Here is a 72,089-nt window from a genome sequence, read left to right as displayed (position 1 = left end):
ATATAAAAAGATATACTCATTAAAAAAGACAAAACAAAAAATAATAAAAATAACACACATATAATAAAACTTCAGACAGTGATAAGCCGGTTTAGTAAGCATAAAAGCTGATAGTGTCTCTTTAAATGGCCATGATGGTTGTTAGCATGCATGCAATTAGTTTTCAGCAATAGCTTACTGGGTTAGTATATTAGCTGGGTTATTCCAAGCATTTCAGTCCAACCTATGTGCACAAGGTTTTTATACTTAAGTGATCTGTGGACATGGGTTCCGGCCTCCAGACCCCGATGGTAAACTCCGACCGCTGGTTCAGTCCTAATTATTATACGGTCATATCCGAGATATCTCCACCGGTTCCAGGTATAAACTGCCAGAAGGTTTCCCCTTCTGGCAGTTTATACCTGGAACCGGTGGAGATATCTCGGATATGACGTATAATAATTAGGACTGAACCAGCGGTCGGAGTTTACCATCGGGGTCTGGAGGCCGGAACCCATGTCCACAGATCACTTAAGTATAAAAACCTTGTGCACATAGGTTGGACTGAAATGCTTGGAATAACCCAGCTAATATACTAACCCAGTAAGCTATTGCTGAAAACTAATTGCATGCATGCTAACAACCATCATGGCCATTTAAAGAGACACTATCAGCTTTTATGCTTACTAAACCGGCTTATCACTGTCTGAAGTTTTATTATATGTGTGTTATTTTTATTATTTTTTGTTTTGTCTTTTTTAATGAGTATATCTTTTTATATATATGAATTATTTACATTAAATTGCTATAACTATTTTGAACAAGCGCTGTTTCTATCCTTTTGTTTTTCTAATTTAATACAAGCAAATTTATCACAAACAGTGGTAAGTTAGCAATATCATAGTACCAAGAAACAAAGGGTGACATTCTATGGAGTGAGATAAATGCGCATGTTTTTATCTCGCACCACATCGCCGCTATTCACACTTTTTTATTTCGCATTTTTTGGTAATAAATCGCATATTTAATGGGATGCGATTTGGAGGCTGAAAAGTGCGATGTAGTGCGATTTGCGGCGAAGTGGTGCGAATTTATGTCACAAAAAAGTGCGATTTCTTCCGCCGGTCATGTGCGAGTTTTGGACCAACCGGAGTGCGATTTACAAAACTGTCTCATGACTAAGAACCCCCTAACCTATTGGCCCACCTCTGTCCCCTCCATTATGCATCACACCCCCTATATAAAGGGTACTGGCGCCATTTCACTCTTTGATAGGAAGTAAGGAGCATGGAGAGGAGCAGTGGCAGTGTGAGCAGAGGAAGAGGTGTTGGTGGCAGAGTGAGGAGTGGCAGAGTGAGCAGTGGCAGAGGGAGAAGTGGGAGAGGGAGCAGTGGCAGCAGCCAGCCAAGTGGGAGAGGCAGCAGAGGACTGCTGAGGTCATCCTCCATTACAGGGAGTGGCAGTAGTGTGGCAGGCAGCATGGCCACAGCAAGGCCAGCCCCAGACCAGGCCCTGGCGGACCAGCCCCAGCAGGAGGAGGTGGAGGATCCGCTGGCATCCCCATCCTATACCCAGGACCTATTCCATACCCCAGAGCAGCTGCAGGAGGGCCACATGTCAGAGGTGGAGGAAGATGGTGAGGAGGAGGAAGACACTGGCATGGAGGAGGAGGGGTACATGGCTGGAGTAGAAAATGAGGAGGAGGAGGTAGTAGAAGCTGGCCGCACAAAAAGTGGCCGAAAGGTCAGATTCTCCTACGAGGAAAATGCTGCGCTTGTCCGGGCTATCATACCTGTGTTTGACCAGTTACTGGGGAAAACTCACGACAAGACCACTGCACAGCGGAAAAGGGCTATGTGGAAGGACATCACCCAGGCGGTGAATGCTGTAAGTCAGCACAAGCGCCTGGTCAGAAATGTCAAGAAGAGGTTCAACGACATAAAGAGACACCTCAAAAGTAAAATGGCCATGGAGTTGGAGGAGGCCACCAAGACTGGCAGAGGAAGCCCCACCACTGTTTGCTACACGTCCTATGAGGTCAAGCTCAAAAGAATCATACCCCCTGAGGTTCTGCCTGGCATGCACGTCGCGGATACCGATAGGCCGCCAACACATCCAGAGCTGGTAAGTGTGACCACATGCAATCTTAAACATACATGCCAATGTTTTCAAACTGTAATGTTCACTTGTATTGTTATGCTAAGTAAAGTGCTGCTGTGGAACTACATAGCCCAGCAAGGTCAAGCACAAAAAATTGCCTGCTCCTACTTTCAAATTGGTCATAATGTTGGGCCTTGTAGTTTCACAACTGCTAATATTGATCAACACTTTAACATTCTTTCTAGCAGCTTAACATGTATGTGGGCAAAAAAACATTGGTGTACTGGTGGTTTAGCTGCCATGCCTACATACCACAGATTATCCACCAGTTGTAATGTGTCCAATAGTTTAATAATAATCTAACAAAAAATTCAGGTGAAAAACATATGTCAAATAATGTGGGGACTAAATAATGTAGTCCTTAACCAAAGGAAGTATTGTCCAGTAATGTCATTTCAATGCATTTTTGGCATAAATGCTTATCCATTGCAAGGTACATAATGGCTGCCCATCTTTCCTTTCACAGATTGTCCGTCCCGAAGTGCTCACGCATCAAAGAAAAGATGGCCCGTTGGTGCAGAATCTGTGGAAGCAGGTAAATGAACAAAAAATAGGCCATTACACATACAGTACACACACCCATATCACATCAACAATATCTCACACTACATTCATCTCCTGCTGCTACATTGCAATGGAAATGAATGTAATCTGACCTAGCCATCTCACTTATTATTAATGTCAATGTTACATGCAGTATCGGGGTACATGTGTAAGTACATAATACCCCTAGGTATGTGCGTTCAGCATCTCAAGCCCTTTCAAAAACAGTACTGAAGAGAGACTGGCCTATATATGCATCAGTACTTACCTCTTCATCTGTATCCACAGGTACTGTACAACTAGGAACACAACCAACAGATTCCTCTATGATGATGTTGGACGAAATGGACATCATTCTCGAACCCGTGGAGACCTTTGCGGCTGAGGAGGAAATACAGACGTCATCACAGAGTGATCTTACCCCAAGTGGGGTGACTCCCAACCCACCCCCACCCACAAACACACCCCATACAGCAGCTTCTGCTGCACAAGTAGCTAACTCCTTGGTAAATTTCAAGGAGAAACAAATTGAATTTATGGCCTCCCAAAGCCTGCAAATAGGGAACATCCAGGGGTACATGCGTGACACTTTTCTTCAATTAAGAAAAATTTCAAGGAGTGTACGGGTTGGTGTAGGTACTCATGTGTGCATGGCTAATAGCATTGACACCCATTTTGCAGATCTTACTTCTGCTGTAAGGGAACAGAATAGCCATATTGGCAGCCTTGCGCAAAGTATAGCTGCACTTAGCCAATCATGCACAGCGCAGACCAATGCCTTAATAGGTATGCAGGTCCAACTTCAGCAGATGGAAGGCAATGTCATAGGTGCAGCAGCATCTACACTGAGTAGTGTATCTAGCACCCCAGTAAGTGGCTCCCCCACTTCCCCACCCCGTCGGAGTATTAGGACCCGGGGTGGCCTGGGTGCAGCTTCAAGAAGTGGTTTAGGGTGGCCTGATGGTGGGAGAAAATAGGTCATATTTTTTATACATTTTTAATATGCAATACATCTTGTTACATCCCCCGACAGTTTGAATGTTTGAGTGACAAAAATGCAGGTTGTTTATGACATACTATACTGCAGTAAAAATGTCTAAACGCATACCATTTTATCTGTGTATTATTTTTAAACCAATTGTTGTGTGAAATATGACATAGTGTAATGGTATATGACAATGGGATTGCTGAAAAGTAGTGTTGGGTAACTCCTGGCCCGTCAAAGATTGTGGAACTACATATTCCAGCAAGCTCTGGCACTCATTGTTTGGACTGTAATGGTTATAGTGTGCCAGGGCATGCTGGTACATGTAGTTCCACAACACCAGGTGACCCATGTTTTAGAGCAAACTTAATTCATACATGTTACAAATGTACTTACAAGGTTGATAGGATAGGTCAGCACAACCAGCTGCATCCGTTGGTCTCTGTGTATTAGGCTAAATGTGGGTGGAAACAGATGGTATTGCTAAATAATTTGTTTATGAGTACACTTACAGCAAAGGTACATGTTGGAATACAGGGCACATGTGCTTACCAGAAAAGTAACGGCTGATGATTTGTGAACGCACCTCTGCGTACCCCTCACTACCCGAGGTGTGGTAGGTTGGGCTTTCTGCACGACTGCTGCATGTTCCTCCTCCACATAGGCAGGTTGGGACAGGGCTATGTTGTGTAAAGGCCCATACACACTTGAAGATTTTCATTTCAAAAGACTTTGCCAAAATCTTTGATAGATATAGCTTTCCCCAAAGTAGTTCGTACACACTGAACTATTTTCCCCAAAGAGCAAGAGATTTTAAGGAAGCGAAAGACTTTGCTGAAAATCTTTCATATAAAAGGCTATTTACATAATGGGTGGGGTTTAGATTCCAAGCATGGGAGCAGGGGACATTTTATTCAGTTAATTAATGCTGTCCATATTTAATTGTTATAACCTTATAACTATACATGCAATATGCTGGCGCAGGCTAGCAAAGTATACATTACCGCCACCACTGCCCACCAATGTTTATATATTTATATACCCACTGCCACCAATGTGGGCAATGGGCCAATAAACATTGGTGGGCAGTGTTGGCGGTAACATATATGTTGCTGACGCATGCTAGCAATGTATACATTACCGCCACCACTGCCCACCAATGTTTATATATTTATATACCCACTGCCAGCAATGTATATTTATTTAAATACTCACTGACCACCAATGTATTTATTTAAATGTATATTATATATCTACACTATATTGGTGGCGCAGGCTGCCAATATTAACCCCTTGAATGGTATGCCCGGAAATTTATCGGGCTCAGCTGCGCTGCCGCAGCGGGCTGTCCCGGAAAATTTCCGGGCATACCACAAATATGAAATAGGTGAACGCCAGTGGTGTCCAGGTGTACACCACTGGCGCAGCACCTCTAGAGCCCCCCCGCTCATTTCCCCAACCCTCCCATCACCTGTGCTCCGGCGATCGCACGCCGGAGCTCTTCTAACCCCGCTCCCCTTGCCGCCTGCCGCCATACTTTTAGTAGCAGTGACGTTGGCGGCAGGCTCGGGGATGTTCGGGGGGACTCGGGAGTGCTCAGGAACCCGAGTCCTCCCGAGCCGCGGCGAACATCCCCCAGCCTGCCACCGACATCACTGCTGAATGTGACAGGCCGGCAGCTAAGGCAGCGTGGACAGTGGCGTCAGGGAAGCGCCGGAGCAGAGGTGAGGGACGGAGGCTTCCAACTGTGGTGGGTTTTGCTGGGGCAGGACAAACCTGCCCTGACAGGTTTGTCCTGCCCCAGCAAAACCTACCACTCAAGGGGTTAATAAACATTGTTGGACAGTGTCAGCGATAACAGTGTTGCCAGCAGCATATATAATCGCCATTTAAATAAATAAATTGGTGGCAGTATGCATATAAAAATATAAACATTGGTGGCAGTGGGCATGGGCATATACTGTACTGCACATATATAAGCATTGGTGGCAGTGGCATATACTGTATATATGTACAGTATATGCCCACTGCCACCAATGTTTTTATTGGTGACAGTTGGCATATAATTCACATATATAAGAATTGGTGGCAGTGGGCATATACTGTATATTTAAACACATTGGTGGCAGTGGGCATCTAAATGTATATATAAACATTGGTGGCAGTGGATATATTCTGCACATAAACATTGGTGGCAGTGGCATATACTGTATATATGTACAGTATATGCCCACTGCCACCAATGTTTATATATGTAAACATTGGTGGCAGTGGGCATATGCTGTACATAGATATATACACATTGGTGGCAGTGGGCATCTAAAGTATACAGTATATAAACATTGGTGGCAGTGGTACTCACTGCTGTGCTGAAGAACTTTTCCTCCTCCCTGCTCCGTGTAGTAAAAAAAAAGCAGGGGGAGGGAGCGGAGAGGGAGCACACAGACTGTCTCTGCTGCTGCACGGAGACCTCTGCTTCTGCTGCTGCGGCTAGATCCGGGGGCGGGGAGAGGACAGAAGCCGGGCTGAAAGTCTATCATCTTTCAGCCCGGAGGCAGAGGTAAGCATACACACAAAGCGATGATGGCTCAGATACCAGCCATCATCGCTAGACATGCTGGTCAAACCAGCCGACGTGGGATCTTTTCAGCGATGATGCGGGAGCGCGCATCATCGCTGATCTTCAGTCTGTGGCCCATACACACTGAAAGATTTTCATCTGAAAATCGTTAAGTGTGTATGGGCCTTAACATGCAGCTATCCTGGACAATCATCACTACTTTTGCAGGGTGTTAAAGCAGCGTACCCGATGACCGGTCCAAACACTGGAATCTACTTTTCAATACGCCAAATGTGCGCTCTACCACATTGCGGGTTGCAATATGGGCTTCATTATACCGGTGCTGTGCAGGTCCCTCTGGGGAGCGCAAAGGTGTCATGAGCCAGGAAACACACCCATATCCTGAGTCACCTAAAACACAGATAGGAAGTTATTGCCTTATATGGTAAGGTATGTGCATTGTGCAAACAGGAGACACTGGGAGAACAGCAATATGCTTGTGAAACTGGAAACACACACATTTGAGCAGGTACAAATAAGGACAGACAGGGTAATATGTAAAAATGTACTTACCAAGTAGCCAGCCCTCTGGCATTTGTTGTTGGGTAAATCAGTTCCAGAGGCCGGACTGTCTCAGAATATAGGCGTCATGGCAGTTCCCAGTTCCCAGGAAAGCCTGCGACAACACTTAGGATTTTGAGATGAGCAACCTGCACATTCAGGGAGTGCCGCCCATGCCTATTGACATAGACTTGGCCCCGCACGTGCGGTGCCCTAATCCCAATGTGTGTGCAGTCTATAGCTCCCAGCACGTGAGGGAATGCTGAGAGTCTATAGAAAGCCACCTTGTGGTCCTGCCACTCCAACTCAGAATGTGGGAATCTGATGTATGTCCACCACAACTTCTTTAAAGCAAGTAACACTTGAGTAAAATGCTTAGAAAAGTGGGCTGTGATACCCCCAAGGACCATGAGGTCACAGACTGAGTGGAGTCTGTGGCCAAATAGTAGAGGGTACACATTAATTTCTGCAGCCCAGACACTGCATAGATGCCTCCCCCGAAAGGGTCCAAATCATCTCTCACCTGCTCATTTAAGTCCAACAGGTTATTGCAGTTCAGCCTAAACATCCCCACAACCTGTTGATCCGAGAGGGAGTCCAGGTACAGCCGAGCACGATACATACGTGGGGTACGCAGTAGTCGGGGGGCTACCTGGATCTGGTGTGCAGCTTCCTCCCTCCTGCGCAGCTCCGTCAAATGGGCCACATCACAAATAAGCAACTCCAAACCACTCTGCAAAATCTCCATGTCTCAAACCCTCACAGGTGTCCTTAGTGATGTTGGGGTTTATGTAGGGGTGTTTCTGAGTGAAATTGAGGGCACCTGTGCTGAAATTAACCATTTTTGCACTTGACCAAAGTGAGTTCTGGGCCAAATCGCCCAACAGAACCTGGTCTGAAAAAAGTGCGATTATTAGACACCTTAAAAGTGCGATTTGCGAAAACGCATTCCATTAAATAAGCGATTTGTATTCTTTTCTGTACGAAAACGTCTGGATGCGATAAAAATGCGAATTTTTCACACACTTTTGGTCCGCATGAGTTATCGCACATAATATGCGATATCCGTCCCTTAGCGCATCCTATTAAATATGCGATTTCAAGGAAAAATGCGATGTCGCCATTTTTATTACTAATATTCGCCAAAAAACACAAATCTCATCCCATAGAATGTCACCCAAAGTTTTTTATTGTACCGGAACATGTACTCGTTCTCCAGCTGTTTCCTCTGGCCAAAATCTCCTCCGCCACACAAACATATAACCTTACCGTATGAGCTAGAAAACTTTAAAGTATATTAGCAGACATTTGCTTAGTTACTATGAATGAATGACATACAAAATAATCTCTCTAAAAATCATCTTATGCAGCTAGCAAGCAGCCGCTTTACTTCTCTACTTAAATATTCTAATATTATTGCGCAATAATCTGCCCACTATCTTATTTAATTCTATACTCTATATTTCAAATGAACACTTTCTTCCCCTTCAAGGTGATCAGTAACCTTAGTTCAAAGAGTCTGCATGCAATATAGTAAAGTCCCTAGGAATCCAGCTGTTGGTAAGTATGGGTTTAGTGTCTCTCCTGAGGGTTTAGTGTCTCTCCTGAGCTTTGTTTATTTTTCTACTAATGTTATCAGGCAAGAATTAGACTGTTCCTTGTAGCAAACTTTGGCGTGATGCAAATATACTGGCGCAGTAGTAATTAAGGGGGAAATTTACTAAAGGAAATTTGTAAAAAAATAGGTGTATATGTATCCAGAAATACACTTATTTTTGACATTTACTATCCCAAAAATACAGCAATTCGTATTCGTTTTGATGTTCTATCAATACGAATACGAATTGCCGTATTTTCGGGATAGTAAATGACAAAAATAAGTGTATTTCTGGATACAAATACACCTATTTTTTACAAATTTCCTTTAGTAAATTTCCCCCTAATAACCTGTTCTCTCAGAAATCCTACCTGGATGTATCCTCGAATGAGCGTCCCCTGGCTTTAGGAACTGGGTTTAGCTCTCTTCTGATGCATAGCTATACAAAATAACTTATTTTCCTGCTACCCCACTGCCCAGGTAGCTATCTGTCTTCACTGTACCTGAATGATTGCACAGCTATGATGATAAAGCACTGTAGGGTGAGGAGCTATTTCCTATCTGCAACTATGTGGCCTGGATTACCATGGAAACAACTTCCAGCTGCTCTCTCCCTGGCAACAGTGTTAGCAGTGTGCTCTCCGCACCAAGCTCCCAGGCGCCGGTGTCCTTATAACTGTTCCTAGATCTAGCGTCCCCAGGCTACTAAGCCGGGTTTAGCTATCCCTGGTTTTATCCTGCAATGAATTAGGATACTGTGTGGAAATGCAGGTACTCCTTTTTCCTATAGGTGTCAGTGAGGCATCCCCAGGCTACTATTTACAATGTCCGGAGTTTCCAGGGATTCACTTTGCCTTAGCGAAGTATAAATCAAATTTATTGCGCAGCACGTCTAAGCTGTAGTCTGCAGTGTTAGTTAGACTGCACTAATTTCTTCAGAGCTCCTATCTATATGGGCGTGTAGGGTGCCGTGTGTCATTCACTCACCACCTTTCCGCCTTTACTCCGGCCGCCAGGTTACCTCAGATGGATCCACCCCTGACTGACAGGCATCACCACGTCATTGGGAAGATGCCGCCCACCACCGCCGCAGTGTCAAGGATCCTCTCCTCCGGACCTCCCGATATGTACTGTGGAAGCCAGGAGTCGTCACCACGCACCCGTCCGTGCACTCCGCCACAGGTAAGTGTCTCTCCCGCTCCAGTAACGCTTCTTTCTCTGTCTTGCTGCATGGCTCTGCACCGCTACCACTCCCTGAGAACTGCGCCACAGCCTTTACTGGCTCAGTTCTTTTATAACCTTGTCCTCGCGCCCCACTCTGCCCGCTCTGCCCTCAAGCAGAAAAACTTTATTTAGCTGTGCCTACCAGCCTGTCCGTTAGGGCTCAAATAGTCCTCCCCTACAATCAGGGGCATTAGGCTAGGCCGTATTTGAAGTCTGTGCGGGATTCCTTAGTAGGACAGTCCACTTCCCTCTAAGAGGGGTTTCAGTCTATTTTCTATGAAAATCTTCATTGCCTTCTGTAAAGGCACTGTATATATCTATATCCAAATGTTCAACACATATTCCATGTTGCCCCATGGGGATAGCACAGGTTTAAAATAACTTTAAGTAGACTATATTAGGATAACTAATATGGCATTATATGCCTGTTATGCACTGTATAGGTATTACACATGAAAATATAAAAACACATTTCATCTTCCCACAAAACTCAAATAAACCAAAAGATGGATTTCACACTAATATAGGTCATTTGTGATTATTCATTTTTACATGTCACCCCCTTCCCACCCCTACGGGTGCTAGGGATGTCTTACCACAACAGTTTTTTTTTTCAACATTGTGTACCTGTATATTGCACCAGGCATTCCAGAGTTATAAGAATAGGGGACAGAAAAAGAGTGTCTTGTGCTGGTGCACCTAAGAAGAAATTAACTAATAATATGTAACATTTATTGAGTTTTAGTTTAAAATAGTTGCGAAATAAAACCACACATACAAACAATTAACAACACGAATAAAAAAGGGGGGATATTTCCCTCACTCAGTGCACTTTTAAATGCTTATATCGTGTACAGTGCACAATTTAAAATGAAGAAATTGTGCACTGTACGCGATATAAGCATTTATAACGAGGGTTTAGGTGACGTGGGGTCACACTGAGTGAGGGGAATATCCCCCCTTTTTAATTTGTGTTGTTAATTGTTTGTATGTGTGGTTTTATGTCGCAACTATTTTAAACTAAAACTCAATAAATGTTACGTATTATGAGTTCATTTCTTCTTAGGTGCACCAGCACAAGACACTCTTTTTCTGTACCCTATTTTTGTATCCTACAAGTGTCAATGGTAGCACACCCTCATCTGTGCAATAGCAATTGAAAATAATTGATATTTAAGAGGGTCCACCACATTTTTCTACAATCTATACTATCTTGTGCGATTGACATAAATCTCTCTTCCACATTCCAGAGTTATGCTGGAACACGCACACACACACACACACACACACACACACAAACATACATCCATTTAGCAAAAACTGTGTTATTTAATTAATAATGAACAGTAATTAATTTCAATTTAAAAATTTGGTACTTGTGTACTAGCACGACGCCCACGATATTTGGTTGCACTACATATAATCGCATCGCATGCCATACACCCGATGCACTGCAATGTGATTTAAAATTGTATAAGCCCCCTATACGATGTTTAATTGAATAAGCACTCTAATGTGGGCTTACAATGTTAAATGCACCCCCATGCCACCCCCACTATGAACGTGAACCCGAAGCGTGGCGAGTGCAGCGAGCCCGCGAGGGGCGGCGGTACGCGTCCTACGACCTTTTCATACCCCCACTATCCACATCGGTGTGGAGTTGACTTTATATAGTGTGGCGAGCGCAGCGAGCCACCGAGCTCGAAGCGTGGCGAGTGCAGCGAGCCCCGCGCGGTGACGCGTATTACTTTACATAAACCCGCGAGGGGACGCGTATTACTTTACATGTATTCCGCGTCCGCTCGCCACGCTTCGGGCTCGGTGGCTCGCTGCGCTCGCCACACTATATGAAATCAACTCCACTCCGATATGGTTAGTGGGGTATGAAAAGGTCGTAGGACGCGTACCGTAAATCGCATACCATTGTAGATGCGATACAATGGCATAGAATGCCATACAATTCGATGGTATACAATTTAGGTGCACCAGCACAAGACACTCTTTTTCTGTCCCCTATTCTTATAACTCTGGAATGCCTGGTGCAATATACAGGTACACAATGTTGAAAAAAAAAACTGTTGTGGTAAGACATCCCTAGCACCCGTAGGGGTGGGAAGGGGGTGACATGTAAAAATGAATAATCACAAATGACCTATATTAGTGTGAAATCCATCTTTTGGTTTATTTGAGTTTTGTGGGAAGATGAAATGTGTTTTTATATTTTCATGTGTAATACCTATACAGTGCATAACAGGCATATAATGCCATATTAGTTATCCTAATATAGTCTACTTAAAGTTATTTTAAACCTAAAATTGTATAACATCAGCTGCCATCGCATCGCATACTATCGCATGCCTTATGGTCTGCGATGCGATGGGCGCCATGCTAGTACACAAGTACCAACATTTTTTTAATTGCCTCGACTATGTTTTAATATGCTTATATGTAATATTTCACAATCTAGGCATGTAAACTGTGGATTTGTATAGAAAAACAGAAGGATATAGCTCTGCTTTTATATATTAGATGACTAGCGGGAGTATCCAGCGTTACCCGGGATATTAAGAATTTAGATATTAAGCTGGCAGTATAAATAACACTAGTTGTTTGCTAATTAACTTGGAGCTCAACACATTATACATCCCCTGATATACTCTGTGCTGTTGGGGAACCTTGCTACTGCCACTATATAACTCTCATTGTGGGTTCATGCTATCTCCAGTCCCCTCCTCACATCATGTCACTGCCTCTGTTACATGTCCTCAATGACAAAGTCAGTCCTGATATAGTCTGTGCTGCTGCTCCACCCCTAGTGGTGCTAGGGTTGTGTTAACCCCACAGTATTTGTTCCCAAATAGGAAATCATATGTGTACCAAGTATGTTGTAAATTGCTCTAGTCATTCCAGAGTTATACTGTCTGCTGAAATAATCTGTGCTGCTGCCTCACCCCTAGGGGTTTTAGGGGTGTGTTACCCCTACAGTGTTTGTTCCCAAATAGGAAGTCATATGTGTGCCAAGTTTGTTGTAAATTGTTCCAGCTATTCCAGAGATATGCTGTCTGCTGAAATACTATGTGCTGCTGCCTCACCCCTAGGGGTGTGTTACCCCCACAGTGTTTGTTCACAGATTGTAAGTCATGTGCGTACCATGTTTTGTTTAAATTGTTTCAGCCATTCTGGAGTTATGTCCCATCTCCCCTTTCCAGGGCTGACCAGCCACGGTGGTCATGGTACGGCCGGGGAACCTTACATAAAAAGTGTCACCTGGCTGTGGCATGACACCACTGGCTGTTGGAGCCCGGTGCTGGTTCCAAAATATGGGGGACCCCCAGTTTTTTTGGTCCCCCATATTTTTGGAACCAGGATCGGTCAAAGAGCCTGGTGCTGATTTCTTAAGTATGAGGGACCCCTACACATTTTGTCCCCTGTATTTTTGAAACTGGGATGGGTTCAATGAGCCCGGGGCTGGTTATGCTCAGGAGAGGGGACCCCACGACGTTTTTTTATAAAGTTTTCTATTTAGCACATCTTTTTGGACAGAACAATGCACAGATCTCACTGATCTGTGCATGGTTCTGTCAAACTCGCCAGACTGAACTTGGGCCCTTATTCAGATCTGATTGCAGTACAAATTTGTTCTCAAAATTGGCAAAACCATGTGAAAATGCAGGTGGGGCAGATTTTATATGTATAGAGAGAGTTAGATTTGTGTGAGTTATTTTGTTTCTATGCAGGGTAAATACTGGCTGCATTATTTTTACACTGCAATTTAGATTTCAGTTTCAACACACCCCACCCAAATTTAACTTTCTCTGCACATGTTACATATGCTCCACCTGCAGTGCACATGGTTTTGCCCATTTTGGGTACTGCAATCAGCTCTTAATAAGGGTCATGGTCTCTTTGTTTTGCTATTTTTTGTAACGTTTACCAAAAATCGCACCCTATTACATTTGCGTGTTGTATACTTTATAATGGGAAAACATCTGAATGTGAATTGAAGTGTGACAAAAATCGACAGGTCAAAAGGGGAGATTTTGACGGCAAAAGGTGCAATTTTTACCGCAATTCACATCCTATTACATGTGCAATCGTGAAAATGTGGCCATTTTTTTTACTACAAATCTCAGAAGTCGAAAAATCTCATCCTATTACATGTCACCCATAAAGTATAGAAGTGCGCTCTAAAGAAGCTCACCAGTATCAACTTTTCAGTACCTTTAAATAAATGTATTTAAAAAAAAATTGAAATGTGATATTGCATAGATATCGTTTAATTTTTTTTTACATAAGTGTTTTCACAGTTGTTTTTTGCATGAAGGTTATATACAGTAAATCACAATTTTAAATTGTTATTGCTGTAGGTTAATGTTACTGACAAGAAAACTTAATTTGTACATTATTGTTTTTGATTACAGAACTTGCAAAAGGTTTGCTGAAAAAGAAATGATTACAGTACATTATTTATCAGATGGAAATATTTTTAATTCAATTGTAAAGCCCAATGAAATATGTTGTGCTGTATAAAAAGGGTTCAATAATAATACTGATTGAACACCAATTTTCCGGCACCATCGGTTCCAGCACTGAGCCGAATGACTGATTTTGCAGGATTATCAGTGGTATCATCTGCATGCAGGGAGCCCCCGCAGCGCATGATTTTCTCTCCCCCGCCATTGGTCCCCCTGCAGGGTGTCCAAGCCCCCACAGCGCGCCTCTGCTCCAGCAGCCAAACACCATTCTAATGCCAATCTACGCCCTCCAGCTGCTCATCTAAGCCCTCCCACAGACCCTTTTACATCGATCACACATCCAAATTATTCTGTTTCATTCACTTGGCACCTGATGTAGAGACATACATCAGATGAGGCAGAACCTTTCCTGGTGTTCTCACGTATATGCTGGAGTTTTGAATATATAAATGATATGGAAAATACAAAGAATATGTTAAAAATGTCTTATTTGTATGATTCTAATCATTTTTATAGTCAAAACTCTGGAGTTAACAGTCTATGGCAGGTGAGTCAGTGCCTCACCTGACTACCTTTTCTGCATATATCTTATCAAAACTCCCCAAATTTCCATCAGTATGTACTGCTGCTCCTGTGTATTGTATAATGCCCACATGAAACTTTGGGCTCATATATTAGGAATAAATCTGGCTGTGATATTAGCCATGGAATCGTTGGACATTTACCTCACTGCACATCCCTGACATGATGTGTTCGGTTTAACGGAGGTCGGGGCCATCAAGTACATGAAAATCGGTGTTCAACCTTTACTATAATAATAACAATAATTAGTTGATTACATTTATTGTAAATCATTTAATTGTAAACTGTATTCCTGTTCATATGTAATGGTCAGTAGTTTGTGAATTTTCATCAGTCTGCATTTCTAGTTTGATACCAAGACATATTTTATTGTACATCTTCAATGTCCTTGTTATCTGCTGTTGGCATAGAATCAATGTAATTTATACTAGTCAACTTCATTTTATTTCGGAACTTCCTCTCAGCAAACATGACAGCATCATGGACACTGTGAAATGCATGCTCACCAGCACTGCTGCTTGTGGCGCTAAAAAAATCTCCATTGTGGAGTAGATGGCGAACAGAGGGATTGCAGTTGGCAAGAAACACACACACACCAATCTCTTCATAGTCATTACGGACCTCTTTGAGTACACTGAGGCCTACACTATCCACAAATTGCATAGCTCCACAATCAATGATTAAGGAGTGGAAATTGAGTGCTGGCAAGGCCGTATCAAGATGTTTACATACTGTTTTAATAGCATTTAGCTTTGATATAAACCTGTGATTGGTTTGTCCAAGTGTAACCTCTTCTTTTTTGGCCTTTTCCTGTAGAGTTGCCACTATTGATGGGTTAACCCCTGTTTTGCTATGCAGACTTGCTATGAAATAATTTTTGTTAGCATAGTAAAGAAAACCATTAAACCGATATATTTTAACATTGGGTATAATATCTAACTCTCTGTATTTGAATTGGTCTTCATAAATCTCTGTCCCACTGACATTACCTAAAAGAGTGGCCCTTGGCCTCTGTGTGCGAAAGATGACACAGAGCATAGAGAAGCAAACACCAACCAAGAGTCCAATCTCAGTTGAGATCAAAGCAGAACCTAACATGCTGACCCACCAAACCAATGTGTCAATTCTGCTAATCCGCCACATTTTTGGGGTATCTGAAAATTTCATTAGTGCACCCTTAAGGCTAACTATTGTGATTACTCCCAAAATACTAATTTGAAGTGAGTAGAAAAGGTGGGAAAGCGCAAGAAGTACTACCAACAATAACAGTGAGGATACAAGTCCATTAACCTGAGTATGGGCCCCTGTGGACTCCTTAAGCATAGTTTTGGCAAGAGCAGCACAACTTGCGAAAGAGTAAAAGAAAGAAGGTATCAGGTTGCACATGCCAATAGCGATCATCTCCTGACTGGTACTGACTGTGTACCCGTGCTTTTTGGCAAATATCTCACCAAGAGAAACTGTCATTGCAAACCCAATTATTGCAATTGGGAATGCATCAGATGCGATACTGGGTATCATTTTCCACTCTGGTGCTTTTGGGGCCATAAATCCAGTAGGAATTGACCCACAAATTGATGATTTATATTTGCCATTAAAGTTATAGTAATGGGAAGCCAATGTGCCAATAATGATAACAAAAAGTTCTACTGGAATAGGAACTTTCAACTTACTTTTGAATTTGTCATTAATAATTTTGACTGGTACCATGAAAGCTATTGAGATGGCACTGGTTATTAAATCACATATATTAGTGCTTTGTAAATTCCTGAAAATATCAATCCAAGTAGTAATCAGGGAGCCTGCTCCATCATGGCGAGGGATCTTCAAACCTAGAAGGTATTTCATCTGAGACGTTATGATGGTGATTGAAGACCCAGTAACAAAACCGCTCAACAAGGGTTCCGATAAATACACAGAAATAAAACCTAAGCGGAATATTCCCATAAGGATCTGGAAAACAAATATATAAAAACTTACAATATATTGTTAAAACACACATGATTTATATTTACAGTATGTCTATACAGGATATTGGGCGGGATGCACTAAGTGAAAAATGCATTAAAAACCCTGTTATCGGGTTTTTACCGCATTTTGATATGCAGAAATAACGCATTCCAGGTTTTCGCTGTGAGGTGTATCACCAGCAAAAGCTGGCGATATCCCATAGAGGCCTATGGGCTTCTTAACGTGACCCACCCAGCCCCGCATGGACCCCCTCCGACCCCCCCCCCTCATCTTTGTCCGGGCAGCCCAGTGCTGTACTACATGGATCAGTGACCTCCTCCTCCCTGTACTGTAAATCCTTTTCCATGTGCAGGGAGGAGGAAGAAAGCCTGTTCTGCAGCAGCAGCATCCGACAGGGTAAGGGAGGGAGGGGGAGCCGCTGGGGAGCTGCTGCACATAGCTGGGACAATGCAAAGCACAGCTCTTAATGCAAGGGCTGTCCTTTGCAATAATTATTGCATATGTGAGAGCATATGAGATAATTATCTATACGGTAGCCAGCGATTTGCGGCCAGAGATGAGCTGTGGATCTTAGTGCATCCGGCCCCCTATCTTAAGAAAAATTATTTTGAGAAAATATATTTATTCCTGTGTCTCAATAGAAACAAATCATACACTATATTATTAGATTTAACTCCACTGAAACTTCTCTGGTCAAAGTTAGCAATGACCTTCTTTTAGCCAATCCAGGTGTCACATCTCTCTGCTTATCCTACTGGACCTTTCTGCTGCCTTTGACACTGTGAATTATTCTCTCCTTCTCCACACCCTTGGCCTTTCTAGCACTGTTCTGTCCTGGTTTACCTGTTACCTCATCACTGCCCATGGCTCCACCCCACCTCCTTCCATCCTCCCTGTCGGCGTTTCACAAGTTCTGTCCTAGGCCCCCTTCTCTTTTTCCTTCACATCCCTTCCCTATATTTCCTCATAAGCTTCTTTGGCCTTCAATACTACCTCTATGCTGATGATATGCAACTATACTTCTACTCTCCTGACCTCCACCCTCTGTCCCCATACAGGTTTCATGCTGCCTCTCTACCATGTCCTCCTGGATGTCAAAGTACTTTCTGAAGCTCAATATGGACAAAACCAATTCTCCACCGCCCAATATCACCCTCACTGTTGACAAAACCATCATCTTTCATGTTGGCCAACTCCCCTGCATGGGTGACACTCTTGTTTCATACCTCTCCTTTTGCAACCTACGTTCACTCTCTAGCTCAATCCTGTTGGGTCCCACTAAACATCACAAGATTGTTGTGTTCTGATCCCAACTTATTATTCCCTCATTGGTCATCTCACAGCTAGACTACTGCAACATTCTACTCACTGGCCTCCCATCCCATACTAACATTGAACTCCTATGTTAGTAAATAAACTCTCTCTCTCTCTCTCTCTCTCTCTCTCTCTGTTTAATGGTATAAACAAACTATGGATTAGTCCAGTCAATACAAGTTACATATTATAGTGTCAGAGGGACACACATTAGGACTCAAAGAATTACCTGGTAAATGCCAGTCATGAAAGTTAATGATGTGGCCAGTGTAATTGCATAGCAGCTTCTACCGCACACAGTACCATTAGTAGTTAGTGTTGAGTTTAATACTTCATCACCATATTCAGTGAAACCTGCGGCTTTTAAATGCTTGTTCACAGACTCTCCTACCATGAGACACAGCACCCCAAATGTACCAACACAGGTATGGCGAGAGGATGCCATGAAGAAGTAGATGATGCAGCAGAAGAAGTTGGTGTATAGGCCATAAATTGGGTCTTGACTTGCTAAGAGTGAGTAAGCTATTGCCTGAGGAATAGTCACAATGCCAACTATGATCCCAGATACAATGTCACCTAGAAGGTAGTCTTTAATCTTGTATTGAGGAAGCCAAGTCAACACTGGGAAGAGATCAAAGCAAAATCTGGCAAGCTTTCTTGGGCTGCTGGTACAGCATGTTGTTGTTTTCTCCCATATTACATGTTTGGCATTGAGTACTGGCTTGATTTGTTCTTCCAGTTCCACAGAATTATAAGGCAGGGATGGTGAGGGCTCACTTTGGTTAGAAAACTCATTCCAGATAGAACACTCAGGATCCGTAAACTACAAAGAAAAACATGACATGAAAATGCTCTGAATGGAGAGGTAAGAACTCATGAGCATGAAGTCATCCCTACAGGACAACCACAATGATAGCGACTTTCATTATAAAAAACATTCACAGAAATCTATTCAAGTGCTGCTGCTTAGTCAATGACCACCTAGGTTCTTATTTATAGCAAACCTGTCATCTTCCCTGAGCTCACCATCATATACATCATATACATAGAGCAACGCATGTGTAAGTTTCCTTGTTTCCCTCTTCTCATTTCCATTTCCAACACCCCCCCTCAAAAAAAATGTTGAAAGGAACTTCCACATTCCATTAAACCAAGTATCATCATAGAAAAGTATCTGATTGTTTTCTTCCCTACATTCTGGAACTTGTGCGATTAGCATCTTATATAGCCCAAAATGATCATGAGTTGAAGAAAGTAAATAATGCTGACATTATTTTTATTCTTCTATACAACAAACTGGTAATTTGTTCTACAGTTGAAAAGCATGTCTCTTTGAGAGATCCATCACGTGTAGAAAAAGAGGTATATAAAGGGAAAGTGTGTATATTGTAAATCTCGGGTGCTGTGGCAGGGGGATGTATAAGAAGCAAATATTCCCAAATACAATATTCAACACTGATTACATAATGAGGTTATATTCCTTGTAGTTGTGCTATGGCAAAACTATTAAATGGTTATTAACCCAAATGGTTAATTTATAACCCCACAATCTAAATTTTATAAATAAAAATAGAGTAAGCAGTACATTCTATTCTATTTATATGCCATAAGGATTATTTTTCAGACTGTTCAAATCAGTAGGATGTGTTCCTCTAGCTCAGGCATTCCCAACCACGGTCCTCAAGGCACACCAACAGTGCAGATTTTAGTGATATCCAGGCTTGAGCACAGGTGACTTAATTAGTATCTGAGGGATTCTGATTAAACCATCTGTGCTGAAGCCTGGATATCACTAAACCTGCACTGTTGGTGTGGCTTGAGGACCGTGGTTGGGAATGCTTGCTCTAGCTAATGTTTACTAATGGTTACAAGCCATTTAAATCACTCAACAAAAAAACATAAATAGCCTACCTGAGCCATCATAGCATTTTATGTCCTGTCAGCTTCTGCATCTATCCACAATTCATTTACTAACATCAATGGAGGAAAGGCTGAATATATATATACAGTAATTAGATGACATCATGATTGGGAGCTGGTCTACTTGTTACCTTGCATTTTTTTCAGGGAAGCATATCACCATTTATGGGAAGCATATCACCGTTTATGGGAAGCATATCACATTTCCAAAACAAGACTATGGATGTGCAATATGATTAGGAAAACATAAGTACTCTTCCACTTGTGTCATTGTAAAAGATCTTTGTTTTAACCCTACAGTAACATTTTTAGTGGTCAATATGATGTTGTGGTAATAATCGGTTTCATCATTTTTGTTGTAAGAGAATACATGATAATTACTATACACGTAGAAAACATAGAGTTTTGATTGACATTACACTCACTTTACCCTGTATAATGTGGAATAGACTAAAACATTTGACTCACAATTTAGTAATTAATTCTCATAATTACTTTGCTAATTATATAAATAGACTGTTATTGTATTTATATTAAGAAAGTACAAAGTATGAACATGGACATAACTAGAGATGAGCAGGTTCGGATCCTAGAGATCCAAACCCCACGAACTTACCTGATCCGAGGCCGGATCCGAGGAGTTCACCGGTTCCCGCCATCTTTCCGAGTCCAAATCTAGGCTAAAACGTCATCATCCTGCTTCAGATTCTCGCGAGACCTGGGGATATATAGTTCCTGGCGGTCGGCGCCATTTTCAAACAGGCTGGTGATTTCAGACAGCACAGATGTGTCCGTGCTGTCTGCTGAGGGATGTGAGAGGGAAACCTGCTGGGGGAGGGGGGATGATTAATGCATAGAGGGGGCTGCTAGTGCTACAGTTGGGGCTGCATTATTTTAATAAAGAAAAAATCAAAGCAATTTATTTTTAAATTACTGCTGCCAGTGCCCAGGGTGCTCGCATGTGTGCTGCATCAGTCCAGGGATGCCCACATGTGTACTGTATCAATATAGGGGTGCACACATGTGTGCTGTATTTGTCCAGGGGTGCCCACATTTGTGCTGTATCAGTCCAAGGGTGCCCGCATGTTTACTATATCCATCCAGGGGTGCCCACATGTGTGCTGTATTTGTCCAGGGGTGCCCACATTTGTGCTGTATCAGTCCAGGGGTGCCCGCATGTGTACTGTATCCATCCAGGGGTGCCCACATGTGTGCTGTATCAGTCCAGGGGTGCCCGTATGTGTGCTGTATCCATCCAGGGGTGCCCACATGTGTGCTGTATTTGTCCAAGGGTGCCCACATGTGTGCTGTATCAGTCCAGGGGTTCCCACATGTGTGCCGTATAATTCTATGGGTGCCGCCATGTGTGCCGTATTAGTCCAGGGGTGCCGCCATCTGTGCCGTATAATTTCATGTGTGCTTTATCAGGCCAGTTATGCCCACATGTGTGACGCATAATTCCTGGGGTGAGCCAAGTGTGCAGAGCCAGATTAAGGTCTAAATGGGCCTGGAGCTGAAAATGATCAAGGGCCTATTATGCGCAATAATAGGGGTTCCGGCCAGCACCTAATAATGTGTGTGTGTGTGTGGGGGGGGGGGGGGGGGGGGTGTGACCAGTGTTCTGTTTGGGTGGTCTGCTCATGGTTGTGTCTCTATTTGTGTAAATACTTTCAAATAATTATATGTGCCTGGAAAAGGCAGGGGGCTGGCATAAGAAAAATGCAGGGAGATATATTAGTGGGTGCACTCCAAAGGTGCACCCGCAGGACGCCGATGTCCTAAAATACTTGCAGGGTGAGGCGGCACTCCAGTCATAAAAAAAATACTGAAAACCGAAACTTGGTAGACAATATGTCAGCACCTTTTATGTGGTAACCTAAGTTTACCACACCATATACCCCTTATACAAATCATGCAACACAATAGTAACCCCTTATACTGTACTTGCTTCTTACACATTATGCCACATGGAATGAGACAAAATTCACACCGATTGAGCAAATATTCACACTATGGCACACAGATTGAGTCAAAATTCACGTTATGCCACACAGATTAAGGCAAAATTCACATTTTGCCACATGGATTGAGCCAAAATACACACTATACCAGGCATGTCCAAATAGTGGCCCTCCTGCTGTTGTGAAACTACATGTCCCAGCATGCCTTGACATAGTTTTAGCATTCCCTAATTGCAAAACTGTGGCAATGCATGATGGGACTTGTAGTTTCACAGCTGGAGGGCCATAGTTTGGACATGCCTGCACTATACCAAACAGATTGAGCAATAATGCACAATATGCTTCATAAATAGGGGCATTGCGCGCCAAAGGCGCACATTAAAAATGTACACCATTATGCCCATTACATGTTAAGCCTCACACCATAATCTCCATTACATATTATGCCAAACACAATAATGCCTATTAAAAATTATGCTATATAAGTGTTGCTTACCTACATGTTCATTGCCAGGGGTTCCATGTTCATTGCCAGGGGTTCCATGCTCATTGCCAGGGGTTCCATGCTCGTTGCCATGTGGGATTACATGCTCATTGCCAAGGGGGAATACATGCTCGCGGTAACTGGGGGACAGTCGCCGCCGGGCAGAAATGACAGCCATTAACAGCCGGGCAGAGAGCAGGGGCCTGCCTGGCTGTATTCAGAGCACTGCATGTCCTGGCTATTTGAAATAATACCCCTTTCATACCAGAAAATGCAGGAAATGTGGTCCCAGGATCATGCAGGGACATTCTCGGACTGGCCCCTTTTACACCAGCCTAGTCCCTGCATTTTCTGGTGTGAGGGGGAGAGAAAACCACCCCCGCCCCCCTTTAAACAACCAGCTATATCTTCGGAACCAACTGACCCATTTACATGTACCCTTCCAATGATTTTTGTCCCGTGAAACTGGGCAGTTTGGTTCCAGAGAAATCTGTCCTCAAACAACATGAACAGCCATGAAATGACATTTCAGAAATGAAAAAAAAAAATAGTTTTACCTGCAATATCTCTAGAACCAATGAACCCAAATGGACCAGGTATCAGATTGAAGGCCCAGCGATTTGGGTTCGACTGAAATCAACCTCGAATTTCTGTGATGCCGGAGGGGGAACTGGCAGCCGTTGGAACCGGGTGGAGGTCGGAATTAGCTGGTCCCATGTTATCCTATGGGGAAAACGTTCCAGGTTTGCCTGGAGGTATCTCAGGTTCCCGGGGGGCTAGCGACGCGGGGCTGGACTCGTTGGAAAGCCCTGACTCTCAGCCTATTTGAAGAGTGGGCCTGGAGCTATAGCTCCATCAGGCCCATTGTTAATCCGGCTCTGCAAGTGTGTCATATAATTCATGGGTTGCTGCAAAGTCTTTTGTATAATTCATGGGGCGCTGCTAAGTGTGCCTTCACAGTCCAGGGGTGATGCTAAGTGTGCCGTATCAGTCCAGGGGTGAGCCAAGTGTGCTGTATAATTTATGGGGTGCTGCTATGTCTTCTGTATCAATCCAGGGGTCTTCCATTTTTTTATTAAAAGAATAACTCTTTTTACTGCAGGAGTGTCACTATGTGTGCCGTATAATTCCATGTGTGCTGTGTCAGTCCAGGGGTTCCGCCATCTGTGCCGTATAATACCATGTGTGCCATCATGTGTGCTGTATCAGGTCAGGGGTGCCAAATTTATGGGGTAAGCCAAGTCTGCCGTATAATTCATGGGGTGCTGCCAAGTGTGCTGTATTAGTCCAGGGGTGATGCTAAGTGTGCCATATCAGTCCAGGGGTGAGCCAAGTCTGCTGTAAAATTCATGGGGTACTGTATTAGTCCAGGGGTGATGCTAAGTGTGCCATATCAGTCCAGGGGTGATGCTAAGTGTGTCATATGAGTCCAGGGGTGAGCCAAGTCTGCCAAATAATTCCTGGGGTGAGCCAAGTCTGCCTTATAATTCATGGGGTACTACCATGTGTGCTGTATTAGTCCAGGGGTGATGCTAAGTGTGCCTTCAGTCCAGGGGTGATGCTAATTGTATCAACCTCTGTCTTTTTTATCTTTTTATCTTTTTGTCTTTTTTGTATCCTCCTGTACTTTTGTATATTTTTTGTATTTTTGTATTTTTATACGACTGTAATTTTATATTGTATTATGTATTTATAGTGTAACTAATTGTAATTTTCCTCTGTATTTTATATTTGGATATATGGATGCTAAAACATTCCTGCACATATTTGCACTTTATCGGGACTGAGCATGGACATAATAAAAATGGCGGTGCGTTCCGGATGAAATATGCATCTTAAAGGAGTCAGGAAGAATGAATACATCCCAAAGATGGAGTTGCGTCTCATAGGAACACACGATGCGTTCCAAAAGCTGGAAGTGATGGAGAAATACCATCATAGAAAGCCGGAACGTCACTTCCGGTTTCGGAAACCCGGAAGTGTACAGCAGCAAGATCATGGCGGCTGTTGTCTATTATGTAATTGGAGGGGGTATAAGAAGGCCCCGTTCGATGGTGTCCATTGAGCTTCTGATGAAGGGCAATTCCTGCCCGAAAGCGCGCTTAAGCTAAGTGAACACCACCGAACGGACCCTATCCTGAGGCCATTGGAAGGAGCTGCATCCCCACTGAGGACCGCTGGTCGGATATCCAGAGGGTTGTTTGCGTGATCTCCGCGGCACAGTATTTGGATCCTGTCACCCTGAATGGGTATTTTGCCTTGTTTTTATCAATCACATGTGAGTGTAACCAATAAATTGTTATTTTAAATTGTGACAAACGGTGTTGCACTATATACCTTCTTATCGAGTCCCCAGGGAACGTTAAATTGGAGGAACATGTTGGATTGAAAGAGAGATAAAGACCCTGTTGATATGCGCATATTTACTTATGAAATGTGAGTGACCTGATCAAACAGCACCATTTCATTTCATATTTCAACAATACTACACTATGGTTTCTTTCTGTGTTCAGAAACCAAAACCCAAAAATCCAAACACAAAACGTTTAGGGGGTGTTTTGGCAAAACCCATTAAAACCCAAAACCTGAAGGTAATCAGAACCCAAAACACAAAACACGAAAAATGTCCGGTGCACATCCGTAGACATAACCACACGCAATGACAAATGTTTAATCAGTATGCACCAGTGGTTCCCAAAATCAGGGATGTGTGCACCTAGGAGGAGAGGACCTGACCTCACTCAGAACATCCCTAAGTGCAACCTTCCACAGATCAATCTGCAAAACTAAGGATAACATAACATAAAGTGGAACTTGCTTGCCTTTCAGAAGCAATGACTAGGACCAGTGCAGATGAGAAATTAGATATTGCACAGCAGGTACACAAACAATCTCATGTTCAAGGATGGGGGTGCTAACTGTCTTGAGCAGAGGCGTAGGGAGGGCGGAGCCACCGGAGCTCATGCTCCGGGCGGCGATTGGTTGACTGGCGCCACCGGCCCGCCCCCCCTCCGCAAATGATCCCGGCGCCTGCTGCCTCCTGCCCTGCCTACTCGCCCGATCCCTGCCGCAAAGCGTCACGGGCGGTGAGGCCGGGCGGCGGGCTGACACGTCGGACTCGTACCGGCGGTACCCCTAGGCTATGTCCTCCGGCTGTCACTGAATTGCTGCTGCTGCTGCTGCTGCTCGGTCCGGCTTCCGGGCAGCGCAGGCAGCGTAGCACTACTAGCAGCACTATCTGTCACTGAGTGACACATTATACAGACCCCTCCCAGTCACTCCCAGCGGCAGCCAGAGTCACCTGTCTCTGACCCCCTCCCAGGCTACAGCAGCGTCACTCATCAGCCTTCCCAAGCGCTGGCTGTAGCCTGGAGGAGGAGAAGGTGCTTTGCTGGCTGCCGCCCGACGCCCGTGCCTTATCCTGTTGTTGAAGGTGGAGTGTTTTTAATTTCTATTAAAGCTAAAAAAGTTCTTACAATAAACAAGCTTAATAATATGCTTTTTTTTTTTGGTGGATTCGTGGAGCCCGAGGGGGTGGGGGGGAGAGAGTGTCTTATATAGTGCAGCAGATTCCGTTACAGTGTCTTATATAGCGCAGCAGATTCCGTTACAGTGTCTTATATAACACAGCAGATTCCTTTACCGCGTCTTATATAGCGCAGCAGATTCCGTTAGTGTCTTATATAGCGCAGCAGATTCAGTTACAGTGTCTTATATAGTGCAGCAGATTACGTTACAGCGTCTTATATAGTGCAGCAGATTCCGTTACAGCGTCTTATATAGTGCAGCAGATTCCGTTACAGTTTCTTATATAGCGCAGCAGATTCCGTTACAGCGTCTTATATAGCGCAGCAGATTCCGTTACAGCGTCTTATATAGCGCAGCAGATTCCGTTACAGTGTCTTATATAGCGCAGCAGATTCCGTTACAGTGTCTTATATAGCACAGCAGATTCCGTTACAGTTTCTTATATAGCGCAGCAGATTCCTTTACCGCGTCTTATATAGCGCAGCAGATTCCGTTACAGTGCCTTATATAGCGCAGCAGATTCCGTTACAGTGTCTTATATAGCGCAGCAGATTCCGTTACAGTGTCTTATATAGCGCAGCAGATTCCGTTACAGTGTTTTTTTAAGTTTTTTCTTTTCAAATGTAACATGCCAACACATGTTAGCCACACCCCCAATTCATTACCGGGGGGGGGGGGGGGGCGCGAAATATGCCCTTGCTCCAGGCACCATGACACCTAGCTACACCGCTGGTCTTGAGGGGCCTGTGGCCTACTGCAATGAGATCAGCACACATGTCATGACTGCGGCATACGTCACAAAATGGTTCTTCCCAGCAGAGAGGCGATTCTGACATTCACGCCTTTTAGCATTCTCTAAACCCTGTATTCCATCCCTCCCTGTACACTGGGCATAAGTCATAGGAACAACTATATTAAGTGTAACAGTCAATAGGTTGACCACTATTGGTCAATAGGCCAAAGGTCAACACATTAAAACAGTCGACATGGCTTAGATCGAAATTTTGACACAAGTAATATTTCAACATGGAAAAGGTCGACATTAAATGTTTAACTATTTTGTGTCTATGCTGACTGTCGACCTATTTTTTGTTGACAAGCTGACCACATCTCCTGTACACCAGCCACTGGAATAGGAGGATATGCTATATGACAAATGGACAATGGAGCAAGAACATTGTAGTCAGGAGCAGGCTGGACTGGGGAGAAAGACTGCACACACCCCTTGCCTGGTGTATTATTGTGGTGTGAGCCAGCCATCAGCATCTAAAGGCAGTAGGAGCTGGTGTGCATGTTGTGTGACACAACATCTGCAGCTTTTCTCTGTGAACTGGTATATTGGCCTTACAGATTATATAGTGGCCACAAACATCTACCACTTGACTCTTGTAGCTGCATGCCATCTCCTTATTTAATATTTATAAACTATAATTGACTGATGGTCCCAAGGACCCATTTTCCTTCCCTTAATTTGTAGTGGGATATCTTTTTGGACCAAAGTCTCTGGACTACATTGTGGCCTCCAGATTGGACAGGCACACTCAGGCTGCAGGTATTCAGTCACAGTTGCCATATACAGAAGACGGATGGCCATTCTTTTTCAAAACCTGTTTGCCTTGCTGAAACATGGAATTCTCTTCTGCTTAGTTATGCTATTAACACCTACAGAGACTTTCCATGGGGAACAGTTGTGGTGTTCACCCATACTTCCTGCGAAACTGCTTATTCTTCTGAGGACATATGTTAGCTGCTCATTATCTGTGTTCTTTTATTACACCTTCCTTTTCACTTATGGGGATGACTAAACAAACAAGATTAAGTCAGAGTTGGAAAAAACAAAGGATAAAGTGTTTCTCATCCTGCTTTGTACCAATTTCTAAAATACACAGTTTACGATCTGATGCTGATACTCCTACCCCTTGGATTTACTTTGCCTGATATTTACTTTAATGGACATACAATTGAAATAGACTTCTGGTACACCTTACAAAGCCTTTCATATACATCCTTTGTAAAGATGACTTGAAGTACAGTTGGAGTTTTTTTTAAAAATTACCTTATTTGTCAGATCATACAGAAATAAAAATCACATGCGTTACACTATTATGAATTATTGTTTCCGGAGCCTGGGGTGTCCACCTCCATATAAGTCCTGATCAGTACAAGTTTATTGGGGGATTATTTGCTGCTAGCTGGGTAAGGTACCAAGTCGTGTTTTTTGAAATTGCCATGTAATTGTTTTCTAATGGTAAGTGGTAAGCTGTCAATATAAGGTTCCCATAGGGTCAGAAAACCTGCAACTTTTTTCACTTTAAAAAAGTGAGTTTCCATTCCATTCCATTCTAAATACATAGTTAAATTTGCTTAATAATAATGGTATTTGTGGAGGTGTACTATCTAGCCATCCCTGCAAAATTGTCTTGCGTCCTGCGGCGCTAAGAGCTAGTAACAATTTCTTGCTGTGCAAGGTCATACGCTGGTTAGGAGGGGATATTCCCAGAATCGCCCATTCCGGTGTGAATGGAACCCAGTTTATTCATTTAGCCTCTGCATATCTGTGTATTAAATGCCAAAAGTATTGGACAATAGGACAAGACCAAAGGCAGTGGAAAACATCAGCATCTGCTTGGAGACATCGTGGGCATGCAGAGTTGTCAATGGTCCCCATTTGGAAACGACGCAATGGAGAGAGGTATGTATAGTGAAATGTATTTAAAAACAACTCTTCATACATGCTAGAGGATAATATTTTTCTAGAAAACACTAACGCCTTTTCCAGATCGGGCATTGTTAATTCAGGGAAATGTTTTAACCAGCTGGACATTCCCCCTTCATTTTTGCGTTATCTAACATAGGCCTCAGGTAATTGTAATGAATAGATAAAGCTTTCCTGGTGGGAACCTTATATGTCAATAACGTGTCAAAAGTGCTGTTCCCGTCAAGTTTTGAGAAATGATTAATTACATGCTTAACATAGAACCTCATCTGTAAATACGCTAACGGGTATGGAGTAACCATTGCATGGGCACTTGACAATTCTGAATATGTTAATGGGCATTCTCTATCCGTCGATATAGTGGATATACCCGCTACTCTCCATAAAGTAAAAGGATGTGCTGCCATTCCCTCCAGGAAGTTCGGATTTTTTATTAAAGGCAGTGTAACGAATAATATGGGTTGAGGCCAGCTTTGTGCCTTAATATATGCCACAGCCTCCTAGTCGTCCATAGCAGGGGATTCGATTTAATGGAGTCAGGAATTTCCTGGTCATGTAAATGGAGGAAACTTGTTAAGTCACAGTCTTTTAAGAAAGTCTGTTCCAGAGGAGTATTAGTATATGTTGTAGTTTTATGGAGCCAGTCTCAAATGCCTCAAAATCGCAGCGTAGTTACAAATTGTAATGTCTGGCAAATTTATTCCCCCATAAAATTTTGGCTGTTGGAGTTTTCTTAGGGCAATCCTAGTTCTCCCCCCCCCCCCCCCCCCCTCCAGATGAATCGTCTCATTAAAGTGTTAATTAGTGCTGTATCAGATTTTGTTAGCAATATTGGTAGAGACTGTATTGGGTACAACAGTCGGGGGATTGCCACCATCTTTAATAAATTGGCTCTGCCCAAAAAGGAGAGCGGCAGTCTTTCCCACGACTTAATATTGTCACCAAATGCCTGCACTGCTTTACTAATATTTAATTTATAGAGGTTATGTATATTACGGGGAAGTAGTATCCCTAAATATGGAATGTGGTCTCTCGCCCATTGAAGCTGAAGCGGTGTAGCCCAACCCGGTATTTTCCCCGTTTTTCCCAAGACCATAGCAACTGATTTATCTAGATTCATGTTTAGTCCCGATACTAAACTAAATGATGAGATAATCTGAAGGATCTTAGGTATTGATTGCTTTGCATTACTAACGTATAAAAAAATATCATCTGCAAAGGCTGAAATTTTTATTTCCTGTGTATTTGATTTTATGGTACTTATGTAATATCTGGGCTCCCGTTTTTCTAATGAGACCGCGTCCCCTCGCGGGGCTCGCTGCACTCGCCACACTATATAAAATCAGCTCCATGCGTAGTTGGATAGTAGGGGTATGAAAAAATGAGGTGCATTTAACATGGGAGCCCAGATAATACATAAGTACCGATTTTATGCCCTGGAATGTCTGGTCGTTGTCAAGCTTTCTCAACAACGGATCCAAGGAAAGGTTGAAAAGCAAAGGAGACAACGGGCATCCCTGCCTTGTTCCTCTTTCCAAGAAAAATTTCTCCCCCACCCTTCCATTAATTAATAGTGACGCAGATGGTGTTTGGTAAATATACCTGACCATATCAATGAATCCCTTATCAAAGGCTCTTTTCTCTAATACTCTGAACAAACGGGGCCATAAAACCGTGTCAAAGGCTCTGTTTATGTCTAGGCTCAGAAGCATTTTGTCATTTGTATGTGAATTCCCTGTAGCTGATACTGCCGCTATCCAGGGCCGGCGCCACCACTAGGCAGCTCTAGGCATTTGCCTAGGGCGCCGGCACCTGGAGGGCAGCAGTTCGCCCCTCACCCCCAGTGAACTGTGTAAAAAAATTGCTGCCCCGGCGTCCCTGCATTGCTGGGGCGGTCAGGGGTGTCCGTGCCGTAGGGGTACCTGCGGCGCCGTCATGTGTATAAAGCTGGCTGCGGGCGGCGGGGTCCCTGTAGTGAATAACAAATAACTAGCGCTATGCGCGCGGCGGCACGGGAAGTGCTAGTTATCTGCTATTCACTACAGGGACCCCGCCGGCCGCAGCCAGCTTTATACACATGACGGCGCGGCACGGACACCCCTGACCGCCCCAGCACTGCAGGGACGCCGGGGCAGCAATTTTTTTACACAGGTACCACCCACCCCCCTACCTCCCCCCGGCACCGGGATGCCCCCACCCCGACTCGCCTGGGGCGCTCTGGTGCCTTGCACCGGCCCTGCCGCTATCGCTGTGCGAATAGCCTTTATTGCATCCCTTTCTCTGACAAATCCTACCTGATGGTCTGTAAGGAGTGAGGGGAGAATAGATTGAAACCTTGTAGCCATAATTTTTGTCAATAACTTGAAATCCAGGTTAAGCAGACTAATTGTCCTGTATGAATTCATTAATGTGGGATCTTTGTTTGGTTTAGGTAAAAGCATTATGTACGCTTTGTTAAATGACAGGGATAATGTGCTGTTATTCTGTATATCTCTGTATAATTCCACTAGTGTCGATGCTAGGTGTGGTTGCCGCAGTTTATAATATTCCCCTGAGAACCCGTCTGGTCCTGGCGACTTACCCAAGGGGAGACCAGTAATGGTATCATTTATCTCTTCTATAGTGATAGGTCCCGCTAAGGCCTCTCTTTGCTCTGAGGTCAGTTTAGGGAGTGTTATGCCGTCCAAGAATTAATTTTGATCCTCAGGGTTAGGTGGTGGTGATTGACAAAAGAGTTTTAAAATAATTATGGAACATTTCTAATATCTGTTTTGATTTGGTTACAGTTGTGCCATCAGACAGGTCCCTCAGTGAGGCAATTACCGTCCTGGATTTGAATGGTCTTGATAACGATGCTAGAAGTTTGCCTGTTTTATTTACCCATTTATAGTATTTGTGCTTGGTATATTGTAGGGAAGAATTGGCTTGTGTTGTTAGGAATGTCTCCAATAATTGACGAGACTGTTTATATGTAGCTAAGGTTTCTTCCGTAGGATTAGTGGTATGTATCTGAATAGAGTCCAGTGTGGCCTTCCGTAGTGTCTCGTATTCTATTTTAGCTTCCTTTCTCTTCCTGGATACAAAACTTATAATATGTCCCCTCATCACTGCCTTAGATGCTTCCCAAAAGAGAGTTGGCCGGTCCCAATAGTCTAAATTATCATCTACGTAATTTGTCCAATGGTAAGTCAGATAAGATTTAAAATCGTCAGAGTGTTTTAGGTAGTAGGGGAAACGCCACAAGTGGTGCGTGTCGTGCATATTCAAATGAGTCAAGGCCAGTGAGATTGGAGCATGGTCGGAAATGATAATATCATGGATATTTACAGAAGTGAGGTTATTCATCAAGGTGTCAGATATGAATATATTATCTATTCGAGAGAGCATTCTATGCACCAAGGACAAATGAGTGTGCGATCTACCAGTAGGGTTTAGTAAACACCACGGATCCGACACTCCCAGACCTGATTTTAGAGATTGGAAGGCTCTTGTGTGGGGTCTCTGAGATCCATCTGATATAGTTGACCTATCTAAAAGGGGGTCTTCCACAGAATTAAAATCACCTCCGATTATGAGAGGGTAGTTTTGCCTACTAAGGAGAATCTGTTCTGAATTCTGTATAAAGGAAGGAGTGTGGATATTTGGTGCATATACATTCACCAGGGTGTATTTTGAATTGAACAAATCTATGTCCAAGATAATATACCTTCCCTCAGGGTCTATCATCTGAGATAATATTATAACAGGCAGATCTTTACTGAAAAGTATTGCCACTCCACGTGCCTTACGGCAGAAAGGGGCGGATATACAAGATCCTATCCAACGGGCTTTTAAATGATTTTCTTCAGAGGTTACCCAATGTGTCTCCTGTAAGAATATTATGTTTGGGCTAAACCGCTTAATGTGTGTAAGAACTTTTCTGCGCTTAATGGGATTGTTCAGTCCCCCTACATTCCATGATATAAGTTTTAGAGGTTGCGGTGGAGATATTCAGACAGATGTATTTGTAGGTGGTTCTACCATTCTATTAGTCTAAGAAAAGTGTATAGGTGCAGGTGTAAATCATATATCTACTTATTGTGGACTTCGCGGACTCATGTTTCTTTTCCCCAGGCTCCGGAATGTTATACCAGGTTTAACTGTAGTATAGAATAAAATACAAACATGTTACTTGCACAAAGAAAAAAGGTAGTGGACTGTCCAGCAACGGAAGTGTTTACATACCAATGCCTCAAATAAACATTTTCAACAATTATCATATTCACCAAAAAATTTGTGGGCACCATTTCAAGAATGGCGCGCACTAGATTAATCTAGAACCTATCAATCTACGAACTACAAATAAAGAAACAGGAGGTCCCTTAGAGGATTACATAACAATTTGAATCCTACTCTTGGAATATTTCCCCACAACTTGTAGTATTTGAATGAAATATTCAGCTGTCATTTTCTCTACCTATTAGGGGAGCGATGGGGTGATCTTTGTGGTAAGAAATGTTTTTTTGCTGTTTTTGGGTCAGTAAAATAAATCGGGGTACCGTTTTCAAATACTCTCAATTTGGCTTGGTACAGTAGGACAAATCGTGTGTCTTGACTATGAAGAAAAGAACACACCTCAGAAAACTCTTTGCGTTTCTGAGCTACTGAGACTGAAATATTAAGATTTTGGTGTCATCAACTCTCAGTTCTTTTGCTCTACGGTAAGAAGACAGAATTTTTTCCTTTGCCCTATAATCCAGAAAGCGGGCTATTACTGGGCGTGGACGTCTGCCATTTCCCTCTCTCAATTCCAATTCTATGTGCCCTTTCTATATGTGGAAGTTCTATGTCTTGCTTAATTCCCAAGGCTGTAAGTATGTTAGTGGTTATGAAAGAAGCTAAATTCCCGCCCGTAATTGATTCAGCTATCCCGATAAAGCGAAGGTTGTTACGTCCCGATCTATTTTCGAGATCTTCTAATTTCTCTTGCATTTGAGCAAGTAAGGTTTCATGAGATTCAACCCCAGTATGACACTCCTGGAGCCGGTCCTCCACATCACTAACTCGATACTCAACCGCTGTGAGGCGTGAGGCGTGTGAGTCAATCTTGGCTAAACCGGCCTCCAGTCTCATCTGAAGGTGCTCAAATCTCTTATCGAGAAGGGGCATCATGAAGTCCGCTATATCTTTAGCAGTAAGAGGTGGGGGATGAGTTTCTTGGGAATCTGACATTTCGGTGTCAGGGCGGGCTGGAGAAGAGGGGCCTGACTTTTGAGAGGCACCTTTCTTGCTTGTCTTGTTGGAATTTTGATGCTTTGGAGGCATATTTTTGTCAACGAATCTATCCATCCCCAAAATAAGGTCAAATGGACAGTAATGCTGACAAAGTATATTGTCGGTTCCTGATGTCCCTCCTCCCTTTTTTTTATTTTTTTATTTTATTAATGTTAGACCCAAAATATATATAAGTGTTAAGATCTCCAGAGAAAGGATGTCACTAGTGGTTTCCTATGTAGGACTCATATTTTTGTTTACATTTTTGCTATTTCAAAATCCTCAAGGACCTAACATCCTAACTGAGCATCTTTTGTCACAAGATCATACAACAACACAATAAAAGTAAGATCTAGTGGCCCTATTAAGCCTATGAAGAGACCCATAGATGTCTAACTTTGGGTTGTGACACTAGAGGGCAGTCTTATCCTTAAAAACTATACTATAGAGGCTACAGAGTGACTAAGATATACACCAGAAATTCAATTTACTGTGTAGATGGTTGCTGCGTATCTCTAAAGGAATTATCCTGGCAGCATTAATCTCTGTTTAAAAGAGTGGTCCAAGCAGTATCGAGTATAACTCTATAGTAGTATTTACCTCACACTTATCAAAATGTCTTTGCAATAGCATGGTAAGTATGAATCACTATAACTCTGTCTATCACAAGGGTTTTACCCTAAATTTCAGGTTTTTTGAGTGTCTCACTAGAAGTTAAATGACTTCAAAAATTATAGTATCAGATACCAGAGGTGACCTTAGAGATACAGCGTCCGTATGAATGATCTTTGTGGCAGTCCACACCAAAGTCTGTTTTATATTATTATCATCTACAGCAATATAATAATGAATATGAAGTAATACAGCAGAAGTAGAATTTTGTCAATGTTAGATTTTCCAGTATACCACTAGAGGGCAGCAGAGTCTTAGGAATTACCTATAATAGGTGAAAACTGGTTCAGGTGTAGAAGGCTGTGTATTTGTTAGAAAACCAAAGCAATTGGAATGAGGACTAATCCCCAATATGGGTCCTTTACTTGCAGGGTAGGATATCTGTTAAGGTATGATGGCTTAAGGGCGCCAATAAAGTCCAGGGGCAGGGGGCAGGTCTTTTCCTGATAATAGCTTCCCGGTGAATAAATGTTCCACAGGGCTCTGTATTAGTTTTTCTTATGAGGTGTAAGAGTGACAAAGTCCAACAGCCCAGCGGAGAAGAGGCCAGGGGGACCCCCCACTATGGTGCAGTTCACCGCCACTCCTTTCTCGCCTGCCCCCTCAGTCGGCCTTGATTTATTAGGGCTGATGGGCAGCACTTACCCCACTTTGTTCGGGTGCCCTATCACTCCACCCGGGGAGAGAGGACCTTACCGCTATCAGGTATAAGATGTCCTGTTGGGTCAGTGCTCCACAATACCAAGGAGCCGGTCTACGAAGCAGCTGCAGCGTCTCTTCCTCCATTTCCCCTGTGCCGCACACCGCTGCCAGTGGTGTCCGAGAGTTCTTCTGTGTCCTTGTCCCCCGGCACCTCCTGTGTTCGTCCGCAGCCTCCTCGTGCAGTCACGCTGGCTGCGTCACCGCCTTCAGATCCTCTGTTCTTTCCACTCGATCCCGTGGCCTTCTCCTCGTCTCTGCTTCCGCCTCTGTCCTCCACAGCATCGACTCACGCCGGGATCGCCCCTCTCTCTTCCAGGCAGCCTCCTTCGTCCTCTTCGCCCTCAGTTGTCAGGTACCCTATATTAGATAGCAAGGGTGGCAGGGCAAGGAGGGAGCGCCGTGTACGGGCTAGGTAGTGTTCACCCGGGGGGATTCTTCTACTTCACGCCGGCCCGGGCGCCATGTGCGCCATCAGTGTCGATGGCCGGATTCCGGTGCTAAAATTGTCCCTCTGCTCCGAAAATGTCCCCAGGTGAATCCCTCGAGCTTCTTCAGGGACTAGGTGCTGTTATATAGCTTTTGGGGGATTGCAAATAGGCAGATGGCAGTGGATTAGGGGACCACTATACGGAGCCTTGTTAAAAAGCGGCCATTCCAGATGCTCCGCCCACCGGAAGTCACAGTTGGAGTTTTATGTGTCGCATGACAGTTTCACATAATTGCAAGGTTATTTCTGGTCTCTAGGGGCATTCTTACCTTCTCCGGCCATATAACCCTCGGCGCTTCCAGAATGGTCAGTTCATTGTCAAATCATGCTCCCCCTTCCCCTTTCTCCATCTGGGGTACCCCGGCATCGTGTTTTTACTTCAAAACAGAAATAAAAAGGTGGCCACCCCAAGCTCATCTGATGCTACCTTAATATTTCCAGAGGATATTGACTTTAAGGGGACTTCCTACTTCCTAGACTTCCTGGCCCTACTTCCTGCATTTTTTCACCATACTAATTTTTTTATTGTAATTAATTTTCCTTATCATGTCTTTAAGATGCCGTTTTTGAATTTTGTGTACTTTTCTATTTACTTTTTCAGATTTCCATACAATGATTTTTTTATTTCTGCTTTTCTGTTTCTTACTCCTTCATGTTATCCTTGCAAACTTTCTACTCTACAAATGTGGGGTTTTCTTGATCAGTGGTTTTCCTTCATGGGGAACACCCATGAAATGCTGGGCGTTCACATAGGCAAATTCCCCGGCCCGCATCCCCACGCCCCTCTGCCTCCCCGCCCGGACTTCTGTGTGTGCATAGAAACCTATGCGCATGTGCTGTCACAAACAATTGGTCCCCCGTGTGAACACGTGAGAGACCGATTGAATGAGAATAACCCCCTTAGTTAGGCTGCCAGTGCCTAGCCGAGGCTGCTAAGATTGAAAGTGCTCAGTTCGAAGTGTTATTAGAATTTTTTTTTGAAGCAGGAGTTATTCAGGAGTTAAACAGGAGGTAAACAGAAGGAAACTAATTTATCAGCCAACTCTCCTAACTACTTACTCCGGATCCCCTCCTGACAGTTTCCTCCACATACACGATCACCTTGCTCCCTCACCATTGTTTTAATACTGTTATTTGTACCACTGTGTTTTGTTTTTTCACATTAGATTTTCTTCCTGTATCCCTATCTGTATGCTCTTCCTCTACTATCTGCATCTGCTATCTGCACACCCTGTCAGCAGCAATCTACGCAGTGCTCCTCAGATGGCTGCCTTGGATGGTTCCTCCATTGGCGGGATGTACAACATGTTGATCTAGTTGTATAGAGTATATAATATTACACACGTGTTAGCTTTCTCAAGGTTTCCTAACCTTGTATGCTCCTGCTTGGGATGAAAAATACATAGACCTACCTGTTATGTTAGAACCCTACTATGAGCATTAGGATGCTGCAACCACCTAATTTTGTGTCATTTCTTAGGTGTGACCGATTCCACAAAAACCTTTGTTATGGTTTTCTTTGTGTCCGTAAAGCAGATTTGATTTCTGCTGGAGAAAAATGCTATATAAATAAAAGTATAAATATGATTATTATGATAATGGACCTTTTGCGAAATTTAGGATTGGGGTCCACTTGTCTACAGAGTTCTGGTCCCTTTATTTTACATCATCCGTGAAAATAAGGATCAATGGTTCCTACTCCTAAGTCTTTGATATAGTGAACAGCACTAGACACTGCTGTCCAATTTATCTCCTTTTTGTGTTATGCATGGAGGCATTAGATGGGCAGGAAAATAAATGAGCCTTATTTGTGGATGAGCTGCAGGCTTCTTACTATAAAGCAGATGTTTTTCTTCCTATCCAAGTTTAGGGAGTTTGGTAGGCTTTTACAATTTAGAATTGAGGTTGGGACTGCTTTTGGCAGCATGTATGCATTGCTACCAGTCCAAACATGGAGGGTGATGTTATGGAGGTTGATCAATAACAATGGGGCAGATGTATCATAGCAGCGCTTATCGCGCCGCTATGATACTTCCTGCTTCGCCTCAATAGCGAGGCGAAGCAGGAAGGGACATCGACAAGATGTATTAACATCTTGTCTGCCGAAGCGGGGGAGCGTTAACTCCCCCCTTCGGCGATGTCCCTTTCTGGAGATAGCGCATCAGTTAATACTGATGCGCTATCTCCTGTCCCCCGGCCGGCCGCACTGGGCATGCGCGAGATCTCGCAAAAACCGCGAGATCTCCAGCGCAGACCAAGCCAGACGCAGGGCTAGCGTTGTCCCCATAGTGGGGGATAGGACAACGCTAGCCCTGAGCTGGCGAAGCGGCCAGGGCGAATTAACGCCTTGAAGGCTGTTAATACATCGTCCCGGCCGTTAATCCCTGGGGGGGATTGCAGGGACAGCCCCGCCGAGCGTAACTCGGCGGGCTGTCACTAGCGCACGTTAGGTGCGCTAGTAATACATTAGGGACAGACGTAATCCCCCCCCAGTTAACCAGCGTTAAGTGCATTTTTGCACTTAACGCTGGTTAATACATCTGCCTTGTGCCTAGGTGCAGCCTCATCCTTAAATTAACTACATTTTGAGCAGGATCAGGATTGGTCTGCATTGTCTAGATGGTGTGTCCACCAGTTGTACACTCCTTTTCATAGTTAAAGTAATCCTCATCTTTACCACATTTTTCGAATCTAGGGGGTGGTCCGGGGGTGCATAGGACCACCCATTAGCCCATTTTGTAGCTGAGGGCTGGGGCTTTCCAACGAGCCCAGCCCCATGTCTCTAGCCCACTGGGAACCGGAGATACTTTAATGCAAAAGAAGGAAAAGTTTGTCATATGGTGGTGCACCATTTATAGAAAAGAGACATAAAATATACCTTTTATTGGTTATGTTATCAAAATCTGCGAAATATAACGAACAACATACTGTATAACATAAACACAAGTGAATACAAGTGTGAGTTTAAAAAGCTTGTGCGGGTTCTGACAGCAGCTACCTATCTTGTACTATGAGTCTGAAACGACTCAAATATTCCCTCTTGTTGGTAATATCATATATAGAGTAGAGAGGTGTCTCAATTTAATAATTGGTGTGGATTGAATCATACGGCCTGTAGCTCATGAAATACTCCTGCATGTTAATAATCTGTATCTGTATACAGCCAATCAGATATGTCACAGTTCATTACAGTGTAGTAACATTAATAGGAACTAGAGGTATGTGACATCTGTCAGATAATACAGTGTAGTTTTGTGTGCATATACGGAGTTAAGTGCTGCAGGACTAATTGTTACACATGTAGCATAAGCTAATAGAAATGGTTACAGAGTGTCCGTCTGCCTAACTAATGTAACTATAGCATTCAAGCAAACATGTGAACATATTTAATTTGGACGTTAAAGTAGCCGTATCTGTGCCCCGCTGCTGCTAACTATAGCCTCTCCCTATGTCGGGGACAAGCGCTGTACTGTAAGCTCGCGTGCACAGCTGTTACACTAAGTACCGCTGACATTAAGCACCGCGGTAAACTCAAGTAGTAGACGGTACTGCTATCCAGTACATTAGAGTCCTGAAAAGGACTAGAAATACAATCACACACAGAGGTATTAATGGTAGCGCTGGGAGAACGTCCGCACGGCTGGGTCGTCCGGCGTACGCTTCGCAGGTCTTCTTCAGAGATACTGCCAGGCAAAGCTGGAACATAGCTTTCCTATAGGGACCCGCTAATTCCGACCCCCACCCAGTTCAACAGCCAGTTCCCCCTTCAGCATCACTGAAGCTCAAGGTTGATCTCAGTCTAACCCAAATCGCTGGGCCTTCAATCTGATACCAAGCTGGATCCATATGGGTTAATTGGTTCCAGGGATATTGAGGTTAAACCGTTTTTTTTTTTTTCATTTCTTAAATGTAATTTCATGCCCAGTTTCATAGGACCAAAATCATTTGAAGCTAACTCAAAAGTTTTTCAATATGATACTGGTCTCATGTAAATGGGTCAGTTGGTTCCGAATATATAGCTGGTTGGTTAAAGGGGGGTAGGGAGAGGGGAGAGGTTGTCCAGAAAATGCAGGGACTAGGCTGGTGTATAAGGGGTCAGCCTGGGAATGAGCCTGCATAATCCTGGGACCATATTCCCGGGTAAATCCCTGCATTTCCTGTGGTGAAAGGGGTATTATTTTAAACAGCCGTGACCTGCAGTGCTCTGAATACAGCTGGGCAGCCCCCTGCTCTCTGCCCAGCTGTCAATGACTGTCACCCCTGCTGCTTCTGCTCCAATTCTTCTCCCCGCTTTCACCTCTGCCCGCCCCCCCCTTTAATCATGTGGTGCCGGCGCCCAGTGTGCTCCCCCGACGTCACGCACAACAACAGCGCGCACAAATGTCCACTCGGCTAGAGGGGACACCAGGAGGGGAGTGGGAGCGTGCTCTGCACTCTGCTCTGCTCCTCTCCCCATAGAAGCAGCTGCACTGCTCTCCATCTCTCCCTGCAGCGAAGGCTCATATAAAAATTTACAGTAAGTGGCACTTTTGGGGGCATTGCTTAAGTGGCGGTATGTGGGGGCATTACAAGTGGCGGTATGTGGGGGCATTACGCATAATGTGTGACTTAATGTGTAAGGGGTATTACGGTGTGCAGCATCATGTGTAAGGGACATTTTGTGTGCAGCATCATGTGTAATGGGTACTATGGTGTGCAGCATCATGTGTAATGGGTACTATGGTGCCATCAAGCAAGAACCCCCTAGCAATGAGCACTTAGGTAAGCAGCACTTATGTGGCAAATATGTAATGGGCATTACGGTTTGTTATATAGTATGTAATGGGCATCATGATGTGTGGCGCAATGTGTAATGGGCATTATATTGTGTGGCCTTATGTGTAATTGGCATTACGGCGTGTGGCTTTATGTGTAATGGGTATTACGGAGTTTGCTAAAATGTGTAATGGGTATTACTGTGTATGGTCTAAAGTGTAATACCACACCCCTTTTTGTGATGCCATGCCTCCTTCCCATGAGGCCACACACCCTTTTTGCCGTGCGGCTATGCCGCGCAAAGGTACCCCTGCTGTTATGTCTACATCTGGGACCAACCATTACCATAATTCTAGATTCGCCTATGCTAGTGGTATTGTTTAAGGCTTTCTCCCTTCTGGACATCTATCTTTAAGTCAATCTTAGGAGGTGATGTCCCAAGAGGTTCTACCTTAAACTTCACATATAAAAATGTACTTTTTCAACTTGTCTAATTATCAGGAATCTTAAAACAAACAATCTGACTTTGGCTACCATTTGTTTTGAATTTGTAGACTCCACACGAAATTCACTCTACTCTTTAAATACCCTCAATGTGTTCTTTATATAACACTACTAGTCTACTCTTAAGGCCTTTTGGGTGAAAATATACAGTATGCTTATACCATTCTCAAAAGTTTTCTAAAGTGAAAATGTTTTTCATTTAACAGACCCTATAGACATTTAACCCCTTTGGTGGCATGCCCAGAAATTTCTCAGGCTGAGCTACGCTGCAGGAGCGGGCTCTCCCGAGAAATTTCCGGGCATGCCACTGTAAAGAAAGGGTGCGCCAATGGTGCCTCTGGTCGTGATTCATTTGTTGTCGTTCCTTTTCATCACCGGGGAGAATCAGGGCCACTCGGGGAGGTTCAACCGTGCATGGCCATTTGTGTGTTTGGGTGTCTAAGCGCCCAAACACCCAAGTGCTCCTGAGCCCCCAAACTTCTCCAAGTGGCTGCAAACAGCCGGAAGTTCTTCTTCTACATTGAATGCTTTAGTTTTTTTGGATATTGCTTGCAACTTTTTAGTCTAAAAGAAAAATAAAATGACACTAGACCTGTAATTACATCATTTGTACCCATTCAAAATTTTGATAACAAACCTACAAAGTTCTAGTTATGCCCAGCTCATTTTGAGCTCACTTGAATAAGTATACGATAAGGGGATTAGGGTTTGGGGGTAGGAGTGGATGTTTTGAGTCTAAAATTGGGGATTAAAGTTAGTCACTAAGGGGTAGGGTTAGGGCTATGCTTTGGAGAAACACCAATCACCCTTTACCAATAGCAATCATCACTGTATTGCCACTTGGACCCCCACGTTACACCACATCATATTACACCAGACCATATTGCTCCTTGTTGACATTGCACCACACTGTATTACTCCTTCAAATTACTTAATTTAGTACTGCCCTTTATACATGCTACACCACACAGTAACAGTGCCTCATATATATATATATATATACATATATATATATATATATATATATATACAAGAGGGTATATAATAGGCGGCACGCTCGGATTTCCGAGAGTGCCGCCTATTATATACCCTCTTGTATATCCAAGGCTGACAAAGCATCACTGGAAGGCACCGGGTATAGAACGTGCACATTCGACAGTGGAGTGCCGGGCTTAAAGAACCTATATATATATATATATATATATATATATATATATATATATATATATATATATATATATATATATATATGGTACTTGTTTCCTAGCACGGCCACAATCTTGTCCCGACGCGATGCCCCCGATTTTTCCATAGGCTTCAATGTTAAAATATTTTTTAACATTGAAATCGTGAGAAAATGTGAAAAATGTGAAATGGGCCAATATGACCCATTTCACATTATAGATGTCCCCGTCGTCACCCCACGATAGACGCCAACCCGAAGCGTGGCGAGCGCAGCGAGCCCGCGAGGGGCGGCGGTGAGCGTCCTCCGACCTTTTCATTCCCCTACTATCCACGTCGGCGTGGAGTTGAGAATAGAATAGTGTGGCGAGCGCAGCGAGCCACCGAGCCCGAAGCGTGACGAGCGCACGCTTATAACTTCACAGGTATACGCGTCCCCTCGCGGGGCTCGCTGCGCTCGCCACGCTTCAGGCTCGGTGGCTCGCTGCGCTCGCCACACTATTCTATTCTCAACTCCACGCCGACGTGGATAGTAGGGGAATGAAAAGGTCAGAGGACGCGCACCGCCGCCCCTCGCGGGCTCGCTGCGCTCGCCACGCTTCGGGTTGGCGTCTATCGTGGGGTGGGGTGTACGCCGTGACATTTGGGGGGGTTGGGAATATTTTACATTGAATCCAATGTAAAATCGGGTCCCAGGGACCCGATTTACATTTCATTCAATCAAAAAATCGGGTCGGTCGCGTCGATCACATCGCATGCGACCAAATCGCATGCGATGCGATCGACCCGATTTTTCCGACACGACCACCCCGATGTAAATCGGTGTGGCCGTGCTAGGAAACAAGTACCATATATATATAGAGAGAGAGAGAGAGAGAGAGAGAGAGAGAGAGAGATATCCAGCGCAATTATGTCCACCACAGTCTTTATATCAGGTCCAATCCACAATCACCAATGTGTGCAGCTCCAAACCATAGGATCCAACCACGAATCCAGGGCATATGTTTTGTAGGAAAAAGATAGATAGAGCGCACAGTCAAAAAACCATATAGAAATTTATAATAGTTTTTACTGATATTTTTAGCAGGGATAAAAAATGACATACATGGGATATAAATAGATAAATTGCCACAATACGGCGTTTGTCACCAGCACAGCGGGGTCGACCAGATTTTCAGGAACACGCGGGGTGATCAGCCCAGCGGGGTTCGTCCACCCGCCGCAGTCAGGACAGAGCCGAGAAAGTCTTTTCACCGGACCAGAGGACGTCAGCCGTCAGCAAAGGAAGGTAGCCACGCCCAACGCGTTTCGACAGAGGTCTTCGTCAGGGGGTGTGGCATATAAATGGCATGGTTGGGGAAGTGTGGTATGAGCCCTCCTCATTTAGCCCTGTAATAGGATTAATTGAATAATATAATCCACTACTGTGTTATTCAATGTATTGTATTGCTGCTGAGAACAATAGGATAGCCATGGCTAGCCATGGTGGGCCATGACATAAGGAAGATAGTTGAGAGGGGCTCTATCTGTGTATATATATGATGCCACACATTAATGCCCCACACACGTATGCCCAACATTACTTACTTTTGGTTTCTGGTTGCTGGCAGTCAGTGTGTCCACCCATGCAGCTCAATGAATATATGACTGCACTCTGCAGCCATTTTTTATACTCCCCTCTGCCATCAATGACTGGCCCATCAGCTCCCACTGCTTCTGGCTTCCCACTCAGACCTGAGAATTCCCTAGTCAGCACAAAGCAGGATCTCTGCCAGCCCTAGGCAGGCTTGAATGCCCTTAGGCATTTGCCTAGCTTTCGTGTGCCTACGGCTAGCTCTGGAAAGTATTCTTACCCAGCCCCTGTAAGGATTCTGATAATCGGGATGCTGCTGCCTGTCTTCTGACTACCAGCATCTAAACTGCAGGTCTCTTGTATGTATTCATTTTGGTGTACAGCTTTTGTAGTGGTATATGTGGTATCCAATAGGATGACTGGCTATGAGGGTGCCGGAGGTCAAAATACCGATAATGGCATCCCATAGGAGGAAATCTCCATAAGAGTCAGGTAAGTATACTTACCTTCCTTCTGTCCCCCTAACCCTCTCTTCTAGCAGCCTAACCATAGTCCCCATACAGCCTGACTTCTTGGTGGCTAAATCTAACCCTCCTCCCTGCAGCCTAACCATAACCATCTCCTGCTCTCTGACTAAACCTCATTGTCCCCTGAGCTAAAATGCTGAATGGTATACAATTTTAGGCTCTATTATTTTTTTCTGTAATGAATATTATTATTAGTTTTCAGTAATCTGTGAAACAGGTAAACTCTGTTTTTGCTGATCCCCGCGACTGTACATAATGTTTATCAAGATATGGTTTCTACAATACTGTTTCTCGATTGCTCAGTTTACTGGAAACAGTGCAAGTCAATTTATTTCATTACTCTGCTCTGCCAGATACAGCAGTACTATAATAACCAGTACTGGGACATCTCTGTAAACATTAATCATTGTTCATAATATAATCACTTGACAGCTCTTCTAATTACAGTTTTCTTCTCCAAAGGGCGTCTATTTGTATTAAGGAACCATTATGTTTAGTTAAGCCAACACAGTTAAACATTTATTTTATAATAATTATTATTGTTTTATGAAGCAAAATCATAGGAACACAGGCATATTTATAGCTGCATCATGTTGAAAAGGCCACTGCTACAATGCAATAGGAATAGGGAACATACTAGGGTTACCACCTCATCCCTTTCATTCTGGAAACATTAATTACACAGGTTCTGTGGCTGATTAAAACCAGATGAAATGGAGTCTTGAAGTCAGCCAGCCACAGAACCTGTGTTATTAATATGTGTCCAGAATTAAAGTGATGAGGTGGTAACCCTAGAACATACCCAGAAAATAAGCTGGGCTGCAGCACAGTTCTAAAATTTTAAATAGGAGTCACACCAACTGCCATTCCAAGCTGACCCACTGACAGTTGGTGTTTCTCCCCTATTTGAAGTTTGAACTTCACCAACTGCCATTCCAAGCTGACCCAATGACAGTTGGTGTTTCTCCCCTATTTGAAGTTTGAACTGTGCAGCAGCTTCCCCTCTGGAGCCTCCAATGGCTATGAATAAATTATGAGTTTATATTTCATATTAAAATGTGGCTCTCGCATTTAGTAATAGCTGTCAGAACATTATTCTATCCTGTGTATTTAACACTACATTGCATTACTATATTGTGAAGAAATAGTGGCTGAAAGTCTACATACTTGTACATCTGATGTGTAAAAGCATCCAACTCAAAATGAGCCTTTAATAAAAATAAAATATAAAGCGCTGTAAAGAATCCTCTCTAATTATAGTTATTAATGATGCTGATTTAAATATGTATCTAGGAGAAGCTGAATATGAGCACTTGCCTTAATAGAAAAAATCCACTTGTATCTTCAAATGCTGTCAAATTATATTTACTGTTAGTGTTGAGTTTACAAAAAGGATCAAATAAAAAGGGCAGTTACAGTATCACAAAATAGATTGCAGTCAATTTGTGTTCAAAAGGACAAGATACAGAATATAGCATGTATTATTTATTTGGCACAAAACTGAATAAATAAATCCACAATAATTAATACGATAGGTATTTAGGGTATATATGTATAAATGTATGTGATGTTTTGTATAAATGGTCATGTCACCTTAGTGGATTTTGGAATGTGCTCGCAGCCATTTGTGTTGTGGGTTCCTTGTCTCCCTTTCTTCACTTTGAGCTGGGGGTATGTCATCTCCCTTTGGTCTGTTTCTCACCAAACTAGTTTTAGGTTTGGGATGTGTGTCCCACCTATAGAATAACTATTTTGTAGGATTATTATTATTATTATTAGTAGTAGTAGTAGTAGTAGTAGTAGTAGTAGTAGTAGTAGTAGTAGTAGTAGTAGTAGTAGTAGTAGTAATGACAAATCAGTGGTGTATTTATTTATTATTAGTTATTTATATAGTGCACACATATTCCACAGTGCTTGGCAGAGAATATTTGAACATTCACGTAAGTCCCTGCCCCAGTGGAGCTTACACTCTATATTCCCTACCACATACACAAGCACACATATTCATTCTCGGGTTCAATTTGTTGGGAGTCAATTAAAATACCAGTATATTTTTGGATTGTGGGAGGAAACCGGAGTACCTGGAGGAAACCCACGCAAGCACAGGGAGAATATACAAACTCCGCACAGTTAGGGCCATGTTGGGAATCAAACCATGACCTCATCGACAAGAGGGAAGGAGGAATCTGAAAAAAATTTGCATTTTGACAAGTGGAGATGAGTCACTGGTAGAGAAGGAAGTTCATCATTGAGCCTCTACCCAACAAAGTGTGTACACGCAGAGTCTAGTCTCTGACAGCTACACGGTGCACTGTATGCAAGGATAGTGCTAGGAATGAACACAGGGATGGATGGCCCTGCCTATGGGAGCTTACATAAGAGGTGAGCAATTGGAATGTAAACTGGAGGAGAATATGTTCAGGAGAAGGCAGGGGCGGATTGGGAATTCAAACCAGCCCGGGAAATATCTTGAAGCAGCCTTTATGTGGTGGCAAATGAACTGTTGCGCGCCGATTTTTTTTTTTGGGGGGGGGGGGGGTGGCCTATCAATACGGGGGCGTGGTCTATTTAAACAAGGTCACGCCCCATTTTTGCTTCTGTGGGGGCATGGCTAGTGGCTCTCTGAGGTGCCAGCTATGTCCCCAGCCCCTCAGGCTGCAGAATAGGCGCATGCGCACAGCATCTATTCTGCAGCCTGTGAGGCTGGGGAGATAGAGACAGGGGGAGTGACAGGGGGTCTCCCAACATTATGACACATGCTATGATCCAAAATTCACAAAATGCCACACAGAATGAGTTAAAAAAAATAACATTATGCAGCACCCTATGAGACAAAAATCACATTATGCCAAACAGTATGAGCTAAAGTTCACATTATGCAATGGAATAAGAAGACACAAGGTGAGAGGGGGTTAGTGCAGAGTGAGAGGGGTTGGTGATGAAGGGTGAGAAGGGGGTGACGAGGGGTGAGTAGAGTGGCAGGGTGGAAGAGGATGCAGGGAGGGAGGGGGGACGCAGGGTGGTGTAGAATGCTGGGAGAGGAGATGCAGGGTGGCTTAGGATGTAGGGAGGGAGGACGTACGCAGGGTGGCACAGGACGCAGAGTGTGAGGGGGGCATGGTGGCACAGGATGCAGGGTAGGAGGGGGAAAGCAGAGTGGCAGAGAATGCAGGGAGGGGAGTCGCAAAGTGGTGGAGGATGCAGGGAGGGAAGACGCAGAGTGGTGTAGGTTTCATGGTGGCAGAGGATATAGGGAGGGGAGATGCAGGATGTGGAGTGACAGAGGGGAGATGCAGAGATGCAGAGTGACCCAGAATGTGGGGTGGTGGAAGATTCAGGTAGGGAGGGGGGAAGCAGGATGGCGGAGGAAGCAGGGTGGTAGGGGGTATGCAGGGTGGATGCTTCAAAATGATCTTGCAATTCTAGATGAGTGGGCAAAAAAATGGAAGATGAGGTTCAATGTAGATAAATGTAAGGTTATGCACCTTGGGAGACACAACCAGTGTGCAAGTTATAACCTTAGCGGAGAGGAACTGGGTAATTCCATACTTGAAAAGGATCTAGGAGTCCAAATAGACAGCAAACTAGGATGTAGTGCCCATTGTAATGTAGCTACAAAAAAGGCTAACAAAATTCTGGCATGTATTAAGAGGGGAATGGAAACTAGGGACTCGAGGGTAATTATGCCACTATATAAAGCATTGGTGAGACCTCACCTAGAGTACGGAGTACAGTTCTGGGCCCCACACTATAAAAAGGACATCATAGAATTAGAAAAAGTCCAAAGGCGAGCAACAAAGCTTATTAGGGGAATGGAGAATTTAAGCTACGTGGAGAGATTAAGCAATTTGGGACTATTTACATTAGAAAAGAGACGTTTAAGGGGGGACATGCTCAACATGTATAAGTATATCAAGGGCCAATATAAGGAACTGTCACGCACCCTCTTTTCTACTAGAAAGGAATCTAGGACACAAGGGCATGAGTATAGATTAGAAGAAAAAAGATTTCATTCAGCTAGTAGAAAGAATTTCTTTACGGTCAGAACAGTCAAACTCTGGAACTCTCTTCCCAGAGAGGTGGTAACGGCTGGCTCATTAAATGCGTTCAAGGCAAAGTTGGACAAACATTTACTGGAGAAAAACATCCATGGGTACAAATAAGAAATATAAATTGTCTGTAAAATACCAGAACCTACCAAATCAGCAATGGATATCTATACCAGGTTGAACTAGATGGACGCAAGTCTTTTTTCAGCCTTACCTACTATGTAACTATGTATATATATATATATATATATATATATATATATATATATATATTTCACCGAGGCCACAAATTAATAATTATGCCAGTGCCATAATCCCTGTTTAATTACCCTCCTCCTGTGGTCACTGTCACCGACTGCTGTGCTGTTTAAACAGAAGTGGTGCAGCATGCTGTGCTGGCTGCCCTGCTCTTGCCATCGGATCCAGCCCAGCGCACGAAACAATCCTGTGTGCTGCTGCTGCTGGGATCCTCATGTGGGCAGTGCAGGCAGGTGGCAGCCATCCTTTCTCCGGACCGCGGCCATTTTAACTTTGGAACATCTTGAGGCTGCACGGAGATGCTGTTAGAAAGGGTGGGCAACCGTTTCTACACTAAAATGTGCCGGCCAATCCGCCGCTAGTATGCAATTCCATCCACCAGTGGGATCACTGGTGTGGATGGGCCGCATACAGTATGTATATATATATGTTTAATGCCATAAGGCAGCCATGTTCTTTGACCCACTCAGGAGAGTGCCAGGCTGAACCAAAGCTATAGCTATATATATATAGAAGCAACCTTGAAGAAGGGGTTCTTGTGGCCCCGAAACGTCGTTTTTTTTACATTAAAAGTTTGATTACTTTTTACAAATCCTGTGGAGTGCCGCTGCTTGCTTGGACCTTCTGCTACATTATTGATCCAGGGGGCAGCCAGGTTGTTGTTCGCAAGTAAGGAGAGTGCCGGTCTGACCAGCATCTATATATATTTATATATATACACACACATCAGTTTGTTTGCTGGCACTCTGTGGTCACGATTCCAACTAGGCTGGGTGCACTTTAAAGTAATTCATACAGTCTTACATAAAAAAGGCACTCCAGACGTTTTTTAAAAAGGAAAATCTTTTTTTCAATAGTGGATATCACCAAATACATGTATTTTCGGGGTCAGCGCCCCTTCCTCAGGGTACAATCCACAACAGAATAAGCAACAGTGTAACAAACCTCCTCTCCCACCACCCCGTGCTAAATACCTTAGGTTGCCTCCAATCCTCCTCAGCCGCCCGGAGCCGGTACCTCCGTTGCCAGAAACCCGATAGCTGAACTTACGGTAACTGCGGTATCCCTGTACAGGCATCTACCACATATGTGCTCAGAGCAGGAGCATCATACATACGTTCCACCTGACTACATCGCGTTCCACCGGAGTTCACAAGATTCTTAAGCTTCACTGCGGCAACGCTGTCCGGCATCTAATTGGCTAGAGGGAGGATAGGCACCTAGGGACATACAATAGCAAACAACATTAAAAAACAACATTAGAACAATAACCAAAACATACAGTTATAGATATACCATAAAAAATACCAACAAGAGCACATAGTTAGGAGCACAAACTGTACAGGAAAACTCACTAAACAAGGCTGTTCCAGTTTATTTTTTCATTAAGCCCCATGGGATTAATAGCTTTAAGTCTTAGGATCCATTGGGATTCCCTAAGCAACATAGTCCTAGCTCTATCACCTCTACGCACATATATATATATAATATATATATATATATATATATTACACTTGTGCCAACCACACACAGTCATCATACATTATTGTTGTAGTAGCCTCAGGCTGACCTGTCAAATATGTGGCTGGCCACGGCCATGTCTGATGTGGGCAAAGTGCTGAGGCTGCAGCCGCTAATCGCTGAGATTGCGGTCAGGCGGGCCGTTGCCCATCCAGAGAGGAAGGCGGACGCTTAATGTCATTTATGGGCCGGCCCACCAGCAAATAACCCAGTTTCCCGCTAGGGCCAATCCGCTCCTGCCTAAGTAAGTGGAGAAAGCTATGTTAACATGGTTTAGAGAAATCTAAGGGATGCAGAAACCACATATGTGTGCAGTTGTTGACTGTGCACCGGTGTGGGATTATTATGGGCTGGACTATACCATGGGCGATGCATGTGAAGTACCTGGGCATTTGGGAATGAAAAAAGGTGGAAGGCAATAAATTGGACTATAGAAGAGATTATAAAAAAAACATTATTTATTACTTATTACCAGTTTCTAATATAGCGCACACATATTCCGCAGCGCTGTACAGAGAATATTTGTACAGTCACATCAGTCCCTGCCCCAGTGGAGTTTACAATCTATATTCCCTACCACATGTACACGCACACAGAAATTCTAGGGTTAATTTCAACGCTTACACATTTTTATCAAGAACAGTATACTGTTCTTGATAAAAACGTATAAGCGTTGAAACGTTGAACTTTAAGACATTGTCTACCTGACTCATACTCACCCCAGTGCAGCTAATTACCCTGAGGCACCTCCCCTAATCCAAGCACAGACCAATCATCTGCCGAATTAAATTCAAACAAACATATTGGTTTAGTGCAATTTGAACACCTACCATAAGCGCACCCTTCAGCTCTATCAATAAGCAGGAAGCTGTCACCCGGCATTGGTAGTCTGTGTGGTAGCTGGGGTGCGTTCCATTGAGCCAGAAGCGCCCACTGTTAATTTCCGCACAGTTTAAACTATGCGTGTCACCATCCCGGTACTGAGGCTACTAGGAACGTCCGCTGCCGCGGTCCGGCTGTCATTATGCGTTCCAAGCTAAATGTGGCTTTATTATATCACGCAGTCAGCTTTTATATTCTGCGTCCAGGGGGCTAATTCAATATTACAATTAAATATAAAAAATATTGTAATCTAATTAAATTGAGAAATAATGTGGTCGCTCAGACTCCCATTTTGCGATCCACATCTATCACTGCGTCCCACCTCTACCACAACACTATAGGGGGGATTCAGCAGAGACATTTAAGCAGTTTAATTGGGGCAGTTTTCAATATGCAATATATCAAATAGTTTTAACTACCAATTTGTATAATCTATATATAAATGTATGTGTGTATGTGTGTGTGTGTGTGTGTGTGTGTATGTATGTGTGTATATATATATATATATATATATATATATATATATATATATATATATATATATATATATATATATATATATATATAGTGCTTCACTGAGGCCACACATTATTTCTAACATTGCCATGTGTAATTACCCTTTTCCCCCCTGACCATCACCTGCTGGCTGTCGACATGTTCTGCATGCTGCATGTAGCATTTGCTGGCCTGGCTGCCAGCTCCTTCCGCCGCCTCCGCCGCCGCCCATCAGATCCAGCTCAGCGGCGCGATGCAGTCCTGCGCGCTGCTGCTGCTGCTGGGATGGATCACGTGGGCAGCGCCAGCCCAGCCATCCTAGAATCCAAGCCGCGGGAGCGCTGCGTGCGCTCGCGCATGCGCACCAGCCCTCCCGCGGCCATTTTGACTTTGGGAAAGCTCGAGGCCGGCCGCGGCCATCTTCATTTAAGGCACAGTGCCGCGGCCCAGCCCAGGGATAGAGGATAGGCGGCCCCTTCTACCATTAAAAGTGCCGGCCCACCGGGAAACAGCCCGGTTTCCCGGTGGGCCAATCCGCCCCTGGGAGAAGGGATGGTATGGCTATAATAAAACAATGAGTGTTGAGCTAAGGTTTCAAGCTTTTATAAAGTTAGTGCAAACTGATAAATTATTGAAAAATGCAATTAGCCTGCTTTCTTTGGTCTAGTGATACTCAGGGGTAAATTTCCTAAAACTTCTAAAAATGAAAAGAGGTGATGTTGCAACCAATCACATTCTAGCTATCATTTCTGTATTGCATTCTAGAAAATGATAGACAGAATCAGATTGGTTGCTATAGGCAACATCAGCTCTTTTCATTTTTTTGTGTTTTTTTTTTATTTAGTTATATTAGTATACATTTTCTTATTTTGAATATTTATTAATAGTCTTATTTTTAAATTGAGAGCTGTCTATTACATTGAATTGCTTTATATGATCTTGTTCAATTCACAGTAATATTGCTGGTAAGCTGTCTTAAAAGAAGACCTCTACTACTCTACTGGGTAAAGCCTTTGGGTTGTCATTGCTAGAAATGAGAACATTTTTACTGGTTCTGAAACGTGTCCAAATTTCAGTAATTCAGAAATACATTTCTTATGCAGTTTCGATTTGCCAAAACATTTTCTGAATAAATTATTCCCGTAGGTGAATCAAGCCAATCACAGTGCATGAAAAATACTGAAGTCCTTTGGATTAAGGATCTAGTAATGTTACATGTCAATAACCCACATGGAAAAAAAAGCCCACAGGAAAATTGCATTATAATACAATACTGAGGGAAGGGGGGACCAAACATTATTCAATCTATATAAAAGAAAATGGAAAAAAAGTGTTTCTCTTTAATCTTTAAAGTTTAAGGGTTGCCGAGTTATTTTTGTATCCATACCTGCAAAATGGCTTTACAGGCAGCAAGCAATAACTTCCTAATATCTCTGGGAATCTTAAAGTCTGGAGCAAGGGTGTAACTTCCACAGGTGCAAGGGGTGCAGCTGCTATGGGACCCAGAGCTGAAGGGGGCCCATCTTTACTATCTAAGTAATATGTTTTACATACATTTATTCCCATCAGTTGCTAAATAGGGGGCCCTTACAAACTTTTGCTATGGGGCCCACGAATATCTAGGTACACCTCTGGTCTGGAGGTAAAAGACAAATAATTGCTCATTATGGGATGAGCGGGGCATAATTAATTTCTACCATCAGACATTAATATGCATGATGGCATTTAAAAAAATGCATCACGGAACATAAGGTACATACACACTAGGAGATTTTGAGATCAAAGTAGCTCACTTTTGACGTTTTGAGCTACTTTGAGTTCAAAATCTCCTAGTGTGTATGGGCTGGCGATGTGCGGTGATCGCTAAATCAGGAGAGGGGGGGAGGAGTGAGAACGCACTTGGCCGCAGAAATGTATAGACCTAAAATGAAAATCCATTCATTGCGTTACACTGCTAACAATGCAATACACATTGTATGGAGAAGATCACGTGCTCAATCAATTTAGTAATATGGGTAACTTTGTGCTAGGGCCAAGTAAAATGTATTTAAACCCCTTAACATTTTAAAAGATCTAGATCATGAAATACTGCAATTAGTTTAATTTTATTTCTCCCCTAGTAAGTACTTACATTTTAATACATTTTTAGAATTAATGTGGCATACTGTATCAAGTCCAAGTGTACCTGGTAGTTAGTCCTAAGGCTAGAATTTACACATTAAAAAATGCAATTTACTTGTAAGGTTTAGAAACAGCTCTTAATTTTGAAATTACCTAATAAATAACTGCACACTATGTTAATGTGTGCAGCAGAAATGTGTTAAAACTACCTTTAACAGTGGGGCAGATGTATCATAGCAGCGCTTATCGCGCCGCTATGATACTTCCTGCTTCGCCTCAATAGCGAGGCGAAGCAGGAAGGGACATCGACAAGATGTATTAACATCTTGTCTGCCGAAGCGGGGGAGCGTTAACTCCCCCCTCCGGCGATGTCCCTTTCTGGAGATAGCGCATCAGTTAATACTGATGCGCTATCTCCTGTCCCCCGGCCGGCCGCACTGGGCATGCGCGGGATCTCGCTGTTCACGCGAGATCCCCAGCGCAGCCCACAGCTGACAGCAGGGACAGCGCTGCTGGCTTCGTGCGGAACGGTCAGCGATGCTGACCGTTCATACATTCGGCCTGCTATCATTTTGATAGCAGCGCCGATATGGACAGGGGCGCATAGCGCCCCTGTCCATTACCGCATCCCGGCCTCTTCATACATGGGGGAGAAGCGGTATCAGTGCACATAACGTGCGCTGATACCCCTTCTCCCCCATATCGACCCTTCATACATCTGCCCCAATGCTCTGTAAAAGTGAGTGCTATAAAACCATATACTCTGGGTATGCCAGAAACTCTAAAGTTGAGGGGGGAGTGTTATTGCCTGCCCCCCCCCCCCCCCCCCCCCCAGGGCTGGCGCTACCCTTAGGCAGCTTTAGGCAGCTGCCTAGGGCGTCTGTGCCTGGTGGCACTCAGCAAGAATAAGGCCTCAGCACCTGCCCGCCCACCCCGCTTGCTGCGCTGCTGGGGAAGCTATTTCTGGCACCTTCCAGTTACACAGCTGTTGCAGCAGCAGGAAGAAGCTGAGGACGGAGCTCTTTGGGCTCTGGTGCTTTGTGCTGCTCAGCCCCCACCCCCGCCCCCGTCCGGCGCATGGAGGCAGAAATGCCGGACAAGCAGCACCTCCATGGCGATCGGACAACGGCACTAGGAAACACCCCCAAGGTGACGGGTGAGTAGATTGAACAGCTGAAGCGGAGGGGGGGGGAGGAGGAATGGGGAGGGAATTGGAGCGGAGAGCCAGGGACGAGGAGAGTTTGGGGGAAGGGGCATGGAGTGCAAATTGCTGTTGCATTTAAATGGCAGCAATTTGTTTATGAATTAAAGTATATAAATCACTAGCCCAAGTATTATTTGCATCATATGCGTGATAACAATTCTACAGATAAAGCAAGTTTTACAGTGACATACAGTAGGCTGTAGCTTCATCAGGGAAAGAAGAACCAAAATATAACATAGATAGCAACGCATGCTGCTCTTCAACTATTCCATTAACCGTGCCTGCTCCCAGAGCTGCAAGTTTTAAGAACCTGGGCAAGGTAGAAATCTAGACCTGCTTTAGCTTGGCTGCCTGGAGAGATGCCCTTCTCATACAGCCCTGTTACAGCTATGCCTGCTCTCTTGTATAAGGAAGAGATGCAAAATTAAGTGCAAATGTTGTAACATGCCCACAAATGCTGATTACTGCTGCTTGCAAAACGCAGAGGTGTTACGTCTATATTTTCATAAAACTCGCAAGAAGGAGCCCAGAATTTCTTTGGCAGTTTCCTGTCAGGCATGTATGTAAGGTATGTTACATAGTTTGTTACTGTACTATGTACTGTACCCATAGGTGCCGATTCTGTGGGTGTTTAAGGGCCCGAGCACCCACGGAAATTGATGAGCACCCACGGACCCAAGTCCCACTGCTGGGCCGCTGTATCAACTTGCTAATTTGCGGCTGCATGGGAAACAGTATGCTGGGATAGCGAGAAAAGTGTATTCCATCTGCAGAGTAATAGGTGGATGTGAGGCAGGCCAGCCTGTGCGTGCTCTGTATGTGCTGTGCACATAGCACACACTAACTGAGTAGCTCAGCAGCGGCCCTTCTGCCCATGTCCCACCGCACTCCCCCTCCCTCATTGACAGCACAGGTAATGTGGGGGCATTTATGCAGTGCCGAATTTCCCATTAGGCACGTGAGGCACGTGCCTAGGGGCGGCACATGTTTGGGGGTGGCACCTGGATGTATGTGATAGTACTTTCAGCCCAAAATGTACCAATAACTGCAAAATATCCACTGTACTGTACCATATTCCATCTTAAATAAAGAGTGTAAATGAATAGGACATGCAGATATATTGCCCCTGTAAGTCCTACTTAGTAAATATGTATACATAATAAAAAAGTTACAGTTGGTCGCTTTTTTATTATTATATTAAATCGGCAATCATTAAATGAGGGCTTATAACTAATCAATAAAAATAATACAATTAGGCAGGGTGGGGGGCGGCCATTATTGTTGTGCCTATGTGCGCCCTCACCTCTAAATCCACCCATGCATTTATGTACCTGCACTGTGGGGGCATTTATGTATTTGGCACTGCTACCATAATTTGAATATTGGAGACAACTGTACTGCGTGATATAAATTGGTATTATTTTGCCGCCACGCCCCTTACCCATGAAGCCACTCCCCTATATTTTCGGCTTGAGCACCACCCAGCAAAATCATAAATCGGCACCTATGACTTTACCAATTACTTTTATATAGCAGTGGATAATGAAAGTTCTGGTTTTGTTGCTCTTAAATAATATATTGACCTTACTAAACATTGCAGGCATATCCAACATACCCATGATCAATATTCTTGTTTTAAGAAGATTTCATTGATACTAATTGATTTTTGGCCTGATTAAGATATAGACGCTTTTGCACAGAAGCCTTGTCTTTGGCCAAGGCTTTTTTGTGAAAATATGCAAATGCCTGCAGGAGGCGTCTGAAGGAAAGATACTGTACACCTCCTGCCAGCATGTCTGATCTGATTGCTGCCCCTAAAGACATAGTATTGGATCACCATCATGCCATTTTGATGACAGCATTGTCAGCCCTCTGAGCAAGCCTAAGCTTACTTCGAAATGGCCACCTCCTGCATGCTTTTGAGGCGAAGACCTAACTGACTGGGAAAGTGGGTAATGGGCAGTGTTTTTTTGGGGGGGAGGGGAGTTGGCAGAAGTTTTGCCTAGAGTGCCAAGAACCCTTGCACCGGCCCTGCCCCCCTCAACAGCAGCAGCAGCACACACTGACAGCATGTGCTGTGCTGACAGCAGGCTCAGCATGAGCTCTCATGGTGTCAGTGAGTCGCTCATGCTGAGCCTGCTGTCAGCACAGCACATGGTGTAGGTATGTACTGCTGCTGCCCGGGAGGGATGGAGGGGGAAGGGGGAGGGGTAACGGGGGGGTCGGACCAGGGCCCCCGCTGAGACCCTCCAGCAAGCCCGGGCCTGGGTAATTAGTACCTGCCCCCCTCTTGGCGGCCCTGCATTTACTAGCCTTTCGTCTTGTAAAGTAACTCCAATAAAGAGACTTTGGGGGAAATTTACTACGCTCAAATGGGTATGAATGCACCCATTCGTACCAATTTGTTGTTAAATATAGTCTTGTATGGTTGAATTGCCATTTTTACGATCAACAACTTCAGGTGCATGAATGAGTACATAATCAATAGAATTCAGATGTATATGGCCATGAGTTCTATGGTGGTCTGCTCAGAAAATTCAAATGGAAAATACTCCACATTTTCCATGTGTATTTAGCTGCAGATCAGTCAGATCCATAAATAAATATAAAAAAACTATGTGGGGCCCCTACCCCACAAGCATAACCAGCCCATGGCTCTTTGAGACGGTCCTTGTTGTAGAAATACAGGGGGAAAAAAAGACCTGGGGCTCCCTTTTATTTCTGTATCCAGCCCAGTCCTGGTACCCAAAATACAAAAAAAAAATTATACTTACCAACCATCTGGTGTAGATCTGCCCTTTTCTATTTAAGTAGGCATCCACAGTGTTAAACAAAATAACAAACTGAAAAACCCAATCCAAAAGAACTGAAGGGAGCCCATGTACTATATACACATGGGATACCTTCTCCCAAATTCCAGGTCCATTCCTGTAACTGCAAGATCCAGCAGCCAATCAGAGAGCACCACATCAGCACTGCTCCCCTGATTGGCTGAGCTCTGCTGATCTCTCAGTCAAGTGGAGCTCTCTTTCTATTTCTATTTAGAATGGGGAGGGATTCTTTGCTCTAAATAGCCATGGGAATTTGGTAGTTTCCTAAACCATAATTGGGCCGAGTGTGTGGTCTGACCTACTTAACCTTTGTGGTTTTGGAAACCTACTGTATAATATTTTTTTGTATGATTTCGCACTGGAAAATTTTTGCTAATAGTACCTATCGGGTAAGTTTTTACAAGGCAGGATTTACCCCAAATCCAAATTTGTGATCGCAATGTATGCAAATTAAAGGGTTGGAGGTGCTCCCCATAATCAGAAAAACAGTATAAGTTGTACACAAAGAAAAGAAGACTTGTGTTGGGGGCACTGTATAAATTGTACACAAAGAAAAGAAGACTTGTGTTGGTTTTGGAAACCACAAAGTTCCCAAGCCTATTTAGAGTGGGGGAATCCTTTGGTCGCGGTACCTTATATAATAGGTTTCCTCTGTCTGTGGCATTACCCTGATGGCTGTTTGAGCCCGGTGTTGGTTTCCATGTAGCCCCTGACTCTGGAGCTGGCAGCACTCCTAGCGGTGATACTAAAATGCCAGCTCCTCCAAAGTGATAGGAACTTGGTGCTCAGTGCAGACTCTATTCTCTGAAGGCACTGATGGGTTACCGGTGGGGTTACCTACAAGACCACAGCCTCCATAGTGATGCAAATGAGTCTTTCTCAAGGCCACACTTCCTATATGCAAAGTCATGCCCCATTTTTGCGTGTGCACGCCAAAAGCTCTTGGCCTCACTGTGTCACCAACCCCAGGTCCACCATTTATTAAGGGCACCCTCAGAAGCTTAACGTGTGGGATAACAAGCCTTCATTGAATGTCTCGGAACTTACAATTATATAAATCTGCTCTAATGTCTACAGTACATCTCTTTCATTTGTCTTTTCTTTACTAGGAGCATCAGAGCTTATTTATAATTGGCAGATTATTTTTATTATCATATGTTTATTATTTGAAATCCATCAAAATCTTTATTTTAATAAAATATTTTAAATTGGACAGACGAGTCCTTAAGGCCCTAACAAAAAAAGAATCCTTCTTTCTTGATAGGTAGACCCCAAAAGGTCGACATGCAATAGGACACCAGGGTCAAAAGGCCGACACATCAAATGTTGACACAGGAAAGTTCGACATGGTCAAAAGATCAACAAGCTCAAAGGTCACCGTGATTTTTAAATGTTTTTTTTGGGCCCCAATTAGTGGGGATCATGTTAAATTTTCCCACCTGCAGTGCACATGGTTTTGCCCATTAGAAAAAGGTTTTGCTTCTGAGATCCATGCTGAATCAGGCCAATTGACATGTGCTGTTGGGGTGTACAGAAGACCATGTTTGGGAACCACTGGCATCATCTATGATAAAATAAGTGTTTTATTCCTTTATGATGAGCTTCCTCTGTGTACTGGAGTGCAATGGATTGAAATACTGTAATATGAAAACTTTACAGAACCTGTATTGTTAGGTAACTGGGGCTTAATGTTAGAACCTCACCTTGGGCCAGATGCACTAAGCTTTTAAAAGTGATAAAATGGAGAGTGATAAACAGCCAGCCAATCAGCTCCTACCTGCCATGTCACAGACTGTGTTTGAAAAATGTCAGGCAGGAGCTGATTGGCTGGCTGTTTATCACTCTCCATTTTATCACTTTTGAAGCTTAGTGCATCTGGCCCCTTGAACCTTTGTGCAAGGGCCAGTTGACTCCTTTGAGTACTGAAAATCACTCTACTGTTTCAAGTCAAATACATTATAGGTTACATTACTACATTACTGTATTCAATGAATCCTGTTACTTTTGATTATATAAACATTGTTACCTATTGCTATATCATACTGTGCGGTGTATTATTGTTTAGTTTTACACTATCAAATCAGAATAAATTGTAAGTTAGGTCATGTGACAGTTATCCATTTCATCAGGCCATATTCTGCAGCAATAGACTACATTTCCCTTCCTTCCCGTCACTGACAGTCTCAGACCCTGTGGGACCTTTCTGACTCGAGTTTGCATCCTGATGCTTGATGCTTCATGTTTTCTAAGCAGTATTGTGTGGCAGGAACAGGAGAACAATAGAAGGTCTCCAACAGGTAAGTTAGGGTATAGAGGCAATGTATCATACGTAAGAATAAGGGGTTATTACCTGAATAGGGTTAATTAAGATGAAGATTTTTTGTGAGACTGAGAAAGGTAATTAGTGGGTTAATGTACATAAATAGAATGCATTAATAATGCCATTGCAATAAATGTAAAGCGGTTAATTATAAAAATTTAATAAAATAAGGTTGTTAGGAGTATAATTACATGGTTAATAGTTTTTGAGGACTAGTTCATTATTGGAAGAAACCCCAAAATATGACAATGTATTGTATGTATTGTATGGAATTACACTATTCTGTATTTTGTGATGGTCACTGATCATTTTTATATTGTATGATGGTTACCTATATTTTCTGTTTTATATGGCAGCCACTGTGATATTCTCTGTTATATATGGTGGTGATTGTGATATTCCAAACATTATATTGCAGTCACTGTGATGCTCTCTGTATTATATAGCAGACACTGATGCTCTTTGTAATATATTGTGGTCATTGTGATGCTCTCTATATTATATAGCATATAGTTATGTTCTCTGTATTACATGTCAATCAATGTGAGGCTGTTTGCATTGTATGGTGGCCAGTGCAATGGGGATATGGTACTGGAAATATCCCTCCAGTGGCGATCCGATGAGTAAAGCCCTGTACACAGTGGGTGATAGAATGAGTGATATCTTTCATTTTAGCTACAGATGTGCAGGTTCTGATTTACTCTGATTTCAAAGCAGAATCTTATTGGCTATCCCAAATCACATGACAGTTGTTGACAGTTGATAGCCAATAAGATCCTGCTTTGAAATCAGAGTAAATCAGTAAATCAGAGCCTGCACATCTCTGATTTTAGCCCTTCTGGGTGATATTGCTCATTATATCGCCCCGCGTGCCATAGCTCCTCACCCGTCTGGTATGACACACCTTGAATGATAACCACCAAATCTCACAATATATGTGAGTGGGTGGAATAAAGGAATAATATAGTGCAAATTATCCTTAGTATAAAAGAGAATTTAAGACTTTAAAAACAGCATGTGATAACAATCCCACAGGCAAAGCTGCTAACAGTACGACCGTTGATCAGCATCTTCTTCCTGGGGTGTCCTCACCAACACTCTTGAAGAAGGTTATCCGAAACGCGTTGAGTGTTGGTGAGGACACCCCAGGAAGAAGAGGCTTATCAATCGTCGTATTGGCGTGCAGCAGCGGACCCCATTTCCTAGCTCCGGACTGGTATATGGACCTGTGACTGTGTGCCTAATCCACCTGACTGTTAGCAGCTTTGCCTGTGGGATTGTTATCACATGCTGTTTTTAAAGTCTACTCTTTGTAAGTGCGGACTTGTATTAAATTCTCTTTTATACTAAGGATAATTTGCACTATATTATGCCTTTATTCCACCCACTCACATATATCTATTGTCAGATTTGGTGGTTATCATTTCAGGTCACAAAGCCTGTCTATTGAATTCTACAATTAAGGAACCAGTTGGAAACAAATGGTGATATCTGTTTATATTTATTCCACTGTCCTGTGAGGTTATACATTGAGCGCTGTGTGTGAAACACCTTCTTTTGTATCTATTGTATTTCCATTTGGGTATGTTCTGGATGTCATACCCTTTTGTGTAATCACACTAGCTGCACTTTGTTTTAATTGCACACTATTGTTGGTACTCCCTTTGTCTCTGTATTGGTATCACACACCTGCCTGATATCAGCAGGTGTGGGGAACTTGTATTGTGTACAGACTTTAAGAAGTCTAATAGCAAAATCCCAACAGCCAAAATCCAGACTAATTGGAATAAGTATTTTCACCCTATCACTAATCCTAATCTGCATCCACTACTCCAGCAGTTTAACCCAATTTCCCCCTCTTGCATCCTTACCCAAACCCTCCCACGGCCTAACCCTCACCTCCCTTACCCCTGCAGCATAACTATATTTTTCTCTCTTGTGCCTTACCCGAACCCAAGTACTTACCTCAGGGATGCCTCAGGATTTTGACAGTTGGGATCCTGCTGTGGGTCATTCGAGTGCATCCCCTATTCTCTGCAGATAACCTCTTACACAAATACCAAAAAAATGCCATTCATTGTTGAAAATCCAATTGTAGACCAGTGGCTACATCATTCATTTGTTAGATCTACACTTATATCTTAGATGTCTCTTTGCATTTACCAATAAGTTGTATTGTGTATTTGTAAAGCCAAACTGATTTGTTAATGTGCAGCTGGTCAACAAATATGAAAGAAACAAAACAGTAAAAACAGTAAGATGAAATGTGATTTATTCATTTTTTTATTTGTTACATGAGACTTATAATGTTAAGGAATAATCATTTATATAGTAATGCAGTATATTTGAAATATATTTATATATATATATATATTTTAGATATTTGACAGTGTGATTTTTTTATTTACACTATTAAAGTACTTTACTATTTACAACTTGAATACTTGAATAATTAGATTGTACAATAAAATCCATTCGATTGTAAAACCTCTCATTTTGTGTCTCTCTGCTACTGGTGCATGATTCAGACCTGATCGCTGATCGCGGAGAGTAAGCCACAACTTACACGGTGCTGCAATGGCTGATGTCAAAGGTCCTCTCTCCCAGCGACTGGGAACTACCTGCATTTTCTGAGGCACTCCCAGAAAACACAGGTTTACCACCCCCAAATGGCCACAGGGTGGCATGACTAGCCATCGCTGGTTGCTTTGCACGGACAGCGTACGCATGTGCAGTAATCCGATTATCACCAGCCCTGGGTTCAGATCTGAATTGAGCTCATCCTCCTGCATTTATTGTGTTTGCCCGGTATGCCCCTGTTATAGGTATGCACCGCTTTTCCCACTGTTCGGGCCTGTAGTGAGTGCTGCGGCGCAATACAAATCAACAACAATAATAATTAAGTGCTTCCATAAGCAAGACTTGTTGACTCTACACACAAGATTATTTACAGTAATTATGATACTTCCAATGACATAGTTTAGTTTAGATGAGAATGGTCAGTGAATAGAACGTGATATCTTTTCTTAAATTTGGATATAGGCATCATGAAAATATGAATATGCTGTAATATGGATACATAGTTCTATTCAGCTTCATGTTAGATCAATGTCTTTATTATACTTTTGGCTTTTATTTTGATCAATGCCATGGTAATTATTAGAAAGTGACTTGTTGAAATACAAAGATTTTTTTTTTAAAACATATTACCCGTGTACCAAATAAATTGTATGTAAGTACACGAAAACCAAGTCAACTTTATTTTTGCTAAAATAGGAACCTCACAAGAAAATGTGCATTTGCATTTCTTTGTTCAACATTTTAAAACAGCAAACTATTTGCTAACCATGTACCTGGGATTCCTTCGCCAATTTTAATTCTGAAGTTCATCACTAATAGTTTGATTGGGGTCAAAGGAGAAAGCATTGTCCATTAACTGAATTTCTTTCTGTTTCTCTCTGAACTTTCTTTCAGCATATGTGACTGCATCATGCACACTATGAAAGGCAAGGAACTCATCATCACCACAGTTGCCAAAATATCCTCCATCGTGGAGCGAGCGTCGCACTGATGGATTGCAATTTACAAGGAACACTTGAACTCCAATCTCCTCAAAGTCTTTGCGGGTCTCTTTGAGAATGCCGAGGCCCACAGTGTCTATAAACTGCATGGCACCGCAGTCAATGAGGAGTGAGTGAATATCAAGTTCTGGGACTGAGACTTTAGAAGCCGTGTGTCTAAGTTTTACAGTTTTAATCAAGTTGAACCTGGCAATAAACCTATTACCTGTTTCCCTTGAAGAAGCCTCCCTTTCTTTTTTGGCCTTCCTTTGTAAAGCAGACACTAAAGTAGGGTTAATATCAATTTTACTATATAGAGAATTTTTAAAATAGTCTTTGTTAGCATAATAGAGTGAGCCTTCAAAACGGAATATTTTAACATAAGGTATATTATTTAGTTCTTTGTATGTGAACTGGTCCTCATATATCTCTGTGCCACTGACGTTACCCAGTAAAGTTGCCCTTGGTCTCTGTGTACGAAAAATCACACAGAGCAAAGCGAAGGCTACAGCCACCGCCAGACCAATCTCGGTTGAGATTAAGGAAGAAGACAACATGCTAACCCACCAGACCACGGTGTCAACTCTGCTAATTCTCCACATTTGTGGAGTGTCTGCAAATTTCCTAAGTGCTCCCCTGAGACTGGTGATAGTGATAACTCCTAAAATGCTATTTTGAAGTGAATAGAACAGAGGAGCAATGGCTAGCAGTACAAGTAACAACACGGCAGAGCTAATTATACCAGTGAGCTGTGTTTTGGCACCGGTAGATTCTCTTAGAAGACTTTTGGCAAGAGCAGCACAGCTTGAAAAGCAGGAAAAGAAAGATGGGATAAGGTTGCACATGCCAATAGATATCATCTCCTGATTGGTGCTGATGGTGTACCCGTGTTTCTTGGCAAATATTTCAGCAAGGGATACCGTCATAGCAAATCCAATTATTGCTATGGGGACTGCATCGGCAGCTATACTAGGAATCATGCTCAAATCTGGGACTTTTGGAGTCTGAAATCCAGTAGGAATGGTACCGCATACCGAGGACTTATATTTGGTATTAAAATTAAAGTAATGGGAAACCAATGTGGCAACAATTATAACAATCAATTCTATTGGAAATGGAATCTTCATTTTACTCTTAAACCTATCATTAATTTCCTTGACAGGTAAAATAGTGAGAAAAGCAATTATACTGGTTACTAGATCACAAATATTGGTGGACTTAATATTTGTAAAGACGGCGATCCAAGTCAAAACTAATGCTCCAGCCCCATTTTGCCCAGGAATCTTTAATCCAAGGAGGTACTTCATCTGTGAGGTCAGAATGGTGAGGGATGAGCCAGTGACAAAACCACTCAGCAAGGGTTCTGACAAATACATGGAGATGAAGCCTAACTGAAAGATTCCCATAAGGATCTGGAAAACAAAGAACATACAGAGATATTACAGTAATTAGCAGACATTCATAAACCCTGTCATGTAAAAAAAAAATTTTTTAATAATCTATATTCTCTAATACAGGCATTCCCAACCATGGTCCTCAAGGCACCTAACCAGTACAGGTTTTAGAGATATCCATGGTTTAGCACAGGTTACTTAATTATTACCTCCATTTTTTCTTTATTTAAACAGCTGTGTTCAAGCAAGGCTATCACTAAAACCTGGTCAGTTTAGTGTACCTTGAGGACCAAGGTTGGGAATGCCTGCTGTAATATATTTACAGGAATCATCCAAAACCAGAACATTTGACATAACATTATCAGTATATTTTTACCATCTACTATAATAACAACCATATATATAAACCTATCAATAATATAATATACCAAATGTATACACACCTACCATTTACCATAGTACTAACTATACATGCATCTACCATCTAATATAATAAACCAACCATTCAAATGGCTACCATCTACTATATAATTCTAGTGTGTCCAGGGCATGCACTGTGGGAGTTTGCTTGTGCACTGTCAGTGTACCCCCCAATGAGAGGGTATCTGGTCATTAGGTCGACAGTGTCTAGGATGACAGTCACTAGGGCAACCACTAATGGTCAACAGACTACACATGAAAAAGGTAGACATGCATTAGGTCAACATAGTCAAAAGGTGGACACGATCAAAAGGTTGCTGGGGAAAAGGTCGACATGAGCGTTTCATTATTTTTGTTCAAAAAACCAACTTGTTCATACTTTACCATCCCAATGGGCATAGAGTTAGATTATAATAGTGTGCCGAGCACAGTCACTCATCGTGCTCTAAGTATGGAGAGGGAAGCGATCCATGCGAGGGGATGTGGTACACGAAGACGGTGTGCATGTCCACTTATGTCAACATAGACACACAGAAAACACAAAAAAACAAGACAATTTCCATGTCGACCTATTTCGCATCAACATTTTGTTTTTGTCGACCATGTCAACCTAATGTGTGTCAACTTTCATATGTCAACCAATATTTGTTCGACCAAGTTACTGTTGACCTAGACGCTGTCGACCATTCGTACCATAACCGATGAGAGACTCCACTGCCATTAATAAGGAACAAAGGGGGTTATTCAGGTTGATTCGCAAGGCTGCGAATTCGCAGCCTTGCGAGTCCACCAAACCCCGCCTGGCGAACGCACGCCCCCCCTCCGCCCCAGCAAAGTGCGGCTTTGCCCGCACAGCAGCGAATGGATGTTTTGCATAAACATCCATTCGCTTTGCTGGGGTGTCCGCCCACATCATTCGATGGTCGGTGACCATCGAATGATGTTTAGCGTGCACGCTTATATAAGTGACTTTTGAGTTACTTAGTTTAGCGTGCACGCTGGCGTGATATGGGCGGGCAGCTGACATCCGGTGATGTCAGCTACCCGGCCCACACACCCGCGTCACTGCCTCATTACCATGAGAACACCCAGCATTCTCATGGAAACGCCCATGGAACGCTGGGCGTTCCCATATGGTAATGGAGCAGCCCCCCCCTCGTTGCCATGGGTGCATGCCCCCGGCAACCCGAAAGGTCGCTGTGGGCGCACGCACCATGCGCCTGCAAATGCGCAGAAACACGCCTGCGCATGCGCAGACGCACAACATCGGTACTGTGTGCGAATGCGCGCAGTACCGATGAAATCTGAATAAGGCCCAAAATGTACAATATTTACATTTACCCACTGTTGACTAACCTGGTCAGCACACTCACCTATCTCCCTACCTAACTAACAGCAGCCCACCCCTCTTGTTTGTACACTTTACATGACAGCTAAAGCACACGAATACACATCTGTCATATTTACTGCACGTGGCCACCGGCATACAAAATACTTTCAAGATCAATGGTAAAACAAGCCGCTCACATCCCAGCTTGGATCAGCAAATCTACCAATCGTCCATACATGAAATACCAAAACCATTCCTGCTATTTGATACAATTTACCAACCAAACATATATCTAGAGTTTATTGATACATATCTAGAGTTTAATGTAAAATGTAGCCTTTTCTTATCTTACCGTATTAGTCCTATTTGTATTTCTAATGTTACCCTATTAGTACTGGCTGTATGATGTATTCTTGTACAGTCTGGACTAGAGTTGGAACACGCCATACAGCCAGGACTAATAGGGTAAGATTAGGGTCAGCTGGTGTGTGTTATATTATAATGCATTGAAAGTAAACTACCCATTAATCATTCATAACATAACATTTCGCTTTGAAAAATATGTAGCTGAGTGTTAGTTATCGCAAATAATTACTTTTGCTGCTTCCCAAATTATTATACTTAGTTTCATTTTAGCTTACCTGGTAGATACCAACAATGAAGGCCAAAGACGTGGCCACAGTAATGGCATAGCAGCTCTTTCCACAAACCACTCCATTAGCCAGTGTTATATTCATTACTGGTGCAATTGTCCCATCGGTAATGAAGCCTGCTGCTTTTAACTGTTTGTTCACAGCTTCCCCTACCATAAGGCACAGTACGCCATAGGTCCCTACACAATTGTGACGTGAAGTAGCTGTGAGGAAATAGATAATACAGCAGAAGAAGTTAGTATAGAGCCCATAGACTGGGTCCTGATTGGCTAAGAGTGAGTAAGCAATTGACTGTGGAATTGTAACAATGCCGACAATGATGCCAGATGTGATATCACCGAGAAGGTACTTCTTGATCTTGTAACGTGGAAGCCATCTGAGTACCGGGAAGAGTGTTAAGAAAAAGTTAGCAAGGACTTTTGGGAAACTGGTGCAGACTTCTCTGGCTTTCTCGGTGATGCGTTCTTTGGTGATGAGTTCTGGTTGTACATGTTTCTCAAGCTTCACATGTATATAGTTAAATGAAGGGGAATCTTGATTTTTAGTTTCTTCTGGAATGTCATTAGAATCCCCAAGGTCTTCAGGCTATTGAGAGAACATATATAATTAAGTGTAAATATTAGTATACAACCTATAAATCAGCAAAAATAGAACGTATGCAGCTCCCATTGTAAGTAAATGAGGCAACCCAAAGAGCAAACTCTCAATCTTCATTTATTTTATGAACAGAAAGAAAAAAACACAAATAAATGCCCACAATAAACATACAGTGACTGTATAGGGTAAATTTACTAGGAATTGCTTTGACAGAATTGTGTTTTCTGAAGTTGTAATAGTGTAATGCAATAGTGTTTAGTCAAACAGATATTGCGTAGTGGCCCCCCCATATTTTTAGAACCACCACTGGGTTGTAATAGCAGGTGGTGAGGCCACGGCCAGGGAATACAGTTTACTGGTCACCGCAGCCAAAGTGCTGTCCCCTAACTTGTCAGCTCAAGGCATGAGTTTTCTAGAGAAGTACCCCCTCCATAATGGAGATATGGCCTGAAGCCCAGGGCTATACCCCGCACAGTGAAAGTTAGATTTCAATAATATTAGATTTTACAGGTGGATTACAGGTGTCAGTATGCATCCCTGCATGCCACAAATAACAGCATTTGAGGCATTGAATAGCCGCTGGTACCTATAGATCCCCTGTAAAAGAAATATTAGCAAAAGACAATACACACTACGATCCAAAGTATAACGTTAATACAGTACATATACTTACATATTCTTACTTGTCCCTGTCGATGGTTGGTTTCCAGTAGAATCCACATCATAGATAAAACAAATATACATATCTAACCCTGGGTGCAGGTCAGTCCTCTTCTCCATGTTGGCAGAAATGAGTTTAGAAAAAAAATCCCTTTGCACGCAGCATGCGCTATATGTACAAGTTGTACATCCAGCGGGCTCCTTGCAAGTGATTTCTGTCACTTGTATAGTTGCCAGTCAATCAAAGGCCACTTAAATGGAAACCACTGATTTGCTCTCAATGCACACGCCTATGGTGACAGGACATCTTTAATTAAGTCTAATAAACATGCTACTTAGAAAGTCGTCTATTTAGCCCAAAGTGTATTTAAGCCCAAGTTTGCACTGAATTTCTGACTACGATTCTTAGTAAATTTCTGTGTTGTGTTTTACCCCTGTGTTTAACTTTAGTAAATCTCCAAGATTGAAAAAAGACTAAACTCTCCCAAGAATATCAATTCAAGCATACACTACTATTAGCTTGTTTACCCCAAGATGATCTTTTTTTGCTACAGTATATAACACGGCATGGCATTTGGTTTAAAACATGTTAACTTCTACCATATTGCTGAATAAAAAAAATATGAACTGTTTAGCAGTGGCATAGCTATAGCTCCGCAGCCCCCGCGGTGGCGGGGAGGCGCAGAGAACATATGGGGGCAGGGAGTCTGCGGGGCTATAGTTACCACTTACCTGCTGCTGTCTGGTGGCCTGCCATCACGTTCCCGTCTCTCCCGGCGCCGGCTCCTGCTGCTATAATGAAAACTGACACTTAGAAAATGGCTGCCCCCATCCTGCAGACAGTTTTCTGTCTGCAGGATGGGGGCAGCCATTTTCTAAGAGTCAGTTTTTATTATAGCAGCAGGAGCCGGCACCGGGAGAGACGGGACCGTGACCGCAGATGTGGCCAGGCAGGTACGGGCATGGGGGGGGAGGGAGGGGGGGCGCCGAAAAAATTAGGTAGTTACGCCACTGCTGTTTATGTTTGGCTGGTAATAGTTACCGTAATATCTTTGCATGGTTCTTTGTTTTCCAGATCCTTATGGGAATCTGAGAGACCTACAATACTTATGAAGATTCTCAAAATTATGCAAAATTATATATGTAAATGTATAACTCAAGATACACTAAATTCTCATGTATAACTCATTAGAAGCAAAATATAGTGTTTACAGGTATGTAAGACAGCTATTTAAGAAGAACACAGCAAGCTTTGTGACCTGTAAACTGTATTTGTGGTTTTACAAGACAACAGCGCTTCTCATTTACCTTTATGATCTGCTGATAAAGCACTGTGGGTCCTTGATCATAAAAATGTTGTCTGTTAAAATGCCTGTCTGGTTTTACCTAACAGCAAGTACATATACTCATATATTCTATATAAACAAAGGAGCTGTCTGACTCTGTACATAATATTTATTTTTGCTATATAAAGACCCCTTTTGCATTCAATAAGATGTTGTTCATTCCTTACGTTGGCCACACATCAGACCAAGGGCCTTATTCTGATCTGAGCTCAGTACAAATTTGTTCTTAAAATGGGCAAAACCATGTGCACTGCAGGAGGAGCAGATGTAACCTGTGCAAAGAGAATTAAATTTGGGTGGGGTGTGCTGAAACTGAAATCTAAATTGCAGTGTAAAAATAATGCAGCCAGTATTTACCCTGCACAGAAACAAAATAACTCACACAAACCTAACTCTCTCTATACATGTTACATCTGCCCCACCTGCAGTGCACATGGTTTTGCCCATTTTAAGAACAAATTTGTACTGAGCTCAGATCAGAATAAGGCCCCAAGTTATCTCCAACCATCTAACTAGTTGGTTGGTTGGACTGAAAATCTGGTACTGTATGGAGGCAAATGTCAATAAGCACTGTGCTTACAAACTCAGGAGAATGGACAAAAAGATTCAGTGAAATTGTTTAAAGTAAATAGGTCCCACTACAGTACATTGGCCCTTATTCTGATTTAGGCAGATGGCTGCGTGTGCGGTAGGACGGCCGATGTTTGGTGTTTGCGCATGTGCAGAGGCGTTTCTGCGCATATGCGAACGCCTCGCATGTCCGAACATGGCAAGAGTTCCGTGCAGAAAATGATCGGTCAGAACCATCCAAGCATGGGGTGGAGAGGGGGGTGGAGGGATGTTTAGGCTCATTACCATATGCGTACACCCCATGGGCGTTCCCCGTAAGCTGGCCATGACACACGTGTGGAGGGCAGACATCTGACATAGCCGGATGTCAGCTGCCCGCCCATTTCCCTGCTTTTGTACGGAAAAATGTCAGAGTGGTCTGGAGCACTCGGTGCTGCCTGACCGCTCGGTCCATCATTCGATGGTCAGCGACCATCGGAGAATGGGGGAGGTTCCCACAGATGGGGGAGGTGTTCGCATGAAACATCCACTTGCGGTCCATTCGCTCGACGATGTGAGCAATCCGTACGGTAGGCGGGACTAAGAACACTAGGTGCCGTCCGAAATACGCAGTGAGCTTTAGACCAGATAGCATGCCTGGAATCAAACATTGATGTGATAGCTATGTGTATTGTAGTCATTTTGAGCGATAGTGTCAGGACCTGCAGAAAAGTGGGGTCCCGTGAAGGGGGCTGCAGGCTTAAATGCATTGATCAATTCATGAACCAAAGCTCCACTATTTATTATCAGTTAATTTAGTGAGTGCAGAGCCCCTACAATGTCTGTTTAAACAATGTGGTCACAAGCCATAGGGCACCCCAAAACTAGGAAAGGTGAGTGCCGATGTTTAGTGTACATATTGTTTATTAGATTAATTTTTTAAATTAGTCTTATTGTGGTCACATTCTCTCATGCACCCTGTTTTAACCCATAGTACATAGCTTATGTTAACCAGTTCCCTAGATGATTAGTGACAGGTGTGTTGGTAACTGCTCACATATAAAAGCATAGTCTGCTGTGAGCTTTAGACCAGTTAGCATGCCTGGAATCAAACATTGATGTGATAGCTATGTGTATTGTAGTCATTTTGAGCGATAGTGTCAGGACCTGCAGAAAAGTGGGGTCCCGTGAAGGGGGCTGCAGGCTTAAATGCATTGATCAATTCATGAACCAAATCTCCACTATTTATTATCAGTTAATTTAGTGAGTGCAGAGCCCCTACAATGTATGTTTAAACAATGTGGTCACAAGCCATAGGGCACCCCAAAACCAGGAAAGGTGAGTGCCGATGTTTAGTGTATATATTGTTTATTAGATTCATTTTTTAAATTAGTCTTATTGTGGTCACATTCTCTCATGCACCCTGTTTTAACCCATAGTACATAGCTTCTGTTAACCAGTTCCCTAGATGATTAGTGACAGGTGTGTTGGTAACTGCTCACATATAAAAGCATAGTCTACTGTGAGCTTTAGACCAGATAGCATGCCTGGAATCAAACATTGATGTGATAGCTATGTGTATTGTAGTCATTTTGAGCGATAGTGTCAAGACCTGCAGAAAAGTGGGGTCCCGTGAAGGGGGCTGCAGGCTTAAATGCATTGATCAATTCATGAACCAAAGCTC

At 43.2% G+C, this 72,089-nt stretch overlaps 2 protein-coding genes and 1 long non-coding RNA gene across 5 annotated transcripts; 1 reads left to right on the top strand and 2 right to left on the bottom strand.

Moving 5' to 3' along the window:
- Window positions 1-13,947: 13,947 nt before the first annotated feature.
- On the bottom strand, window positions 13,948-51,841 carry LOC146074190 (sulfate transporter-like). 3 transcript variants are annotated; one of them, XM_083182030.1, is made up of 3 exons: window positions 51,565-51,841; window positions 18,181-18,774; window positions 13,948-16,619 (listed from the first exon to the last, which is right to left on the bottom strand). In XM_083182030.1, exons 1-3 carry the CDS (start codon window positions 51,595-51,597, stop codon window positions 15,033-15,035), a joined length of 2,214 nt encoding a protein of 737 aa, XP_083038156.1. In that variant the 5' UTR covers window positions 51,598-51,841; the 3' UTR covers window positions 13,948-15,032. The 3 variants fall into 3 exon arrangements, 1 of the variants encoding a protein (XP_083038156.1); XR_014473376.1 differs by lacking the exon at window positions 13,948-16,619 and adding an exon at window positions 49,497-49,742 and having other exon boundaries at window positions 18,685-18,774; window positions 51,565-51,698; XR_014473375.1 differs by lacking the exons at window positions 13,948-16,619; window positions 18,181-18,774 and adding exons at window positions 43,194-43,504; window positions 49,497-49,742 and having other exon boundaries at window positions 51,565-51,698.
- LOC146074191 (uncharacterized) lies at window positions 51,718-62,742 on the top strand. The gene is made up of 4 exons (XR_014473377.1): window positions 51,718-51,975; window positions 58,841-58,949; window positions 59,706-59,873; window positions 62,425-62,742. It is a non-coding gene; the product is annotated as an uncharacterized LOC146074191 (long non-coding RNA).
- A 471-nt stretch (window positions 62,743-63,213) lies between these two features.
- LOC146072954 (sulfate transporter-like) lies at window positions 63,214-68,630 on the bottom strand. Its single transcript, XM_083180125.1, has 3 exons — window positions 68,526-68,630; window positions 67,242-67,805; window positions 63,214-64,868 (listed from the first exon to the last, which is right to left on the bottom strand). Exons 1-3 carry the CDS (start codon window positions 68,628-68,630, stop codon window positions 63,270-63,272), a joined length of 2,268 nt encoding a protein of 755 aa, XP_083036251.1. The 3' UTR covers window positions 63,214-63,269.
- Between the last annotated feature and the right edge of the window lie 3,459 nt (window positions 68,631-72,089).

Source organism: Crinia signifera, chromosome 4 (genome assembly GCF_055691185.1).
Source record: "Crinia signifera chromosome 4, ASM5569118v1, whole genome shotgun sequence".
NCBI classification, from domain to species: Eukaryota; Metazoa; Chordata; class Amphibia; order Anura; family Myobatrachidae; genus Crinia; species Crinia signifera.
Note: the sequence above shows the minus strand (reverse complement) of the source record. Positions and strands in the feature narration are given on the sequence as shown.

What these genes read in the sequence shown, in the direction of transcription:
- LOC146074190 (XM_083182030.1), bottom strand. Translation starts at nt 51,597, where the DNA reads ATGCAGCATGCAGAACATGTCGACAGCCAGCAG. An exon ending in AACATGTCGACAGCCAGCAG is followed by an intron (nt 18,775 to 51,564) that starts GTGATGGTCAGG and finishes TTTTCTTTGTAG; the next exon opens with TTTACGGATCCTGAGTGTTC. An exon ending in TCATGACTGGCATTTACCAG is followed by an intron (nt 16,620 to 18,180) that starts GTAATTCTTTGA and finishes TTTGTTTTCCAG; the next exon opens with ATCCTTATGGGAATATTCCG.
- LOC146072954 (XM_083180125.1), bottom strand. Translation starts at nt 68,630, where the DNA reads ATGGAGAAGAGGACTGACCTGCACCCAGGGTTAGATATGTATATTTGT. An exon ending in CGACAGGGACAAGTAAGAAT is followed by an intron (nt 67,806 to 68,525) that starts ATGTAAGTATAT and finishes AATGACATTCCA; the next exon opens with GAAGAAACTAAAAATCAAGA. An exon ending in TCATTGTTGGTATCTACCAG is followed by an intron (nt 64,869 to 67,241) that starts GTAAGCTAAAAT and finishes TTTGTTTTCCAG; the next exon opens with ATCCTTATGGGAATCTTTCA.